The sequence below is a fragment of the Misgurnus anguillicaudatus genome, chromosome 2 (assembly GCF_027580225.2).
Source record: "Misgurnus anguillicaudatus chromosome 2, ASM2758022v2, whole genome shotgun sequence".
NCBI classification, from domain to species: Eukaryota; Metazoa; Chordata; class Actinopteri; order Cypriniformes; family Cobitidae; genus Misgurnus; species Misgurnus anguillicaudatus.
The window spans coordinates 10478824-10550912 of NC_073338.2; the positions used below are offsets into that span (position 1 = coordinate 10478824).

General features: G+C 39.0%; 2 long non-coding RNA genes and 1 other non-coding gene across 3 annotated transcripts; all 3 read left to right on the top strand.

Annotated features, from left to right (window-relative positions):
• Positions 1 to 18563: 18563 nt before the first annotated feature.
• On the top strand, positions 18564 to 40107 carry LOC141367313 (uncharacterized). The gene is made up of 3 exons (XR_012371651.1): positions 18564 to 18650; positions 39037 to 39724; positions 39869 to 40107. It is a non-coding gene; the product is annotated as an uncharacterized lncRNA (long non-coding RNA).
• Positions 27369 to 35316, top strand: LOC129454622 (uncharacterized). Its single transcript, XR_012371650.1, has 25 exons — positions 27369 to 27742; positions 27872 to 27898; positions 28017 to 29115; positions 29201 to 29340; positions 29454 to 29655; positions 29756 to 29872; positions 29993 to 30192; positions 30353 to 30500; positions 30712 to 31407; positions 31506 to 31621; positions 31725 to 31889; positions 32053 to 32097; positions 32213 to 32305; positions 32394 to 32468; positions 32564 to 32652; positions 32812 to 32914; positions 33037 to 33153; positions 33237 to 33340; positions 33417 to 33575; positions 33653 to 33716; positions 33840 to 33968; positions 34244 to 34339; positions 34463 to 34553; positions 34843 to 34946; positions 35107 to 35316. It is a non-coding gene; the product is annotated as an uncharacterized protein (transcript).
• Positions 40108 to 40631: 524 nt separating the features above from the next.
• Positions 40632 to 43196, top strand: LOC141367314 (uncharacterized). Its single transcript, XR_012371652.1, has 3 exons — positions 40632 to 40655; positions 41059 to 41222; positions 41741 to 43196. It is a non-coding gene; the product is annotated as an uncharacterized lncRNA (long non-coding RNA).
• Positions 43197 to 72089: the final 28893 nt, after the last annotated feature.

Genomic DNA, 72089 nt, shown 5'->3' on the forward strand with positions numbered 1-72089 from the left:
GCTATCTGGCTGTTAGAATGTTTAAGTATGAAGGTAGCATGATTTAGCATGATGCTAGCATGATTAGCATGAAGCTAGAATGATGTTAGCATGATTAGCATGATGCTAGCATGATCCTAGCATGATTAGCATGATTAGCATGAAGCAAGCATGGAGCTAGCATGATTAGCATGATGATAGCATGGAGCTAGCATGATTAGCATGAAGCTAGCATGATGCTTGCATGATTAGCATGAAGCTAGCATGATTAACATGAAGCTAGCATGATGCTAGCATGATTAGCATGAAGCTAGCATGATGCTAGCATGATTAGCATGATAAGCATGAAGCTAGCATGATGCTAGCATGATTAGCATGAAGCTAGCATGATGCTAGCATAATTAGCATGAAGCTAGCATAATTAACATGAAGCTAGCATAATGCTAACATGATTAGCATGAAGCTAGCATGATTAGCATGAAGCTAGCATGATTAGCATGAAGCTAGCATGAAGCTACCATGATTAGCATGAAGCTCGCATGATGCTAACATGATTAGCATGAAGCTAGCATGATGCTAGCATGATTAGCATGAAGCTAGCATGATGCTAGCATGATGCTAGCATGATTAGCATGAAGCTAGCATGATTAGCATGAAGCTAGCATGATGTTAACATGATTAGCATGAAGCTAGCATGATGCTAACATGATTAGCATGAAGCTAGCATGATGCTAGCATGATTAGCATGAAGCTAGCATGATTAGCATGAAGCTAGCATGTTTAGCATGAAGCTAGCATGATGGTAGCATGATTAGCATGAAGCTAGCATGATGCTAACATGATTAGCATGATGTTAGCATGAAGCTAGCATGATTAGCATGAAGCTAGCATGATTAGCATGAAGCTAGCATGATGGTAGCATGATTAGCATGAAGCTAGCATGATGCTAACATGATTAGCATGATGTTAGCATGAAGCTAGCATGATTAGCATGAAGCTAGCATGATGCTAACATGATTAGCATGATGTTAGCATGAAGCTAGCATGATTAGCATGAAGCTAGCATGATGCTAGCATGATTAGCATGAAGCTAGCATGAAGCTAGCATGAAGCTAGCATGATTAGCATGAAGCTAGCATGATGTTATCATGATTAACAAGAAGCTAGCATGATGTTAGCATGATTAGCATGAAGCTAGCATGATGCTAACATGATTGGCATGAAGCTAGCATGATGTTAGCATGATTAGCATGAAGCTAGCATGATGATAGCATGATTAGCATGAAGCTAGCATGATGATAGCATGATTAGCATGAAGCTAGCATGATTAGCATGAAGCTAGCATGATGTTAGCATGATTAGCATGAAGCTAGCATGATGTTAACATGATTAACATGAAGTTAGCATGATGTTAACATGATTAGCATGAAGCTAGCATGATGTTAGCATGATTAGCATGAAGCTAGCATGAAACTAACATGATTCTAGCATGATTAGCATGAAGCTAGCATGATTCTAACATGATTAGCATGAAGCTAGCATGATTCTAGCATGATTACCATGATGTTAGCATGATGCTAGCATGACGTTAGCATGAGGCTATCATGATTAGCATGAAATAAGCATGAAGTTAGCATGATTTAGCATGAAGTTAGCAAGATTTATTATGAAATTAGCATAAAGCTAGCATGAAACTAGCATCAAGCTAGTATGACTTAGCATGGAGCTAACATGAAGCTAACATGACCCAAAGACCCAACCCCCATGTCTCTATGATGTTCAGACCAAGAGATATAAGGCTTTGTTTATTATGTTGCTAGGGTGCTCATATTTGGTTGCTAGGGGCGTGGCTTAATGCCTCATTAAGAATCCTATTAAGACTGATTGGATGCCTGAGTAAAATTAGCCCACCGCTATGTCTCTATGACACTCTGGTGCAAAGATATCCATCTGGGCTTTTTATAATGGTAGTCTATGGGAGATGTTGCTAGGGTACCCAAAATTGTTGCTAGGGGCGTGGCTAACTAGCTTTGGGGCAATCCTAAGAGACTGATAGGATGACTGAGTAAAATGAGCCCACCCCCATGTCTCTACGACACTCTAAAGTAAAGATATTCCAACTGGGACGCTTTTATTCCCTTATATGGGCATGTTTCCTGCCCCATTATAAGTCAATGGGAAATTTTGGGGGCCTCTTACACCCCAGGGGTACAGCTTATACCCCATTGTGAGGTATGTTCTTACAGAGTCTGTCAGCCTCCTTAAATGTGGTAAGCCACAAGTTTCTACAAGTTTCTCACTCGCAGCTATGACCCGTCAAAGTTTGTCTCAATGTTAAGTCAATGGAAATTTTGGGGTGTTCGAGCCCCCCGTTTAGGAATTCGGAAGGTCCCATCAGTTAGAAAAGATATAGCACACTAAGTCAGACCAGTCTGAAGGTCTGTGGAAAATTTGGTGCATGTAGCTTGAAAGCCCTAGGACGAGTTAGTGTCAGAAATTTTGGGGGGAGAAAAAGAATAATAATAAGTTTAAAAGCAATAACAATATATTGGCTTTTTCAAAGCCAACATAATAAGTTTAATAGCAATAACAATATATTGGCTTTTTCAAAGCCAACATAATAAGTTTAATAGCAATAACAATATATTGGCTTTTTCAAAGCCAACATAATAACTAGATAGGTACATTTCCTGAAGAAAATGTGAAGTGGTGCTTGCCGTGGCAAAATTCTAAGGGCAATGTATGATTATACTCCAAGTCACGAGTCAAACGGTCCAACCCCCCTGTCTCTACGATGTTCTGATGTGGAGATATAAGGCTTTGTTTATTGAAGGTAGTATGATTACCATGAAGCTAGCATGATGTTAGCATAAATAACGTGAAGGTAGTATGATGTTAACATGATTAGCATGAAGCTAGCATAAAGCGAACATCATTAGCATGAAGCTAACATGATGTTAATATGATTAGCATGAAGTTAGCATGATGTTAGCATGATTATCAGGAAGTTGGCATGATGTTAGCATGATTAACATGAAGTTAGCATGAAGTTAACATGAAGCTAGCATGATGTTAACATGATTAGCATGAAGCTAGCATGAAGCTAACATGATTAGCATGAAGTTAGCATGAAGCTAGCATTAAGCTAACATGATTAGCATGAAGCTAGCATGAAACTAACATGATTAACATGAAGTTAGCATGAAGCTAGCATGAAGTTAGCATGATTAGCATGATGTTAGCATGATTAGCATGATGTTAGCATGATTAACATGAAGTTAGCATGAAGATAGCATGAAGATAGCATGAAGCTAGAATGATTAGCATGAAGCTAGCATGAAGCTAACATGATTAGCACGAAGCTAGCATGATTAGCATGAAGCTAGCATGATGTTAGCATGATGTTAGCATGATTAACATGATGTTAGCATGATTAGCATGAAGCTAGCATGAAGCTAACATGATTAGCATGAGGCTAGCATGATTAGCATCAAGCTAGCATGATGTTAGCATGATTAGCATGAAGCTAACATGATTAGCATGATGTTAGCATGAAGCTAGCATGATTAGCATGAAGCTAGCATGATGTTAGCATGAAGCTAACATGATTAGCATGAAGCTAACATGATGTTAGCATGATTAGCATGATGTTAGCATGATGATAGCATGAAGCTAGCATGATGTTAGCATGAATTTAGCATGATGTTAGCATGATAAGCATGATGTTAGCATGATTAGCATGATGTTAGCATGATTAGCATGAAGTTAGCATGATGTTAGAATGATTAGCATAAAGATAGCATGATGTTAGCATGATTAGCATGAAGCTAACATGATGTTAGCATGATTAGCAAGAAGTTAACATGAAGTTAGCATGAAGCTAGCATGATTTAACGTGAAGTTAGCAAGATTTATTATGAAATTAGCATTAAGCTAGCATGAAACTAGCATGAAGCTAGTATGACTTAGCATTAAGCTAGCATGAAGCTAACATGACCCAAAGACCCAACCCCCATGTCTCTATGATGTTCGGATCCAGAGATATAAGGCTTTGTTTATTATGTTGCTAGGGTGCTCATATTTGGTTGTTAGGGGCGTGGCTTGGGAGTGGCCAACAATGTGGCCAGTTATTACACTCTGAGTCACAAGTAAAATGGTCCAACCCCCGTGTCTCTACGATGTTCTGATGCGGAGATATAAGGCTTTGTTTATTCGGTTGCTAGGGTGCTCATATTTGGTTGCTAGGGGCGTGGCTTGGGAGTGGCCAATGATGTGGCCAGTTATTACACTCCGAGTCACAAGTAAAACAGTCCAACCCCCGTGTCTCTACGATGTTCTGATGTCGAGATATAACTGTTTAAATGTTATGTTGCTAGGGTGCTCAAAAGTGGTTGCTAGGGGCGTGGCTTAATACCTCAATAAGGATCCTGAGAGACTGATTGGATGTCTGGGTAAAATGAGCCCACCCCCAAGGCTCTATGACACTGTGCTGCAAAGATATCCATCCTGGCATTTTATAATGGCAGTCTATGGGAGATGTTGCTAGGGTGCCCAAAATTGTTGCTAGGGGCGTGGCTTAATAGCTCTGGGATGATTCTGAGAGACTGATTGGATGCCCGAGTAAAATGAGCCCACCCACATATCTCTACGACACTGTAAAGCAAAGATATCCCATCTGGAACGGTTTTATTCCCTTATATGGGCGTGTTTCCTGCCCCATTATAAGTCAATGGGGCACTTTTGGGCACCTCTTACACCCCAGGGGTACAACTTACACCCCAATGTCATGTATGTTCTTACATAGCTTACCACCCTCTTCAAATTTAGTAACCCACATGTTTCTACAAAATCCTCACTCGTACCTATGACCCGTCAAAATTTTTGCAATGGTAAGTCTATGGGATTTTGCCCCATTGACTTTTCATTGGGCATTTTTGGGCACCTCTTACACCCCAGGGGTACAACTTACACCCCATTGTGATCCATGTTCTTACAGAGCCTACCACCCTCTTCAAATGTTGTAACCCACATGTTTCTATAAAATCCTCGAGCGGAGCTATGACTCGTCAAAGTTTGGCGCAATGTTAAGTCAATGGGATTTTTCGGGTGGTTTTTCGCCCCCCTTTCAGAAATCCTGCACCCGATCCCTTATAAAAGTCATAGCACACCTCTCCTCAATAATCCGGTCGATTTGATCCCACTATCGTGGGACTAAGTTAAACCGTGCGGGCCGAGTTACGCGCCGAAAAAGTGTCCAGAAAAAGAAGAATAATTATAAATAACTAGATATTAAAGTTTGAAGACAAACTTTATGTTGGCTTGAAAAAGCGTAGCCTGAACGTTTAAAACGGTTTGACAGAAGTTTAGTTTAGTAGGCTATCTGGCTGTTGGTATGTTTAGGTATGAATGTAGCATGATTTAGCATGATTTATCATAATTCCAACATGATAAACATGAAGCTAGGATGATTAGCATGATGCTAGCATGATTAACATGAAGCTAGCATGATGCTGGCATGATTAGCATGAAGTTAGCATGATTAGCATGAAGCTATCATGATTACCATGAAGCTAGCATGATTAGCATGAAGCTAGCATGATGCTAGCATGATTAGCATGAAGCTAGCATGATGCTAGCATGATTAACATGAAGCTAACATGATGTTAGCATGATTAGCATGAAGCTAACATGATGTTAGCATGATTAGCATGAAGCTAGCATGATGCTAGCATGATTAGCATGAAGCTAGCATGATGCTAGCATGATTAGAATGAAGCTAGCATGATGTTAGCATGATGCTAGCATGATTAGCATGATGCTAACATGATGTTAGCATGATTAGCATGAAGCTAACATGATGTTAGCATGATTAGCATGAAGCTAGCATGATAAGCATGAAGCTAGCATGATGCTAGCATGATTAACATGAAGCTAACATGATGTTAGCATGATTAGCATGAAGTTAACATGATGCTAACATGATTAGCATGAAGCTAGCATGATGCTAGCATGATTAGCATGAAGCTAGCATGATGCTAGCATGATTAGCATGAAGCTAGCATGATGTTAGCATGATGCTAGCATGATTAGCATGATGCTAACATGATGCTAGCATGATTAGCATGAAGCTAACATGATGCTAGCATGATTAGCATGATGCTAGCATGATTAGCATGAAGCTAACATGATGCTAGCATGATTATCATGAAGGTAGCATGATTAGCATGAAGCTAACATGATGCTAGCATGATTAGCATGAAGCTAGCATGATGCTAACATGATAAGCATGAAGCTAGCATGAAGTTAGCATGATGATAGCATGATTAGCATGAAGCTAGCATGAAGCTAGCATGATTAGCATGAAGCTAACATGAAGCTAGCATGATGGTAGCATGATTAGCATGAAGCTAGCATGTTGCTAGCATGATTAGCATGATGCTAACATGATTAGCATAAAGCTAGCATGATTAGCATAAAGCTAGCATGTTGCTAGCATGATTAGCATGAAGCTAGCATGATGTTAGCATGATTAGCATGAAGCTAGCATGAAACTAGCATGATTCTAGCATGATTAGCATGAAGCTAGCATGATTCTAGCATGATTAGCATGAAGCTAGCTTTATTCTAGCATGATTAGCATGAAGCTAACATGATGTTAGCATGATTAGCATGAAGGTAGCATGAGGCTAGCATGATTAGCATGAAGTAAGCATGAGGTTAGCATGATTAGCATGAAGCTAGCATGATTTAACGTGAAGCTAGCATGATTATCATGATGTTAACATGATTAGCATGACGCTAGCACTATTTAGCGTGCAGCTAACAAGATTTAACATGAAGTTAGCATGATTTAGCATGAAGTTAGCAAGATTTATTATGAAATTAGCATAAAGCTAGCATGAAACTAGCATGAAGCTAGTATGACTTAGCATGGAGCTAGCATGAAGCTAGCATGACCCAAAGACCCAACCCCCATGTCTCTATGATGTTCAGACCAAGAGATATAAGGCTTTGTTTATTATGTTGCTAGGGTGCTCAAATTTGGTTGCTAGGGGCGTGGCTTAATGCCTCAATAAGAATCCTATTAAGACTGATTGGATGCCTGAGTAAAATGAGCCCACCCCTATGTCTCTATGACACTCTGGTGTAAAGATATCCATCTGGGCTTTTTATAATGGTAGTCTATGGGAGATGTTGCTAGGGTACCCAAAATTGTTGCTAGGGGCGTGGCTTAATAGCTCTGGGGCGATCCTAAGAGACTAATTGGATGACTGAGTAAAATGAACCCACCCCCATGTCTCTACGACACTCTAAAGTAAAGATATTCCATCTGGGACGCGTTTATTCCCTTATATGGGCATGCTTCCTGCCCCATTATAAGTCAATGGGAAATTTTGGGGGCCTCTTACACCCCAGGGGTACAGCTTACACCCCATTGTGAGGTATGTTCTTACAGAGCCTGTCAGCCACCTTAAATGTGGTAAGCCACAAGTTTCTACAAGTTTCTCACTCACAGCTATGACCCGTCAAAGTTTGTCTCAATGTTAAGTCAATGGAAATTTTGGGGTGTTCGAGACCCCCGTTTAGGAATTCGGAAGGTCCCATCAGTTAGAAAAGATATAGCACACTAAGTCAGACCAGTCTGAAGGTCTGTGGAAAATTTGGTGCATGTAGCTTGAAAGCCCTAGGACGAGTTAGTTGCCGAAATTTTGGGGGGAGAAAAAGAATAATAATAATAACTAGATAGGTACATTTCCTGAAGAAAATGTGAGTGGTGCTTGCCGTGGCAAAATTCTGTGGACCATATATGATTATACTCCAAGCCAAAAATAAAAAGATCCAACTCCCGTGTCTCTACGATGTTCTGATGCGGAGATACAAGGCTTTGTTTACTCTGTTGCTAGGGTACTGTATTTGGTTGCTAGGGAAAAAATTGGCATCCCATAATGATTACACTCCGAGTCACGAGTCAAACGGTCCAACCCCCGTGTCTCTACGATGTTCTGATGCTGAGATATAAGGCTTTGTTTACTCTGTTGCTAGGGTACTGTATTTGGTTACTAGGGAAAAAATTGGCATCCCATAATGATTACACTCCGAGTCACGAGTCAAACGGTCCAACCCCCGTGTCTGTATGATGTTCTGATGCGGAGATATAAGGCTTTGTTTACTCTGTTGCTAGGGTACTGTATTTGGTTGCTAGGGAAAAAATTGGCATCCCATAGTAATTACACTCTGAGTCACGAGTCAAACGGTCCAACCCCCTTGTCTCTACGATGTTCTGATGCGGAGATATAAGGCTTTGTTTACTCTGTTGCTAGGGTACTGTATTTGGTTGCTAGGGAAAAAATTGGCATCCCATAATGATTACACTCCGAGTCACGAGTCAAACGGTCCAACCCCCGTGTCTCTAAGATGTTCTGATGCGGAGATATAAGGCTTTGTTTACTCTGTTGCTAGGGTACTGTATTTGGTTGCTAGGGAAAAAATTGGCATCCCATAATGATTACACTCTTGAGTCACGAGTCAAACGGTCCAACCCCCGTGTCTCTACGATGTTCTGATGCGGAGATATAAGGCTTTGTTTACTCTGTTGCTAGGGTACTGTATTTGGTTGCTAGGGAAAAAAATGGCATCCCATAATGATTACACTCGGAGTCACAAGTCAAACGGTCCAACCCCCGTGTCTCTACGATGTTCGGATGCCGAGATATAACTGTTTGAATTTTATGTTGCTAGGGTGCTCAAAAGTGGTTGCTAGGGGCGTGGCTTATACCTATGTAAGTATCCTGAGAGACTGATTGGATGCCTGAGTAAAATGAGCCCACCCCCATGTCTCTATGACACTGTGGTGCAAAGATATCCATCTGGGCATTTTATAATGGTAGTCTATGGGAGATGTTGCTAGGGTGCCCAAAATTGTTGCTAGGGGCGTGGCTTAATAGATCTGAGATGATCCTGAGAGACTGATTGGATGCCCGAGTAAAATGAGCCCACCCACTTATCTCTACAACACTGTAAAGCAAAGATATCCCATAAGGAACATTTTTATTCCCTTATATGGGCGTGTTTCCTGCCCCATTATAAGTCAATGGGAAATTTCGGGTGCCTCTTACACCCCAGGGGTACAACTTACACCCCAATGTGATGTATGTTCTTACAGAGCCTACCACCCTCTTCAAATGTTGTAACCCACATGTTTCTACCAAATCCTCGAGCGGAGCTATGACACGTCAAAGATCGGTGCAATGTTAAGTCAATGGGATTTTTCGGGTGGTTTTTCGCCCCCCTTTTGGAAATCCTGCACCCGATCGCTTATAAAAGATATAGCACACCATTCCTCATTAAACCGGTCGAGTTGAGCCCTCTTTCATGGGTCTACATCAAACGGTGCGAGACGAGTTACGCGCCGAAATTTTGTCCAGATATAAGAATAATAATAAGTATGCAAGATAATAATAGTGATGCCTTGCATAAATGCAAGCACCACTAATAAGTTTAATAGCAATAACAATATATTGGCTTTTTCAAAGCCAACATAACTAGATAGAAAAGTTTGTTGACAAACTTTATGTTGGCTTGCCAAAGCGTAGCCTATACGTTTAAAAAGGTTTGACAGATGTATAGTTTAGTAGGCTATCTGGCTGTTAGTATGTTTAAGTATGAAGCTAGCCTGATTTAGCATGAAGCTAGCATGATTAGCCTGAAGCTAGCATGAAGCTAACATGGTTAACATGAAGCTAGCATCAAGTTAGCATGATTAGCATGAAGATAGCGTGATGCTAACATGAAATAGCATGAAGCTAACATGATGCTAACATGAATAAGCATGAAGCTAACATGATGCTAACATGAATAAGCATGAAGCTAACATGATGCTAACATGAATTAGCATGAAGCTAACATGATGCTAACATGAATTAGCATGAAGCTAGCATGATGCTAACATGAATGAACATGAAGCTAGCATGATGCTAACATGAATTAGCATGAAGCTAGCATGATGCTAACATGAATTAGCATGAAGCTAGCATGATGCTAACATGAATTAGCATGAAGCTAGCATGATGCTAATATGAATTAGCATGAAGCTAGCATGATGCTAACATGAATTAGCATGAAGCTAGCATGATGCTAACATGAATTAGCATGAAGCTAGCATGATGCTAACAGGAATTAGCATGAAGCTAGCATGATGCTAATATGAATTAGCATGAAGCTAGCATGATGCTAACATGAATTAGCATGAAGCTAGCATGATGCTAACATGAATTAGCATGAAGTTAGCATGAAGCTAGCATGATGCTAACATGAATTAGCATGAAGCTAGCATGATGCTAACATGAATTAGCATCATGCTAACATGAATTAGCATGAAGCTAGCATGATGCTAATATGAATTAGCATGAAGCTAGCATGATGCTAATATGAATTAGCATGAAGCTAACATGATGCTAACATGAATTAGCATGAAGCTAGCATGATGTTAATATGAATTAGCATGAAGGTAGCATGATGCTAACATGAATTAGCATGAAGCTAGCATGATGGTAACATGAATTAACATGAAGCTAACGTGATGCTAACATGAAGCTAACATGATGTTAACATGAATTAGCATGAAGCTAGCATGATGCTAACATGAATTAGCATGATGCTAACGTGAATTAGCATGAAGCTAGCATGATGCTAACATGAATTAGCATGAAGTTAGCATGTTGCTAACATTAATTAGCATGAAGCTAACATGATGCTAACATGAATTAGCATTAAGCTAGCATGATGCTAACATAAATTAGCATGAAGCTAGCATGATGCTAACATGAATTAGCATGAAGTTAGCATGATGCTAACATGAATTTGCATGAAGCTAACATGATGCTAACATGAATAAGCATGAAGTTAGCAAGATTTATTATGAAATTAGCATGAAGCTAGCATGAAACTAGCATGAAGCTAGTATGACTTAGCATGAAACTAGCATAAGGCTAACATGACCAAAAGACCCAACCCCCATGTCTCTATGATGTTCGGATCCAGAGATATAAGGCTTTGTTTATTATGTTGCTAGGGTGCTCATATTTGGTTGCTAGGGGCGTGGCTTAATACCTCAATAAGAATCCTTAGAGACTGATTGGATGCCTGAGTAAAATGAGCCCACCCCCATGTCTCTGTGACACTGTGCTGCAAAGATATCCATCTGGGCATTTTATAATGGCAGTCTATGGGAGATGTTGCTAGGGTACCCAAAAATGGTTGCTAGGGGCGTGGCTTAACAGCTATGAGACGATCCAGAGAGACTGATTGGATGCCTGAGTAAAATGAGCCCACCCCCATGTCTCTACGACACTCTAAAGTGAAGATATTCCATCTGGGACGCTTTTATTCCCTTATATGGGCACGTTCCTTGCCCCATTATAAGTCAATGGGGAAATTTGGGTGCCTCTTACACCCCAGGGGTGAGACTTACACCCCAATGTGATGTATGTTCTTACAGAGCCTGCCAGCCTCTTCAAATGTGGTAACCCACAAGTTTCTACAAATTTCTCGCTTGCAGCTATGACCCGTCAAAGTTTGTCGCAATGTTAAGTCAATGGAAAATTTGGGGTGTTTGAGCGCCCCGTTTAGGAATTCGGTAGGTCCCATCAGTTAGAAAAGATATAGCATAAATCTACGTACCAGTCTTAAAAGTTTTGTAAAGTTTTGTGGGTGTAGCTTGAAAGCTCTAGGAGGAGTTACTGTTAGAAAAAGTGTGGACCAGAAGAATAATAATAACTAGATAGGTACATTTCCTGAAGAAAATGTGAAGTGGTGCTTGCCGTGGCAAATTTCGGGCGACAGTATATGATTATACTCCAAATCACAAGTAAAAAGATCCAACTCCCGTGTCTCTACGATGTTCTGATGCGGAGATATATGGCTTTGTTTATCCGGTTGCTAGGGTACTGTATTTGGTTGCTAGGGGGAAAATGGCATCCACTAGTGATTACCCTCCGAGTCACGAGTCAAATGGTCCAACCCCCGTGTCTTTACGATGTTCTGATGCGGAGATATAAGGCTTTGTTTACTCTGTTGCTAGGGTACTGTATTTGGTTGCTAGGGAAAAAATGGCATCCATTAGTGATTACCCTCCGAGTCACGAGTCAAACGGTCCAACCCCCGTGCCTCTACGATGTTCTGATGCGGAGATATAAGGCTTTGTTTACTCTGTTGCTAGGGTACTGTATTTGGTTGCTAGGGAAAAAATTGGCATCCACTAGTGATTACCCTCCGAGTCACGAGTCAAACGGTCCAACCCCCGTGTCTCTACGATGTTCTGATGCGGAGATATAAGGCTTTGTTTACTCTGTTGCTAGGGTACTGTATTTGGTTGCTCGGGAAAAAATGCCATCCACTAGGGATTACCCTCCAAGTCACGAGTCAAACGGTCCAACCCCCGTGTCTCTACGATGTTCTGATGCGGAGATATAAGGCTTTGTTTACTCTGTTGCTAGGGTACTGTATTTGGTTGCTAGGGAAAAAATATCCAACCACAATAGATTACCCACCGAGTCACGAGTCAAAAGGTCCAACCCCTGTGACTCTACTAAGTTCTGATTATTATATATAAGGCTTTGTTTACTATGTTGATAGGGTACTGTATTTGGTTGCTAGGGAAAAAATTGGCATCCACAAGTGATTACCCTCCGAGTCACGAGTCAAATGGTCCAACCCCCGTGTCTCTACGATGTTCTGATGCGGAGATATAAGGCTTTGTTTACTCTGTTGCTAGGGTACTGTATTTGGTTGCTAGGGGAAAAATGGCATCCACAAATGATTAACCTCCAAGTCACGAGTCAAACGGTCCAACCCCCGTGTCTCTACGATGTTCTGCTGCGGAGATATAAGGCTTTGTTTATTCGGTTGCTAGGGTTCTCAAATTTGGTTGCTAGGGGCGTGGCTTGGGAGTGGCCATTGATGTGCCCAATTGTTACACCCCTAGTCACAAGTAAAACGGTCCAACCCCCGTGTCTCTACGATGTTCTGATGCCGAGATATAACTGTTTGAATTTTATGTTGCTAGGGTGCTCAAAAGTGGTTGCTAGGGGCGTGGCTTAGTAAGTATTCAAGGATTCTGAGAGAGTGATTGGATGCCTGAGTAAAATGAGCCCACCCCCATGTCTCTATGACACTGTGGTGCAAAGATATCCATCTGGGCATTTTATAATGGCAGTCTATGGTATAGGTTGCTAGGGTACCCAAAATGGTTGCTAGGGTAACCTTACACCCCATTGTGGGGGACGTCCTGACAGAGTCTAGCACCCTCTTTAATTTTAACAACCCACATGTTTCTACGAAATCCTCGCTCGTACCTATGACCCGTCAAAGTATTTGCAATGTTAAGTCTATGGGATTTTCGCCCCATTGACTTTTCATTGGGGCACTTTTGGGCGCCTCTTACACCCCAGGGGTACAACTTACACCCCATTGTGATATATGTTCTTACAGAGTCTACCACCCTCTCCAAATGTTGTAACCTACATGTTTCTACAAAATCCTCGAGCGGAGCTATGACTCGTCAAAGTTGGGCTCAATGTTAAGTCAATGGGATTTTTCGGGTGGTTTTTCGCCCCCTTTTCGAAAATCCTGCACCCGATCGCTTATAAAAGTCATAGCAGTCGTGTCCTTAATAAGCCCGTCGATTTGAGCCCTCTTTTATGGGTCTACGACAAACCGTGCGGGACGAGTTAGGTGCCGAAAAAACGTGCAGATGTAAGAATAAAATATAATAATAATAATAATAATATCCCTGAGGAATAGTAATAGTGATGCCTTGCATAAATGCAAGCACCACTAATAAGCTTAGATCGAAGAACAGTATGTTGGCTTTGTCAAGCCAACATAATAAGTATGAGCAATAATAATAGTGATGCTTTGCATAAATGCAAGCACCACTAATTATAAACTAGATAGGTACATTTCCTGAAGAAAATGTGAGTGGTGCTTGCCGTGGCAAAATTCTGGGGAACATATATGATTATACTCCAAGCCAAAAGTAAAACGATCCAACTCCTGTGTCTCTACGATGTTCTGATGCGGAGATATAAGGCTTTGTTTACTCTGTTGCTAGGGTACTGTATTTGGTTGCTAGGGGAAAAAATGGCATCCACTAGTGATTACCCTCCGAGTCACGAGTCAAACGGTCCAACCCTGTGTCTCTACGATGTTCTGATGCAGAGATATAAGGCTTTGTTTACTCTGTTGCTAGGGTACTGTATTTGGTTGCTAGGGAAAAAATTGGCATTCACTAGTGATTACCCTCCGAGTCACGAGTCAAACGGTCCAAACCCCGTGTCTCTATGATGTTCTGATGCAGAGATATTAGGCTTTGTTTACTCTGTTGCTAGGGTACAGTATTTGGTTGCTAGGGAAAAAATTGGCATCCACTAGTGATTACCCTCCGAGTCACGAGTCAAACGGTCCAAACCCCGTGTCTCTACGATGTTCTGATGCAGAGATATAAGGCTTTGTTTACTCTGTTGCTAGGGTACTGTATGTGGTTGCTAGGGAAAAAATTGGCATCCACTAGTGATTACCCTCCGAGTCATGAGTCAAACGGTCCAAACCCTGTGTCTCTACGATGTTCTGATGCGGAGATATAAGGCTTTGTTTACTCTGTTGCTAGGGTACTGTATTTGGTTGCTAGGGGCGTGGCTTGGGAGTGACCAATGATGTGGCCACTGATTACACTCCGAGTCACATGTAAAACGGTCCAACACCTGTGTCTCTACGATGTTCTGATGCGGAGATATAAGGCTGTGTTTTATTGGTGATATAACATGTTTGTATGTTTTATGCTGCGTTTTTTTTTTTTTTTTTTTTTTTTTTTTTTTTTTTTTTTTTTTTCTCTTTTCCCCATTTTTCCTTTATGTACTTTACTGTACTCTTTGAAGAAAACCTGATTGTATAACCACCTGGGCACTTTGTTTGGCTCAGGTATGGCAATTGTATCTGATCCCTGTCAATGTCAAAAGCTTGCAATAAAAAAAAAAAAAAAAAAAAAAAAAAAAAAAAAAAAGGCTGTGTTTATTATGTTGCTAGGGTGCTCATTTTGGTTGCTAGGGGCGTGGCTTGGGAGTGGCCAATGATGTGGCCACTGATTACACTCTGAGTCACAAGTAAAACGGTCCAACCCCCTTGTCTCTACGATGTTCTGATGCGGAGATATAAGGCTGTGTTTATTATGTTGCTAGGGTGCTCATTTTGGTTGCTAGGGGCGTGGCTTGGGAGTGGCCAATGATGTGGCCACTGATTACACTCTGAGTCACAAGTAAAACGGTCCAACCCCCGTGTCTCTACGATGTTCTGATGCCGAGATATAACTGTTTGAATTTTATGTTGCTAGGGTGCTTAAAAGTGGTTGCTAGGGGCGTGGCTTAATTGCTCTGATACTATCCTGATAGACTGATTGGATGTCTGAATAAAATGAGCCCACCCCCTTGTCTCTACGACATTGTAAAGCGAAGTTATCCCATCTGGAACTTTTTTATGTCCTTATATGGGCATGTTTCCTGCCCCATTATAAGTCAATGGGGTACTTTTGGGTGCCTCTTACACCCCAGGGGTACAGCTTACACCCCAATGTGATGTATGTTCTTACAGAGTCTACCACCCTCTTCAAATGTTATAACCCACATGTTTCTACAAAATCCTCGAGCGGAGCTATGACCCGTCAAAGTTAGGCCCAATGTTAAGTCAATGGGATTTTTCGGGTGGTTTTTCGCCCCCCTTTCAAAAATCCTGCACCCGATTGCTTATAAAAGTCATAGCACCGCTCTCCTCAATAATCCGGTCGATTTGAGCCCTCTTTCATGGGACTACGGCAAACCGTGCGGGACGAGTTACGCGCCGAAAAAAGTGTCCAGAATAAGAATAATAAGAATAAGTATGAGCAATAGTAATAGTGATGCCTTGCATAAATGCAAGCACCACTAATAATAAGTATGACGAATAGTAATAGTGATGCCTTGCATAAATGCAAGCACCACTAATAAGTTTAATAGCAATAACAATATATTGGCTTTTTCAAAGCCAACATAATAAGTATGAGCAATAATAATAGTGATGCCTTGCATAAATGCAAGCACCACTAATAAGTATGAGCAATAATAATAGTGATGCCTTGCATAAATGCAAGCACCACTAATAATATCCCTGAGGAATAGTAATAGTGATGCCTTGCATAAATGCAAGCACCACTAATAATAAGTTTAAGTGCAACAACAGTATGTTGGCTTTCTCAAGCCAACATAATAAGTTTAAAAGCAATAACAGTATGTTGGCTTTTTCAAAGCCAACATAATAATAATATCCCTGAGGAATAGTAATAGTGATGCCTTGCATAAATGCAAGCACCACTAATAATAAGTATGCAAGATAATAATAGTGATGCCTTGCATAAATGCAAGCACCACTAATAATAATAAGTATGAGCAATAGTAATAGTGATGCCTTGCATAAATGCAAGCACCACTAATAATAAGCTTAGATCGAAGAACAGTATGTTGGCTTTGTCAAGCCAACATAATAAGTATGCAAGATAATAATAGTGATGCCTTGCATAAATGCAAGCACCACTAATAAAGATATAATAATAAGTATGAGCAATAGTTATAGTGATGCCTTGCATAAATGCAAGCACCACTAACTAGATAGGTACATTTCCTGAAGAAAATGTGAAGTGGTGCTTGCCGTGGCAAATTTCGGGGGACAGTATATGTCTATACTCCATACCACAAGTAAAACAATCCAACCCCCGTGTCTCTACGATGTTCGGATGCGGAGATATAAGGCTTTGTTTACTCTGTTGCTAGGGTACTGTATTTGGTTGCTAGGGAAAAAAAATGGCATCCACTAGTGATTACATGCCGAGTCACGAGTCAAACGGTCCAACCCCTGTGTCTCTACGATGTTCTGATGCAGAAATATAAGGTTTTGTTTACTCTGTTGCTAGGGAACTGTATTTGGTTGCTAGGGAGAAAATTGGCATCCACTAGTGATTACACTCTAAGTCATGAGTCAAACGGTCCAACCCCCGTGTCTCTATGATGTTCTGATGCGGAGATATAAGGCTTTGTTTACTCTGTTGCTAGGGTACCGTATTTGGTTGCTAGGGAAAAAAAATGGCATCCACTAGTGATTACATGCCGAGTCACAAGTAAAATGGTCCAACCCCTGTGTCCCTACGATGTTCTGATGCTGAGATATAAGGCTTTGTTTACTCTGTTGCTAGGGTACTGTATTTGGTTGCTAGGGAGAAAATTGGCATCCACTAGTGATTACACTCTGAGTCACGAGTCAAACGGTTTTTCAAAGCCAACATAATTAACACACTAACAAACTGATGAACTTTCTGACATTTCTTATTTTCACTCATGCTCAGCTGTGCAAATTAAAATTAATAATTGGCAGGTAAACATTACAAATATCACAATGAAATGTAAACAATAATGCATTTTTATTTAAAATGTTTTATACTGATCAGATCCTATCTGTGACATTATTTGCTCTTTGTATAAAAGTGACTATCAACCAAAAGTAGTAATTTTAAGAGTTTAAATGTATATAAAATGTATTTTAAGCATTAAATTATTTTGCCCACATAGGTCCCATATGGGTCCCATATTATCATCCAACATGGGTATACCTATATGGGACCCACATAGCCAACCCACATGGGACCCATATTACCCATGTTAAGCCCATGGCCACATGCAACCCATGCTGCCCAGATGGGACCCACGTGGGGCCCACATATCAATGTTGGCTGGGAAGTGATTTTACATACTTTAAAATCACTAACAAAAATTACAATGTCTGTAGTATCTCCCACTTGCAGTTTTGATATTTTATGAAAGATATGAATAAGTGGGCCAGGTAAAATATGTTATTAAGGATTTAATATTTACTTCATAAACACTGCATGCCATCTGTTACTATATAGCAGCACTATTTACAGTATTAATGTAAAGTGAATTTATTTCATACTGAACCATCAATTATCAATGATAAACAATGCAATTTTCCAGTTATTTTATTGAAGATTTGTTTGTCAAATATGACAAGTAAAACACATGACACTAAGTGTACATTCAAAATGACAAACAGTGTAGAAGTTTCAAATACAATGAGCTGAATAAACTCTGACGCGGCGTGTTTGTCTACGCATACAGCCACATTGTGCAGTAGTAAAACGATCAGAAATTGATTATTTTACACACATTTCAAGTGGCAAAGTCTTATTAACATTTTGGTGACCTGAATAAATACGTAAAATAAAAATAGTCACGATTATTCTAGCAGCCTATGTGCACAAAAAGCTGTTACTGTACCCAGTTAACATGACAGACTCCGACAATATTCAGATAAATTAAATTAAAGTTTACACAAGAACACAGACAATATTTTATTAACAAAGTAAATATTGTAAATGTAAGTATCACGCTAAAGCGTGTAATAGACACGCTGGTCCACTAGAGGATGCGTGTCAATGTCACGCTTTGCCTCCTCTAGGCGTGAAAATGACACGCATTTGTGAGGATGATAACCAATAGGGGGCGATAATTTCTTATTCCCAACAACTTCAACAAGAGAAGCGACGCAGTGATATTGCGTTCTCTCGAGCTCCATGGGTAAGGCTTTCTTGGAAATTTGGTGATTAATGTTACTAAAATTGAGTAAATCCTAGTGATGGGCAGAGCGAGGCTTCGTGAAACACTGAAACAGTTGAATCAATTGTGTCGAGGCTTCGAAACATGGTTCGAAACCGCCTCCACAGTGACATCTAGTGGTCAATCGCACGTATTACCATAGAGCAGCCTTGACAAGGTTTTAGACGAGCGCTGACAAATTGTATCCCACCTGTTGATTGATTAACACAAGTGAATAGGTGGGAGAGTGGATAGTGTCATCGATTCTCATGCAAAAAAAACCTTGGATCGAACCTCGGAAAATGCGTTACTATTACCGTTGTCACAATTAAGTTACATATTTTTTGTTGTTGTTTTAACATCTGTTTGACAACTACATGAGCTTTTAGGCTCATTATTGTCAATAACTGTAAGATGGTCTATTTAATAAATAAATAAATACCACATAAACAATAAGAAATTAATAAAATATATCAAGCCACCATGTCACATATAAATATCTGCTGTGTGTGGAAGGAATTAGCCTACTTCTTTTTTTACAGATAATTTCTCCAGCCTTAAAAAAACTCCTCTCACAAAAACCCACAAGGTCAATATGCGTTTATTTCACTTTTATACACATGTGCGATTGTGTTGTCTGTTCCCGACCGTGCCAATCAAAGGCTGATTCGGCAGACCACACCTGATGAAACACTTAGTGAAACACTTCGAGGCTTTATTTGGTCATAGTCACGTGACATGGGTGTTTTGAATCACGCTTCGGATCAGTGTTTCGACACATCTGCGCTTCGGGATCTCGCAAAGCTTCGGAACGACTGTTTCGCGTCAGCCATCCCTAGTAAATCCTGTGTTTATGTTAAGTCTTTGTTGCAACGTTAGCAATATAATATCACCGCTAAGGCAACAGACAAGTCGCACGCGTTTGCAGTAGGGGTTCAATCTTCAGCTGGCTGGCAGGGGCAGCCACTGGCGGGTCACGTGACCCGACACTCAGCCACTGGCGGCCGACACTCAGCCACTGGCGGGACACGTGACCCGACACTCAGCCACTGGCGGGTCACGTGACAGCCAGTGGCAGCGATTCCTTAAAAGGGATAGTTTCATGTGTTTGGAAGTGATATGCATTGTCTTTCTTTCATTCAGCATGTTTAATGTCTATGCGTGTTAGTTATTTAAATATGAACTTTGATTAAAAGCTATTTTTCATGCATTCACAACCGGTAGGGCGATCAGTAAGTTACAGCCAGCAGCAGAGTGACACAGCTCCTAATGGAGCGCCTTTCTTTTCTGTTCAAAACCGGATTTATTTGCTGTTTAATGAATCTGTTTTATGTTTCAGTCAAATGGTTATTAATGCTTTAAAGAATGGTTTTACTCTGCTTATGGATGTCTTTCAATAAACAATTATCATTTTGTAAACATTTATCCCGTTTAAGTTTCTTGAATTGAATTGATATGTAGGCTACTGGATGCATTCACAACCAGCTGTTTTGCGCGAATTTTGATGCGCACCCTCCTGCTATCAACAAAAGGATTTATACATTTGTTTTAATCTGCATTTGTGCTTATGGATGTCTTCCAATAAAACAGCATCATTTTGTAAACATTTATCACGTTTAAGGTGTTTAAAATCAAATGATCTGTATTGGATGCATTCACAGCCAGCCAGTGAGAGAAATGATCTGTACTGGATGCTTTCACAGACAGACCGTGTTGCGCAAACTTTTGACTGCTCTTCACGAAGGAATTATATTATTTTTACTCTGATTTTGTGCTTACGGATGTCTTCCAATAATAAATCATCATTTTGTAAACATTTATCGCATTTGAGATGCCTAAAATCAAACGATTTCTACTGGATGCTTTCACAGCCAGCCAGTGAGAGAAATGATCTGTACTGGATGCATTCTCAGACAGACCGTGTTGCGCAAACTTTTGACTGCTCTTCACAAAAGGAATTATATTATTTTTACTCTGATTTTGTGCTACTGCTTACCGATGTCTTCCAATAATAAATCATCATTTTGTAAACATTTATCGCAGTTGAGATGCCTAAAATCAAACGATTTCTACTGGATGCTTTCACAGCCAGCCAGTGAGAGAAATGATCTGTACTGGATGCATTCTCAGACAGACCGTGTTGCGCAAACTTTTGACTGCTCTTCACAAAAGGAATTATATTATTTTTACTCTGATTTTGTGCTTACGGATGTCTTCCAATAATAAATCATCATTTTGTAAACATTTATCGCATTTAAGGTGCCGAAAATCAAACGATTTCTACTGGATGCTTTCACAGCCAGCCAGTGAGAGAAATGATCTGTACTGGATGCATTCTCAGACAGACCGTGTTGCGCAAACTTTTGACTGCCTTCATAAAAGGAATTATATTATTTTTACTCTGATTTTGTGCTTACGGATGTCTTCCAATAATAAATCATCATTTTGTAAACATTTATCGCAGTTGAGATGCCTAAAATCAAACGATTTCTACTGGATGCTTTCACAGCCAGCCAGTGAGAGAAATGATCTGTACTGGATGCATTCTCAAACAGACCGTGTTGCGCAAACTTTTGACTGCCTTCATAAAAGGAATTATATTATTTTTACTCTGATTTTGTGCTTACGGATGTCTTCCAATAATAAATCATCATTTTGTTAACATTTATCGCATTTGAGATGCCTAAAATCAAACGATTTCTACTGGATGCTTTCACAGCCAGCCAGTGAGAGAAATGATCTGTACTGGATGCATTCTCAGACAGACCGTGTTGCGCAAACTTTTGACTGCTCTTCACAAAAGGAATTATATTATTTTTACTCTGATTTTGTGCTACTGCTTACCGATGTCTTCCAATAATAAATCATCATTTTGTAAACATTTATCGCATTTAAGGTGCCTAAAATCAAACGATTTCTACTGGATGCTTTCACAGCCAGCCAGTGAGAGAAATGATCTGTACTGGATGCATTCTCAGACAGACCGTGTTGCGCAAACTTTTGACTGCTCTTCACAAAAGGAATTATATTATTTTTCCTCTGATTTTGTGCTTACCGATGTCTTCCAATAATAAATCATCATTTTGTAAACATTTATCGCATTTCAGGTGCCTAAAATCAAACGATTTCTACTGGATGCTTTCACAGCCAGCCAGTGAGAGAAATGATCTATACTGGATGCATTCTCAGGCAGACTGTGTTGCGCAAACTTTTGACTGCTCTTCACAAAAGGAATTATATTATTTTTACTCTGATTTTGTGCTTACCGATGTCTTCCAATAATAAATCATCATTTTGTAAACATTTATCGCATTTATGGTGCCTTTTTTATTCTTCATTTGTGCTTACAGGAATAAAAGGAATCATATAAATTTTTCACTCTGCATTTGTGCTTATGGATGTCTTAAAATAAGCAATCATCATTTTGTAAACATTTATCACTTTAAAGGCGCTTAATTTCAAATGATCTAAATTCGATGCATTCACAGTCACCTCAGCACTGTTTTGCGCAAACTTTGACGCGCACCCTCCTGCTTTCCACAAAAGAAATAATATATTTTTTACTTTCCATTTGTATTGGTTTCTCTCAATATGATGGATGATTAGGGCCAATCTACAATTTTAGTATCGTTAGGCTGCTGTTTCCTCTTAATTTATCGTTGCATTGTCTCCTCTCTTCATTTTGTGTAAGGAAGGTATTTAATTTGGTATGTTTGAAGATCCGCTTGTTCATGTCACTCCATAATGTAAACAATATGTGAAATGATAAGAATTCGTTTTATGCATTGATAGCATTTTCCGATATTTTTATACCCGTCAAAAGAGTGTCATGTCAGATTATTTCATATGACCTTTTGAGATTGTACATTATATTTTAGCAACATTTTATAGGTTTTCTGATTAATTCTTTTCAAATTTATTTTCTGTAATTTGTTTTTGTGTTTGCTAGACTTAGTTCCCATTTGTTTGCTTGAAAAATAACAGACGGTCTATATTTGATTGGAATTTGTCGGTTTTGTTATATTTTTCCCATAGATCTCAATAAAAATAATTTATTTCATATATATTTTGTATAATACGCTCTAAAATATCTTACTTCTTATATAATTACTTACTGTTGTTGCAACTTTTTGTTGTAGTTAAATTTATTAAGGAATAATTGTAAGTCATTAGAATTATTATAAAAATATGGAATAAACAATTAAAATTCATTCATAAACCTGAAGTATCTATATTCTGTATAAACACTATTATATCTTTCTGTTCTCCATATTAACAATTTTTTATTTACGTTAACTGCCTATCAAATTTGTATTTGCCATGTCTTCTGCATGAAATGCCTATCAAATTAATCTTTGCCAAGTTTTCGGCCTTAACTGCCCATCAAAATAATATTTGACAAGTTTTTGGCGTTAACTGCCCATTAAATAAATCTTTGACAAGTTTTCGGCCTTAAGATTTTTACATAATTAGGGGTCAAGCATCGAAGGTGCTGAGACACCTATTGGAATTGTTAGTATTATTATTATTAGGGGCCAAGCACCGAAGGTGCTGAGGCACCTATTGGAATTGTCAGTATTATTATTCTTCATCTTCTTCTTTCCCAATGGGAGTCTATGGCAGCAGCCCTATGAACTGTAAGTAGGAAAATGATGAAATTTGGCACAGTTGTAGTGGTGGTCTTAAAAAGTCATGTGACCAAAAATGGGTTCTCTAGCTCTAACTCTATAGCGCCACCAGCAGCTCAAAAATTCAATGTTCAAATGGTTATAACTGGTGATCCATTTGATCTATTAAATTCTACTGAGTACACGTGATTGCTCTTATTGTTTTTAATGACGTACAGTAAAACTCCACCCATTACAGTAGCTGCCATTTTGAAATATACAGTATTCCGTTTATTCGCTACTCCTCCTTCAAATTTGATTCAATTGTTGTGAATTTTGGCAAAGATGATCTTTGGAGTGAGCCGCACAGAAATGACTGAACAGAATTTTTTTTGACATGTTTTTTTTAATGTAGGCATGTACAATATACAATGTGTCTTCCCGAGGAAGAAACTATAAGAGCACGTAAACAGAAGATCTTAAAAGATTTGTGACAAATTGGCATCAAATAAACAAAGAAAAGCAAAAGAATAAATAAATAAAAACAGTGCATAAATTATAAGATACATGCATAAACATATTCAATATAATAAATAAGTAGATGAATAAACTACAAATTAAAAAGTTGGGTGCCCAATGCGCCTTGGGTGATTGCTACGTTGTAAGTTGCTTGTTGTGCTTTGGGTGCTCATTGCGCTGAAGGTGCTTGACCCCGCAATTGCTGCTTGCAGCTATATTTAAGTATTGTTTTTACAATAAATAATATTGATTATTTTGTTAAACATCATTTGCGTTACACCACATTTTGTTGCTGACAAAACTAATTTTTTTAACATGTAAAGGTTTTTTTGGATATTTGTTTTTGTTGATTTTCGATTTCTAAGTAAAATAATTTTTAATGATAATGAAAATTATAATTGTGATATAACAAATTGACAGTACTTTGTTTAATATGTATAGTGATACTTTTCTTCTTTAATTTTCTTTATAGTAATGTTAATCCAAATGTCACTAGTAAACCTATATTATTAGGCCAATTTAATAAGTGCAAATAATTATTTATCTTTTTCCTTTAATCCCTGCCTATTGTATTTCAAGCTTATACTACTCTAAGCAACCCCTGAAATTTGTTTTGTGAGCACTTATATTTGCGAAGACTTCTCACTTTTAAGTCGCTTTGGATAAAAGATTACGCTAAATGAAAAATATAACTAAATAGCGTTATAATTAACACTAACTAAACAGGGTTATATTTCTATACATTAGTTTGTAACATTAGTTAATAAAAAATGATTCACACTACACCCCACCCCACTTTGCCTCCACTAAAAGGTGTGGTCTACCTCTTAACGTTATTGGCTGGAAATATGGCGGTTGTTCTTAGCTGAATTTCGCACATTATTTCACAATTAGCAACGAATTCGTAGCGATCAGTTGATCAAACTCTCTACAGAACTTCTTTTACGGAACGTTTCAAGGCTATGCAAGTCTTTGCTGTGCCAGGTAAGTAAGATAGTAATAAGTAATCGTTTATACTATTAATAACGTTTGTTAATTTGTAATATATATATTCAATGTATTTTTATAGGTACTTGAAATACATTCCAGAAATCGCAGTCATGGCAGGCAAGTTAAACCTGTTTATTTTTTATGTTCGTTGCAACTTTTTCCTATTGCCATAAATAATGTTTTATTATGTATGTTAGTGCTTTTTGGCACATTGAAAGATATTTCCATGGTTTTACAGACAAGACATGACACGCAGTGTGATTATCATGCTAAAGATACGCCAAATTCCGATTTTGCGTGATACGGCAGTCCTTCCCATTCACTTATGGCGAATCGTTTCGTGCCGTTTTATTTATTGTTTTCTCATTTGTTTTCTGTTTTTTTTTACCATTGTCGCTTGGGTTTAGGGTTAGAACAACTTTTTGTTATATAAAAATGACATCCTACCCAAACCCCATCTCTAACCCCAACTCCAAGCGACCATGCTTAAATATAAACAAAAACATGGAGAAACCTGTATATTAAATAACCTGCTTAAACAAATCTGAAATCTAACCCTACACCCAAGCGAAAATGGTTTAAAAAACAGAAAACAAATGAGAAAACAATAAATACGGCACGAAACGATTCGCCATATAAGTGAATGTGAAGGACTGGCGTATCATATGCACGCAAAATCGGAATTTGTCATATCTATTGCACAACCCTATATCACGCAAATACGTGACTATTTCACGTATGGACCAACGTGAAAATGTCACGTATTTGCCGGGTTTGAACGTGAGCGTGTCACGTTTTCTGTTTGTGTCACTTTCACGTTTTGGTTACTCAACTTTTTTGTCCTATTTTCAAACCATTAATCACACTGCCTGTCGTTTGTACGCTTTTTGGTGAGAATGGGTAAACCCAGCTAGAAGCAAAAAGTTCTAAGAACGTTCCCTGAAAGTTCCCAAGGTTCCCAAAACATTCTGCCAACGTAAAAACTGTCCAGTTTTCTTTAAGTTCTAAGAACGTTTCTGGGTTGTCTGAAGGTTAGAGGAATGTTACATCTTACCATTTTTAAACGTTATGACAATGTCATGTTTTAATGTTCACACAATGTTTAAAACAACAACTGTTTATTATATTGACTTGTTTAATTGTTAGGTAAATGATAGAGAAACATTGCATTTTATTATTTTATAAAACATTATTTCTGAATGTTTACTAAATATATTGCTGTAGAAAACACAATTCACTCATTAGGTTTAGATGTTGATGTTTTGTTTCATTTTAAGTTACCATTATTGTGATCAGTGTTTGTTTTAGTTGGACTTTTGACCCTTGACTTTTTGCTTTCTATTTTTTCCCTGGTTATGTTAACTTTGTGATAATGCACCACATTTGTTATGAACATGGAAAGTTAATAGTGTAATTCTGTGGTTGTTGGTACATAATGGTAAAGATCATAACCTAATTAAATTACTAATCAAAAGTTTATTTTCTGTCAATAATGCAAATGAGATCCAGCGCTTTCACAGCAGTGTGTCATTAAGGAGTTTTAGAAACTTTGGACAAAAAATATCTGCTGTATAAATGGGATGCACAAACATCAAGAATCCGAGTATGAATCTCAACCATGGTGACAAATACATTTTAAAAAAAATCCTTATTTATCCATGCTGCAGTGCATGTTGGGAATCCTGAATGAGATTTGTAATTTGTTAATACCCAGCATGCACTGCAGCATGAAGTTTTTCATTTAATTGTCACCATGGTTAGAGTCATACTCTGATTCTTGATGTTTGTGCATCCCAATTATACAGCAGATATTTTTTGTCCAAAGTTTCTTAAACTCCTTAATGACAAACTGTTGTGAAAGCGCTGGATCTCATTTACATTTTTGACAGAAAATAAACTTTTGACTAGTAATTTAATTAGGTTATGATCTTTACCACTATGTACCAACAACCACAGAATTACACTATTAACTTTACATGTTCATAACAAATGCGGTGCATTAACACAAAGTTAACATAACCAGGGAAAAAAATAGAAAGCAAAAAGTCAAGGGTCAAAAGTCCAACTAAAACAAACACCAATCACAACAAGTGAGACTCCAAATGAAACAAAACATCAACATCCAAACCTAATAAGTGAATTGTGTTTTCTACAGCAATATATTTAATGAACATTCAGAAATAATGTTTTATAAAATAATAAAATGCAATGTTTCTCTATCATTTACATAACAATTAAACAAGTCAATATAATAAACAGTTGTTGTTTAAAACATTGTGTGAACATTAAAGCATGACATTGTCATAACGTTTAAAAATGGTAAGATGTAACATTCCTCTAACCTTCAGACAACAGAAACGTTCCTAGAACTTAAAGAAAACTGGACAGTTTTACATTGGCAAAATGTTTTTGGAAACCTTGGGAACTTTCTGGGAGCGTTCTTGGAACCTTTTTCTTCTAGCTGGGAAACCAGGCCATAGGGTTTACTATAACAAGCACATAGCTTAACAAGTTATTTACAAGCATGTAACTCAATACAACAATCTTAGTTGTTCAAATGGTCTATATCTTTCCTTGTAGGGAGATCATTTGAGTTTGCTTCTGAGGATGAACTCTATGGTCTTTGTGAAGAGACAGACTGTATTTACTGCAGGATTTCTGTCCCAATGATTCAGCATCATCTGTCACAGCGTCATTTTAAAGGCGCAATATTTTACAAAGAAGCAAATTCAGGTAATTTATTTGATCAATAATTGATCATGCCTCTTTTTCCGTTAATAAACGTCTAACTAACGTCTAACTAATGGCTAACGTGTATTTGTGATTTGCTTATAGTGAAGTTTACTATACCTTGCTACTGCACTGATGGAGCACATGGCAGGAGCCACTGGCATTGTTCTAAGTGTGCAAAAACTATACAGAGAGCTGTGGATTTCAAAACACATTTGAAAAAACATGGTTTGTATTATTTCTTTAATATCATCTAGCAAAATGAACTTAGTTGCAGCCGATTTCATACCTCAAATGCCAAATGTCTGTACTCTGATATCATCTTTATTATGTATTTATCCATCCATTCATTCATAGGTTGTGAAATGGCAGAGAAATCTTCAGGTATGACAACTTTTACCTTAATTTAAAACTTAACATGGCATTACTCTCCAGTTCAGTAGTTTATTATAGCAGAAATGCATTATTAAATTGGTCATAATAGATTATTTTATTGTTTTAGTGGACCCGCAAACCACTAGGGCAATAAAAGATTCTATTTCAGAGGAAAAGCTATCCTTGGAAGAGCAAGCTCAGAAACAACTCCAACACCAGACACCTGTAAAGAGAAACCTCCCTCCGGAAAAGGCACATTTGAAATGCCAGACATGCAGGATTGAGTTTTCCACTACATCAAATTTAAGGAGACATGAGAAGATGCAACACGGCTTGGAGGAACCTATGCTTTGCGTAGATCAAAAAAAATGCTATATATGTGACACCAAAGGAGCAACATGGGCCAAGACTTCCAGTCCACATTATTAAGTCACCTCACCTTGATAGATTATTTTGTGAGTCAGAAACATGTAGGGACATGTCAAGTATAGCCACCCGGAGTGGATATCCTGCAACTGAGTGTCGCCACCTTAAAAGGTCATGTACGGCAGAAGGATACATTCCTCCACCACCACTGAACAGTATCTCTTTGGACAAAATGCTGGACAAAGGATTAATCTCCAAGTCTAGGCTTCAGGAATGTAGGGACCTACATTTGAAGTCCAGTGAAGAGGGAGTTGATTGTGTCTTTCCTGTTTTTTGGGGAGAACATGGCCTGTCACAGAGATACATCTACTTCTCTGTATTCACCAACCTCAAAGACAGTTGGTGTCTGCTTGGGAGAACAATCGTGACATTTGACACAATATCTGGTAAATGGCACTGCCAGTGTAGGGGCACCAAACACAGACAGAGTTGTGTTCACCGATATTTATGCATGTGGTGGATATTTCAGGAACGTCCAGAGTTCCTACAAAAGGATGTTAATGTAACTCCAGAAGAAATAGAAGACCTTAACGAGCAAGAAGAGATGGATGATGAGCCACAACAACCAAATGAGACAGAATCAGGGGTCATTCAAATGACAGAGTACTTTTTGAAGATTAAAAGAATCCCAGAAGATCTACCGCAAGATTTAATAATCACTGAAATGCCTGTACCTGAAAGCTTTGTGCCTGAAGAGACACAGTGCCCGTACTGCCCAGGACCATGTCCCCCCAACCTTGGCGAGGCGCAATTGAAGACAAAGCATGCCACCATTTATGGACTGTTTTCTGTGCACAAAGGTATTTTGTTACACTTAACGTGTTATTTTGTTATAGCAAATATGTATTTTTATTATATATGTAGATGTTCATTTTTTTTCACCAGGTATTCATGTTTACATAAAAAAATGCCCAGTGTGTGGTAACACAGTTAGATTCCAAGAATACAAATCAGGTTTTCACAATTTCAATGACAAAGTATTTGTCACAATCCCATTGTGTTCACTTTTGACCACAGGGTTTTCGGTAAGTAAAAAAAACTTTTGAAAAATGCATTTTATATTAGTAGTTGGATTTAACCTTCACTTGAATATTATATATTGTCTGGTAATCACAATTAAAATATCTCCTTGCAACAGAATCACATTGCTGTTGGACGTTTATTACGCACTTTGGAGGACCACAGCAAAGTGTATATTCCACACAACACACTAAGAAAAGCCTTTTACCACTTCAGTGCATTGAGAAGTTATTCATATAATTTCTTCTGCTATCGTTGTGGACATCATGCTCCTATACTGATTGCAGACACAAACTGGAAAGTGGCTTTTGACTTGCCAGGTAAGAAGTTAGTTTATCTTATCCTGTTAAGGCTGTTATAATCTCAAACTTATCACAAAGACATCCCACTTTCTGATCTTTGTGTATTCTTTATGTCTAGTGCATCTGATGAAACGGCCAGATCTGACCAACAGCACGTCCCAGGACACACAGGTGAATGTTACAGAAAGATGGGAAAACCTCGAAAAGGAGATAATTGCAACAGGATTCTGTGATGGTAAGTTTTTCTAATATATTTCTATAAGATATTCTTTTAAATATTTTAAATAATCAAATACGTATTTATTTATTTATTTATTTGTTCAGTATTACATTATATTGAATTTCTATTTCTTAGATACATGCAGCAATCCCTTTTCTAGCTCTCTGAGTTATTCTGCTTTTACACCATGGATTGGACAATATTCCAGAATGTCAAATGTAATTCCAAAGACTGAGATTTACAAAGGACTCTCCCAAAAGGACAGATTGTGTCCAAAGAGAGCAAATGAGGAAGTTGATGAGGACAAGATACGGCAAATTCTGGACACAAAAGTGGTAATTCAACATGCACATTACATCTTAAAGTGTATTTATGGAGTTTATGTATTGGTTAGTACTAAGAACTTTGGAGACAATGTGGTACTTGTATAAATTAATGATTTAGCCGCGGTTGTATGCATCACTGAATAACATTGAAAAATGCATTTTTAACAAGCCACGAAAAGATGATCTTAGAAAAGCCTGCAATGCACTGGGTGTTTCAGCAAGTGGCTCACAGTCTGACCTCATTAACCGGCTGGAGGAACTTCTTCTGTATAAAGATGTATATCCAAAAATGTTTGTAAAGCTTCATAAAACAGGAGGTAAGATATGCATGTGGTTGTCAACAAGAATGAGCATAAATTATATGACAAAAAACATTCAGAATATTCATTATAATTTTTTGACTTTACAACTGTAATGAAAATGGACTAAAAACACGGACATGACTGATTAGCTTCGATTCCTAACCTCAAATAGTGAATAAATAGCTATAGACTGGGTGAAATGAATTATGTTTTTTTTATTACTCAGGAGGGGTACTGCATCTTGGGTGCACCCATGGCGTTGTGTACTACGAATCACCCTTGTGGTGGCAGGAATCAGCTCGAGACCATGGTGACGCTCTCCTGAGCTTCAAACACCCACCCACTGTGTTCATTTCTGACATAGCTGGTCGTGTTGCCAGACACGTGAATAATCGGACCAATCAAAAGTTTTTCCAGCCACATGACGGCAGGCTCTGTGCTCCAACTACAGAAAATATTTCTGCTGCCTTGGACAAAAAATTAAAAGTGAAGCATGAATGGATTAATACTCTCAAAAGAAGCTCAGTGGGTCCAACTTTACTTCAAGAAGATTCAACTGACAGATTTACCTCTCCCCACCCTGTGACTGGAACAAGTGAACGGTATTCCCTTTATGACAGATTTCATGAAAAAAACCAAAAAAGACCTGAAGAGAGACTGAGGAGCTTGAAACTAATGTCAGATCTAGCCTGTATAGTTAATTCTGCATCAGCTGAACAAATAAACAAAGAGCTGTCAACAAACAAGTACTTTCTGTGTCAAATGAAGGACATCCATTACATGTTTTCCTTGAGGCTTTATTTCCATCTGCATAACCAGAGGATCAACAATGCCTTCCTCCAGGACATTGAAAAAACTTCTCACAAAAAAGTACACATAGGGACACATGGGCACCTCCTTATAGGTGTAAAAAAGGCCAAAGGTACAGTATGCAGTACTTTACATTTAATATATTTAAACAGTATGTTTATAACATGGTGTACATTTTATTTGTTTAATTTAATCCTTTTTTCATCATAGTTCCAGAGTACCAAACAACATCTGCACAGTTACCAGCTGAGTTGCAAGAACGCTCAACTGATAAAGACCTGGAAAGCTTCTCAGTGTCAATGTTTCCTATAAGTGAACAAAACAAGGTATTGCCTGCCTTCATAAAAGTTTCAAAATACAGGTTATTCAAAACTGAACTTAAAATCATTTCTTTATACTCATGTAATCAATGTGTTCTGTTTTTGACAGGAAAAGCTGAAACAGCTGTATATTACCTTCAAAAGAGATAAACAAGTAGTTCAGAGATTTTCACCATATGCCATACTGTTTATGGAAGACTTGAGAAGTGTTTGCCCCTCTTCTCTGTTACATGATGAAGATCCAAGCAAACACATGCCTTGGTATACAGACAATGTAAGTGTGCTATTTATATTTGTATGCTTTGCAATATTTTTGTACAATCTTACATGAATTTGACCACAGTGCCGCATTATATTTTCAGCACCCTGCTTACATTTTTGTGTTGTTTTTTTCTTTTTATAAATTGTGGAATATTAATTTTATATTTATTTCAAAGGCTGTGAACTGTCGTCTTGCTCAACTTGGTGCAGAAAATGAAAACGTAAGTAACCAACAATACAAGGATCTACTCACTTAATATTGTATCATGCAAAATCCATTTAATGTACAATTTTAATGATCATAAAGTTTCATACATATTTCATTTTTATACACAGGTCGTTGCCTTGTACACAGACATGTTCATTTTGTGGCACAGAAAGTGGACAGCAAAAATGGAAATTCCAAGGTCATATCGTCCAAATTTTGAGGTATGCGTGATTTAATTACATAACCAAACGATATGTCAAAATAAAAGTTTATCTTACCACAATTACATATATATACTTTCAATTGTAGAATGCTGAAAAAATCCTGCTCCCAAGAATTGTTGGGGGAGTCTCACCAGAGGAAGGAAACCACTTTATCCTTTGGGTAAGGTCTACACTGATTTCAACCATGAAAATGAGCAGGGCTGTCACATTGTCTTAATATGCTGACTGTAACTTTTTGGTTGAATAACTTTTCAGGTTTTCGATATCCCAGAAAAGACAATCCGTGTTTATGATTCAATGGGGATGTACACATCCATTGAAAATGATGACATGGAGATTCTGAGGTAACTAATATGTCAGCATCATTGTAAAATAAACCTATTAACAATACATTACTTGTAGATTTTTTTCTGCTAACATTACATATACATCCTGTCTAAGATATGAAATATTATGTGTGTATTTATTATGTGTGTATATATTTTTACCTACAATCTTTCTAGAGAGGCCTTTCGAGAACATGGGTCACTAGAAGGCTGGACTGTTTGCTATCCCCAGCAGTGGAAGCAACGTGATGGTTTTAACTGCGGTGTATTTGCTTGCACTGTAAGTTGAATTTTTCATTTCATATATACAATTGAATATAACATTTATTTCGGTAAAATTTGTACTTATTTAAATTAAATTATTCTTTGATAAAAAATACATGTTTTTTGGTCCTTTATAAGGCAGCGGAAATGGAGGCCAAAAACAAAAATATGTCATCAGAATCTATTCAGAGAAGTCAGCTGGCGCACCTGCGTGTTTATCATGCAACAAGCATGTTGAACGATGTGTCCACCAAAGTAAGATAATCAGGGAAAAAATACTTTTTAGTTGAATTTGTCTAAAACAGATTTTGTCAAAGTTTTCATGTACTATTGAACAGGACTTTCCGATTCCAGTTGGTGACCAATGTGACATTGAGACAGACGCCAACACTTGCTTGGCACAGGACATACAAGCCTGCATTTTTCAAAATACAGGAAAAACGTAAGTTAAATGCAATTACATACAAATGTACGTATACCTGTATGATGAGACTTTACAAAAATGTTTATGTTTTTAGAACCCTGCATCCACACATCAAACAAATGAAGTGGGTTCAGTGTGATGTGTGCGACAAATGGTTACACACAGACTGTGCTGGCATAGACCCTGCAGCAGTTTCAGACAACACACCTTTCAGCTGTGGATGTGATCTGAAAATACCACATTCTTTTGATAGGTAAGCAAGTATCATAAACATAAAACAAGCAAAACCATCTTGAACAACAGTTATTTATTCATTTGTCTATTTTACAGCACAGTCAAAGCTTTGGAAGAGGGACTTCTCATTGACACAGTGGTGGAGGATGAAGAAATATTGGTAATTGTTATAAAAAAAGTTATAAAAATGGCACAAGTCAATATTTAACATTAAGACTAGATTTACAATTGTTTATATATAACTAATTACAATATTGTGCTAAAATAACTCTTTTTCTTTTAGAAACTGCATCAGGACCTCACATCGGGTTCTTTAAGATCCCAAAGAATGTTTTTGTTCCAAAATCCATTGTATGCACCAAAACTGAAACGTCATTGCAACCTATGGATCTCTGTTTTTAATGAAAAACAGGTACAAGATTTTTTTGTAAAACTTTTTTTTTTTAATATTGTTTGTAATAGACTTTTACATAGTTTACTGTTACTTTACATGCTACAGGTAGAATGATAATGCGCAAATATGTGTCCATTTTGCTTGATGGTAATAGTGTTGTAGTACATATATAATTATCTTTACATTTACAATAATTTTACTTTATTGAAATTAAATTAATTTAAATAAATTGTGCATCCACAATTCATGTCAAAGACCAATAACTGAAACATCTACAATGTATTTTTTTATAGACAGAAGGAATCATTGACAAGGTGTACAAGGTGTTGGAATTAAATAAAAAAGATTTGTCCAGCCCCTCTTATGCTATGGAAGTCATGACCCCTGAGGTATACTGCATAATATTCAAAATATAGCATGTAAATGATGCTTTACAAAATGTAATTCTATGTTGTGTATCACACACAACATAGAATGCTTGTTATTTATTATGTTTTATTCCTTGTTTACAGATAACCATTCTAATACTGAAAAAGACAGAGGGGTTCCACAGATATCAAGCTGAAAACACCTTTTTGGAACATTCCAGATTTTTAAGATAGTGTGTGTATGTGTGTGTATGTGTGTGTGTGTGTGTGTGTGTGTGTGTGTGTGTGTGTGTGTGTGTGTGTGTGTGTGTGTGTGTGTGTGTGTGTGTGTGTGTGTGTGTGTGTGTGTGTGTGTGTGTGTACACCTGCATGTGTACATATAGGCGATTGTTTGTGAAAACGGTTTAAAAGTCATTGTAATTTAATAACCCTAACCTGATACATTCTTTACTATAACTCCTACTTATAGTTAAACAACATTGTATGTTATGATTTTATTTGATTGTTTTCTTTCTGTTTTACAGGTAACAATTTGAAATGTTTCTTTGGCCAGTCGACAGAACCACAAATCTTTTCAAGGCGAGGCTAAAAACTTTTTGGGAATTAGCGATACATTCACAGAGTGCTTGTAAGTTATTTTAATGAGGACTGTCACATTTACCTAATATAAATTAACCAATTGTGTGTAACCGTGTGACATTTTATCTTTAGGCTAATCAATTTACAATATTTAAAATGGTTTCTATTTTGCTATAATTTGATTGTTAATGTCTGATTATCTTCACTAGATGTCCGATGATCTCAGTTTGATTCTGGATGTGCCAGTGGGGATTGTGATAGCTGAAGATTGGACAACTCTTTAACCCCTCAACTCTCTGATTAGGTTAATTAGAATAGAAATTGAGATTGTGATAGCACTTAGAGATGTGTGTTAGACATTATATATTATATAATGACAATATATCCAACATTAAAGTTTATTTAATTAATAAACACAATATATGGTCAATTCAACTAAATTAAGTTGTCTGTTTTCAGTACTCAACTGAGCAGAGAGAAATAATCTGAGTATTCTCAATTTATTGCAGTTTACAGTGCAGAGGGATTTCATCCATTTAAAGCATTTGTTGAACATTTTAGAAAACGTATATCTTTTAAAAAATGTAAATATTCTGTGTAGTTTTGTAAACATTTACAAAACACAATCAATATTACCTGAGAAAACCAATACTTGAAGTGATATATGATTTTATTCATGCACTATATAATTTTGATTCTATTATGTCATTTAAAATACGATTAGAATTGTTACAGCAGAGTTAAGGATATAATCTCGGTGTACAACGGTGGCTGTCTGAGCTGTCTGTGAATGCATCCAGTACAGATCATTTCTCTCACTGGCTGGCTGTGAATGCATCGAGTAGAAATCGTTTGATTTTAGGCACCTTAAATGTAATAAATGTTTACAAAATGATGATTTATTATTGGAAGACATCCGTAAGCACAAAATCAGAGTAAAAATAATATAATTCCTTTGTGAAGAGCAGTCAAAAGTTTGCGCAACACGGGCTGTCTGAGAATGCATCCAGTACAGATCATTTCTCTCACTGGCTGGCTGTGAAAGCATCCAGTAGAAATCGTTCGATTTTAGGCACCTTAAATGCGATAAATGTTTACAAAATAATGATTTATTATTGGAAGACATCGGTAAGCACAAAATCAGAGTAAAAATAATATAATTCCTTTTATGAAGGCAGTCAAATGTTTGCGCAACACGGTCTGTCTGAGAATGCATCCAGTACAGATCATTTCTCTCACTGGCTGGCTGTGAAAGCATCCAGTAGAAATCGTTTGATTTTAGGCACCTTAAATGCGATAAATGTTTACAAAATGATGATTTATTATTGGAAGACATCGGTAAGCACAAAATCAGAGTAAAAATAATATAATTCCTTTTGTGAAGAGCAGTCAAAAGTTTGCGCAACACGGTCTGTCTGAGAATGCATCCAGTACAGATCATTTCTCTCACTGGCTGGCTGTGAAAGCATCCAGTAGAAATCGTTTGATTTTAGGCACCTTAAATGCGATAAATGTTTACAAAATAATGATTTATTATTGGAAGACATCGGTAAGCACAAAATCAGAGTAAAAATAATATAATTCCTTTTATGAAGGCAGTCAAATGTTTGCGCAACACGGTCTGTCTGAGAATGCATCCAGTACAGATCATTTCTCTCACTGGCTGGCTGTGAAAGCATCCAGTAGAAATCGTTTGATTTTAGGCACCTTAAATGCGATAAATGTTTACAAAATGATGATTTATTATTGGAAGACATCGGTAAGCACAAAATCAGAGTAAAAATAATATAATTCCTTTTGTGAAGAGCAGTCAAAAGTTTGCGCAACACGGTCTGTCTGAGAATGCATCCAGTACAGATCATTTCTCTCACTGGCTGGCTGTGAAAGCATCCAGTAGAAATCGTTTGATTTTAGGCACCTTAAATGCGATAAATGTTTACAAAATGATGATTTATTATTGGAAGACATCGGTAAGCACAAAATCAGAGTAAAAATAATATAATTCCTTTTGTGAAGAGCAGTCAAAAGTTTGCGCAACACGGTCTGTCTGAGAATGCATCCAGTACAGATCATTTCTCTCACTGGCTGGCTGTGAAAGCATCCAGTAGAAATCGTTTGATTTTAGGCATCTCAAATGCGATAAATGTTTACAAAATGATGATTTATTATTGGAAGACATCGGTAAGCACAAAATCAGAGTAAAAATAATATAATTCCTTTTGTGAAGAGCAGTCAAAAGTTTGCGCAACACGGTCTGTCTGAGAATGCATCCAGTACAGATCATTTCTCTCACTGGCTGGCTGTGAAAGCATCCAGTAGAAATCGTTTGATTTTAGGCACCTTAAATGCGATAAATGTTTACAAAATAATGATTTATTATTGGAAGACATCGGTAAGCACAAAATCAGAGTAAAAATAATATAATTCCTTTTATGAAGAGCAGTCAAAAGTTTGCGCAACACGGTCTGTCTGAGAATGCATCCAGTACAGATCATTTCTCTCACTGGCTGGCTGTGAATGCATCCGATACAGATCATTTGATTGTAAGCAACTTAAACGTGATAAAAGTTTACAAAATTATGATGTTTTATTGGAAGACATCCATAAGCACAAATGCAGATAAAAAATATATAAATCCTTTTGTTGATAGCAGGAGGGTGCGCATCAAAGTTCGCGCAAAACAGCTGGTTGTGAATGCATCCAGTAGCCTACATATCAATTCATTTAAAAAAAAACTTAAACGAAATAAATGTTTACAAAATGATAATTGTTTATTGGAAGACATCCATAAGCAGAGTAAAACCATTCTTTAAAGCATTAATAACCATTTGACTGACACATAAAACAGATCCATTAAACAGCAAATAAATCCGGTTTTGAACAGAAAAGAAAGGCGCTCCATTAGGAGCTGTGTCACTCTGCTGCTGGCTGTAACTTACTGATCGCCCTACCGGTTGTGAATGCATGAAAATAGCTTTAAATCAAAGTTCATATTTAAATAACTAACACGCATAGACATTAAACATGCTGAATGAAAGAAAGACAATGCATATCACTTCCAAACACGTTAAACTATCCCTTTTAAGAAATCGCTGCCACTGGCAGGGATGGCAGGTGACGTGACCTGCCGGTGGCGGGTCACGTGATCTGATAGGTCACGTGACCAACCATCCCTGCTGCTGGCAGCTTCCAATCAGCCACTGGCGGGTCACGTGACCCGCCAGTGGCTGCCCCTGCCAGCCAGCTGAAGATTGAACCCCCTCTCCGCGTTTGGTCAGAATCCAATTGGCTCATATTTAGGACATAATTGTTGTTCAGGTGCGGTCATTTAAGAAATCCTAAAATAACATTTAATTTGTGTGTGTGGACTATGGAGTTATCTATAGTGGTTTTTACGTTACTAAGGTCAGAAACATTATTGGATGACTGTTTGATAATCAGCTAATGTATTAATCACAGAAAGCTGCAGTGACTGCATATTATGTTGCTAAACAGTTGTTCTAGCGTTTTTAAACCAATAGTTTTATTAATTTCGCGCGGAATGCAGTTCGTGAAATAAGCTCTAAATGGAAAAATAACCGATTTAAGTAAATAATTGTGTTCATTGTAAATCTGCTCATCTAAACATACAAGGCGGAACCAATCGATCACAGAGAGCGATCGCTGCTGACACCGTCAGCAGCACTTACATTCAGATTACAATAATATTTCACATTATAAGTGTTTTTATATCAAATAAATGCAGCCTTGGTGAGCAGAATAGATTTATTTAATTATTTAATATTATTTATATAATATAATTAGGCTAGTTTGTGCAGTTACATTTATGTCAATTGATCGTTAGAAGGGATTAAAATTGATTGTTATGTTCTGTAATTGTTGTTAATAAATCTGTCAGAAGAAAGTGTGTAAAAGTTTGACTACAGTAACCATATCTAACCAAGCTTCAAGTACCAAGATAATTATTTCATTTATTTCTCTGAATTCAGAATTCAGAACTGTTCATTTATGCAGTTTATGCTTTATTTATAGGTAGCATAACTGTTACCTTTTTTTTTACAGTTCTGCATATATAATATGACAAACCTAGGAGAATTTGCTGTAAGAGAATTAATCATGTTTTTGTTTTCTTTTCTCAGGTCCGGTCAGTACCCACCACCCTTCCCTGTTAACATCACCCACAGTTTATACTTTTTCTTAGATAACCAACGGCTCTTTTAAGAGCCACTTCAATAGACCCTTTTACAGCCCACGTGATCAAATAGCCTGCGTGCGCATTTTGGCAACGGAAGTGATGTTATTTCCCAGTGGTTCTAACGTGTAAGCAACTCAGAAAGTTTATTAAAACGATTTCCCCACATCAAAACGTCTGGTTGTAGCATTTGGTTGCACTAATATAATATACGTATATGTATTTGGCCATCTTCTAACGTCTTCTATCCACTCCACTATAGTACACGGATTTGGTAACTGTGTAGAAGATAAGTCAACTTTTTAAACTAACTTTCTCTGTCTGTGTTGCTTCACTGCTGATTCTTGCCATGCTTCCGTTGCCAAACTGCATGCGCATACGTTGCCACGTCATCATTGTGTACAAACAGTAAAAGGGTCACTCACTCTTTCGCAAGCTTCTCTGTTTTCAAGTAAGTATTGTAATTTTATTCTTTTGTTTTTCTTTCATTTTACTCTCTCTCTCACTGTCCAAAACACTTAGCCTATGCCTCTTTGTCTGACCAATGTAGTATTGTTGAAATGGCTGCTGAGCAAGACAGAGGGAGAGCAGAGTGTGTTATTTTCATAGCAGACATGCTTCTTGCTCAAATCAAGGTGAGTATATTTGTTGAGATTGTGTTCTTGCAGTATTGTGATAATTCTAAAGTGTGCGATTTAGAGTGCAATAATTGTGTGAACTGCTCAAGAGTTGGCTGTATTTCAGTATTACCATACAAGGCACACTTTCTTTTATGCAAGGCAGAGGAACCCAAGGGCAAAGCAACAGCCATTAAAGGGAGTACATTTAATGTCAGATAGGTGGAGAAAATGCTGAAGGAGGTCCACTACTAAAAAGAAGCAGAAGTGAAGAGATACAAAGCTTCAGCTACAGGTATCCATGTTCTACCAGATTATTTGTGATTTGTCAGCCTCATTTTTTCTAAGCTATATTACTGTGCCCATTGTTAATGCTTTCTCACAAATTATTGAACTTCTGTTTTCAGTCTGTCATTTCTGCACTTGTGATCATGCAAACATCCAGTGTAGAGCACTTCACCTGGCCGGCATGTACACCCAACAATGCTCACTCTTTGTGCAGATGGCAACAGAAAAACCTCAGACCTTTACTGCAGATGAGACCTTTCCTTTCTGCCATGCATGCCAAGGCTCATTCAACCAAGTGTCAGGTAATGCATATTCTTTATCGTACCATTTGAAACTGTATTTGTATTACTTAGTAATACACTGTAACTGTTTATGGTTGTAATATAGGTGTCACACATTTGTTAGATAATCTGGCAAAAATCAGGAAGGTGCTGGTACAACTGCAGTTGAGGAGGTCGAAATGGTCAACAGCTACCTGTCTCGTTGTGGCCTCACAACCAAGTATCTAATTGATGCCTATTTATAATATTTTAGGAAACCTGTCTTTATTTTTTCAGAAAGGCTGAGTCTCAGAGACGGGAAGATTTGAGCAGTGAACTGGGGTGTCCTGAGAACATTGTGCATCAGTGGGTTCAAGATGTCAGACAAAAGGCTACTGATGGTAATGTATTTTATGGACATTATTGAAATTGGTTTACAATATTGCAGTGTGATAATCAATTTTGTAACTGAGAATCTTTGCCATGTATAAGTATTTAAGTAAAGGTATATCCTGTTTTAATCGCAATAAACTGCAGGCTAACACCACATGTGATATAAGGAGAATTATTTAAAGGCTCATAAGCAGCATAAGAAGTTGTTCTTATATAGATATAAAGATAAAGGGAGACAATCTTTACTGTGTGAGTGTTTCTTTTTAACCTCTCATAGCCGACTTTCTGAATCAAATATTTTGCACCCTGCACCAGATTATGGGCTGTACATGCACTGCTTTTGTTTTGCTTGCTTTTCAGAATATACCAGTCAAAATTGTGTTTAAGATGTTGTTATTTGTGTGACTTCAGAATCCAGCAACACCCTCACCAAGAAGATTTCAAAAGTGCGCCTTCAAGAAGCAAAGATCATTGTGATGAGGGAGATGAGACACCACTGCACCGCACCTATCTCAGAAGCCTGGCTAGGAACATCAGGAAAATGATATCAGAAATGTCTTCAGGCAAAAACAGTGGTAAGAGGCTAACTTTTATTACCATCTTGCAATGATGCATGCCATTGGTTTCTATAAATAAGGTTTACAAAAGTCTCAAGACACATGTTAGTTTCACATTCTGAAATCAAGTTCCTTTGTCATTTGGTGATAAAAATCACAGATAATCTAGATGATTAGGCGCACTGAATAGCAAATACGACAATAAAACCCCACTCATGTTTAGGTCCTGAAGTGTTACGTTATAGTTTTCTTGTGGTTGGATCTTAATGATCTGTAGTTCTTTACATAGAATAGAAACAAAGAAAATCAAGACACAATGAAAGCATGGCAATTGTTGTATATAGTTTAAAAAGGAGTACATGGAGGTATTTAAATTTATTTCCTAATAGTATAATGTAATTAGTAATACTAATGTGAAATCTTTAGGAATATAATTGGACCTTCATAATGAAAGCAGTATTAACATAATGTACAAAATAAGCCTCAAGTAAAACCTCTAAGTATTTTCATGCATCCCTTCAATTTTTTCCTTTTAGGCAGTTTAAGTGAAGAGTGTCATCGCTGGCTACTGTGTCGTCTTCAGAAAAGGCTTGCAGATGTAGAGAAGAAGTTCCAAGTTTGCTCAAGTTACAGCCAGGCTTTGGGACGGTGTTCTTCGCTCCCGGCCCTGGGGAGCCGGTGTCCTGCAGACTTTGGCTCCAACCTTAATCAAACACATCTGAAAGCTAATCAATGTCTTCATGATCTCTAGAAAATCACAGTTATGCGTGACTTTGGGTGGGGTTGGAGCTGGGCTCTGCGGGACACCGGCTCTCCAGGATGGAGAGTGAAGAACACTGCTTTAGGACCAAATGCTGTTTCTCTGCTGGAGGATGAGCCTGAGGAGATACTGGAGGACCACAAAGAGCTGGATTATGAGAGTTCAGATGACATTTTGGATTTGGAACTCTGAACTGGTGTATGCATTTAGACTGTGTGTCACACTGAACTGCAGGTGTGTTTCATGGAAAACAAAACTATTTGGAAATGTAATGGATGTCTGATACAGTGCTTTTATTTTAGACAACCGTTTCCTGCAGTCTGTAAGCAACATTAGCCTCATAGATTGATGGGAAACTACTGTTAAGTTTTTGTATGATGATCCATATCTCCGTTTACAAGCAGCAGGTTAGCTATTAGGTTTCCCCTCCACCTCCGATGTTTCACAGACTAGTCCTACATTCAACTGTGTTGCTACAACTTGCAAATGCCACAATCCTCTTGCAGTGGTTACTTCACCAAACTGTGCCCATATCATCTTGTCAACATAATGACATGTACTGTAGAAAAATGTGCAAATCTATTTTGCCTGTGTTACATATGTTACTATTATTGTTATATAGTTTTATACTGTATAAAGTTTTTTTCACAGTGATTGTGGATACGTTTGGAGTGAACTAACTGTATGTCATTAGATGAAATACTTTACATAAATGACTGATCAATAGCCTACCCATATTTGATGCATGAGTTAATACTGTTGTTACCTTTTCAATGAAAGGAAATGTTTTACAATGCCATTTTCTTGAGGTAATTATTAAACTGTTTCATATATGTACCTGCAAAATTGTTTACTAAAGCGTTGTTTACTTTTCCCTGTTTTGAAAATGAGATGTAAAACTGCTTTATTTATTTATGCCTTAATAATATATGATAGTTTAATACCGGGTAAATATTAATAAAAACGTGTTAATTAGTTAGTATATACAGTTGTGTTGTATTATTTATGGCATAGTTGTTATAATTAATACAGGTTTTTCATTACACTGCTGCATAACTTTGCTCTAGATAATAGTAGGGTATTAATACTAGACAGTTCAAAGATGATTAACTTTTAAGTTATGTATACTATCAATACATATATTTACATATAGTATGTGTGAATGCTTTTGGTCTTTGATTAAATGCTTGTCAGCACGGGAAAGTGCTTTGTAAATAAAGTTATTTTTATTATTTGCTGTGTTTTCTGTATTAAAACCTAAAAGTTAGACATACTAAACTTAACCCAAAGAAAATGAATACAATAGGATAATTGGAGACCCTAAAATTTCTCTGGAGTGTTGTTTCTATTAGTAAATCAGTGATGGTGAGTGGTGACCAGTCCGACTTGAGGGTGTAGCAAACACCCCGTAGCCCAGCCAAACGGATAAGCAATGGATGGATAGAAATAAATAGCCAGCCCCTAACATTTAGTGCCTAAATTTCAATCTGAAACACAATTATAAATAATGACATTTTAAATGATTTCTTAGCAATATCAGTATCTTTCCCCCCCAATACGTTTACCTTACGCCTATATGTGTCTGTGGTCAGGCTGTTAGCTTAGCAACTAGCATGAACTCGTTTGAATTCTTACAATATGTTTTATTGTTTGGCAATAGCATGTCTGTTAGAAAGTCACTTTATACTATAGTTCTTTTGAAAAGATGTAAACAATACTGGTCCAGAGGCACTTCTTGTTTCAGTTTGTGACTGTTATTTTACACATAGGCTATATCATTATCTTTAAGATGTTTGTTTAACTTTTTGACTCAGTTCTATATGTTCTGTTGGTTGTAATTTATCCCAACATTTATCTAGTGTTAAAAAACTGAAACAGGAAGTGCTTCTGGACCACTGTTTACATCTTTTGAAATGGTCTATTTACAACCCTAGTTTGCAAACCTAAGAACTACATATTTAACAGTCTATATTACACTGCAACAGGGAAATTATTTGTATAGTGTTTTTCATGTCTGGAATATTAAACCCTAATGGAAAAAACAGCAGAGACCAGCATAATTCCCATGCTGGTTTGGTGCTTGTTTAGCTGGTCACCAGCATACCAGCACCAAAACACAACATATAGCATGCTGTTCTTGCTGGTATGACCTGCATGGGATTGGTGGTGGTATGCGATGACCACCAGCACCAACCCAGCATGGGAATTATGCTGGTCATCAGCAAACCAGCACCAAAACAGCATACCAGCATGAGTATGCATTTAGGGTTATGCAGAAGTGAAGAACAGTAGTGTTGTCAGAATTAATAATTATACATGACAGCAAAGTGAAATTTAATTTGTATCACATTTTGTGATGCTATCTAGTGATCACACCAGTACTCCTCATGATGGAAGAGTTCAAGGGCTTTGTAAAACAGTTCGTCTCATCATTGTAGTCCCTTTCCTTTTCTGAATGATGAGACTCGCATATGTGCATTATTTTTATAGTTCAGAGGTCAATATATCAAAGCAAAGCAACTGTATATTTGGTTTAGTCCTATGACAACATTTTTAATTTCACTCTGCCCACTCAGCCCTTGTATCACACATTTCAAAGACATGAAATGGTCCAGTGCATTTGTCAGACATAGTATTCAATTCCTTAATGAATTTTTTTCTTATTTGAATCAAACACTACTGTGGGCCTCATAACAGTGTTATTATAGATGGCCCTCAAAGCAGCAACAGTTGAGGGGGGCTGATCACATCCCAATTAGCTTCAAGTAATGTACTGCAGAACTCCAGGGTCCATCCTCTTAATTTTATGTCTGTCTGTTTGGGCTGTGCACATATGGGTAAGTGGTTATTTTCAGAATCATCATCTAATTTAAAGAGCTATTATATGACACTGATGTTTTAAAACTTTTCTATTGCTCAGAAGTTCACAATGCATTTGGCAACATTTAAATGATGGTGTGATTACTCAACACCTTATGTATTGTTGGTTTATATACTGAGACTATTTCTGGTGCACTTATGTATTGTTGTTCTTGTGTTGCTCTTAATGCTACCTCATTTGTAAGTCGCTTTGGACAAAAGCATCTGCAAAATTATTAAATGTATAAACAATTACTTATTTCCCACCATCAATCTTCAAGTAAAAAAAGCTTTGTATAGAGTTGTCTATCAACATTAAAAATTGAGGTGCTCTAAACCACATCATTTCCATTGCTTGATAGATAAAATGTGTAGGTAAAATATGTGATCAATTAGAATGGATGATTGATTTGTTTTTAACAACACAAGACAGGCAGAACAAAATATCTTGTTTCTAGAAACTAAACAGTTTTCCTATAAATAATACAAGGATCAGCAGCTATGGATGTTTTTTATTTTCTGAGCAAATACATTTTATGTTGTCTTGAATGTTCACCAAGTAGACTTTTTAATAAATAGTGTGTGTGTGAAAATAAAGAAACCAATGAATTCCTCAATGTTTATTGAAAAAAGTAAAGTAAATAGACTCACTGTACTTAACATCATTACATCACAGTAGGATATAACATCGATTAAAACAGTTAAATTGACAATAATTTGGTTGCAAAACAGTTTTAACAGTATTCAGTATTAATATCCAAAAAAAGAGCAAAAAAGCAAGTGAAAGGAGGAGCAATAAAAGGGTCCAGGAAACAATGGTTTGTTTAAAACATAAAAGAAAAACAAGTTACACAGAGAAAATAATAGTGCTTCTTATTGTATCAGGTCCCCAAGAAGATGCCGAAGTCTAACAAGTGTCCCCATCCGCCACCCACTCCAATGGCCACTTCTTTAATCTGTAACACAAAAAGAAAAAATGCAATTACATGTTTGGTTGTGCAAATAAACTGTAGACACATTAAAGGAGAACACCACAGTTTTTCAATATTTACTATGTTCTTACCTCAACTTAGATGAATACATACATATCTTTTTTCAACACGTGCACTTAATCTTTGTACAACGCTTCTTGAATGTGTTAGTGTAACCCACAGTTCAAATAGAAACATAAATAATATTAGTGAAATAAATAATATATATAATAATATATAATATAATTAATAAATAGCAATAAATAGATAAATACGTTATTTAGAAACCACACTATATATTAAAATATTGATTTTGTAAAAGTTTTAATTCTTTTAATGATGTTGAACCATCCCTTTAGTTTAATATCACTCTGCCCCTTTAAGACACTTTCACAGTTATGCACGAGCTGTTTTGTTTTGTTTTTTAACATTAACGGCAGACGCTAACGGAAATCGATAAGATACACACGGAATCCAGACACCTTTAACTAAACTCCAAAATTAGGCTTATTTAACACTTCTAATATTTTGTTCATCAAAAATCAACCCTATAACATCTTAGCGGTGGTTTTGAGGAGTGTTTTGAAGACGGTTTTGGTGAGTTTCACTGTGTTTTATTGTGTATTGAGTTCAATATATTACAGTGTAACAAGTTATCGGTGTACAATCTATGTGTATCAGCTTATGAATGTTTTATGTTAAAAAAGGGAAATGTATGTAATATTAAGATTATTCCCTTATACTTTGACATTGTATATTGATTTATTTGTATTTTGGGAAACGGCAAAGCAAGGTGTTTGATGTTACCATGGTGACAGTCAGTAACGAGAGGAATCGCAATCCTCCGTTATCAGCGTTAAACATGAGAATAAGCAGTTGTTACTGTTGAGATAATTTATTTCATTTATTTATTTGACATTTTCTTTATGGCCTGCTGTGCAGGCCAGGTTTTTTTTCCCTACACGGAAAAGTTTGTGGACAGCTCGACGCCGGATCGGACCTTTGGATAATCAGCGTATTGCGAGACAGCATACGAATGAACAGATATTTCAACTGGATACTAGATGGCGAGCCAACCCAAGGATCTCTAACCTGCAAGAACTGAAACACCGCATTCTGATTGCTTACACGGTTTGACATGAACAAAGTGAACCACTGAGCTATATTCTTTTAATCACATTGGACATTGACCTTTGAAAACATCGAATTGGACGGATCCTCTGAACTGAAATTCTGAAATTGCAACACAATAATTTAGATTTATTGAATAGAGAAATTGGTGAATAGGTGAATGTATGAATGAAAATTGGTTGATGTATTGTATTTTTTTTTTCTTTTATGTTTTCTGTTAAAGTGAGACTCCAAAGTGTAGCAATTGCACAAACAAAAGAAACATTTAAATCCTTACATTTTACCTGCAAAGAAAGAGTTAGACCCTATAAAGTGAAACAATCATAACATACGTACCTAACATAAAATACGTACCTGTTCCCTTAAAGAAGAGTTAACTTAAAAGAAAACTAGAAACAAATAGCTTAAAAATAGTTAAAGCAACTGTTCTAAAAGAGCTGATTAAAATTTAATAGACCGGTCTAAGAACAAAACTAACCAGAATAAACCCATACTTAAACCAGTTAAATCCATTTAAACTTGTTTAAATAAGAAAAGATTAAATATAAAGGATTTAAAATTATTTATTATACATATCGTACTGTAAATATTTATTGATTATTTATTGACATACATCTTTTACTATAAATATTTATTGATTATTTATTGATCTACATTGATTATTTATTGACACATCTTTTACTGTAAATATTTATTGATTATTTATTGATCTACATTTTGTGGGGTAAATATTTATCAATACATTTATTGAATAATTTATATATTTATTTAATTATTCTATTTATCTTACTAACTTACCTATTCCATTCTTATTCCTGCTCAGTAAACTGCTAATTAATTTATATAAGTTTTCATGTCTCATGTGTCTTTTCTAATATAACATACACCACTCAACGAACCTAGAACTGGTCCAGTAGCATAGTTATTACGATTGCAGTGACATAAGTGCTACATAAAATTTGGCGAGCCAGCCAGGAGTGGTATTAATCAAAATAAAATAGAGTTAAAACTAGAGTCTAACCTTTACGAGACATGGAAGCAGTCCAGCATAACAATGTAAAAGTCCCTAATGCTGTTATCGTTAGTGGCATTACCGATACAGAAACAGATGAAGAACTTTTTGACTTTCTTAAGCAATATGGTTCCATCGAAAGAATAATTCCAATAGACTCCACACACACAGCACACTCAGACAAGCAAGTCATTATAGAATATAGATATGGCACAGCTGTACAGGCACTTGCATCTTTATTGCCCTACACACTTGACACTAGTTCCCCAGCTAAATACAGTTACTGCATTAGAACCCTAGCTAGTGTCTACACACCTGTAGTTAGCAAAACAGCTACACAGACCTACCTCTCTGAGCTGAAGGAGATAGCAAAGCAGACTGGCAAGGACCTTGCAACTCTCCTTAAAGAAGAACTCTCCATCATCAGCAATGCTGTTGACCTCGAGAATCCCGAGACTCAAAGTGACAGCATGGAATTGAAATCACCTGAGCAACATCTTCCACAAAGAGCAACACAGGTTGGCCCTCAGAACACATTTCCAGAGCAGCATGTCCAGCCAGGCGGCGACTGGATGCCACCTCCAGCACCAGCCAAAGAGACACCATCTGTTCTGAAACTCTGTGACATGAATCCACCAGAAATTCAGAAAGTAATCGTTGAACACATTGTGCGAAATGAAGACTCTGCTATGCATGTAAACACAGCCCTAAGAATCCGACCCTTTTCTGGGCATCTCCCTAGACCCAACAATGAGGCAGATTATGAGACCTGGCGCTCTAATGTGGGACTTCTTCTCAAAGACACTAGGCAATCAGACCTGCACAAATCACGGAAGCTCCTTGAAAGCCTCTTGTCACCTGCCATTGACATTGTGAAGCACCTGACACCTGAAACACCTCCAAGTGTATATCTGGATATCCTGGACTCTGCATTTAGCACCGTTGAAGATGGCGACGACCTATTTGCAAAGTATCTCAATACAATGCAAGACAGTGGTGAGAAACCCTCAACTTACCTCCAACGGCTGCAGGTGATGTTGAATGCCACCCTCAGGAGGGGGGGTGTCTCTGCAAGTGAGTTTGACAGGCAGCTTCTGAGACAATTTGTCAGAGGTTGTTGGGACAACACCTTGATATCTGAGCTGCAACTGGAGCAGAAAAAGCTAAATCCACCTACCTTTGCAGAACTGCTGCTGTTACTCCGCACAGCAGAAGACAGGCGAGCTTCCAAAGCATCTCGGATGAAGCACCATCTCAGTTCCTCAAAACCCAAGGTGTCATCCCATTACCAAGGCATTTGTGTGCAGTATGATGAAGAATGCAGTACATCGCATTTACCTTCTCCTTCACCAGAGATTCAAGATCTGAAAAGGCAAATAGCAGATTTACAAACCCAGCTCGCACGTGTCACGCAGAAAAGTCAAAGAAAGAACCAAGCTAAGCCAGCTCCCAAACTGAAGGTGCCCACACCTGGTTTTATGGGAGTTCAGACTCCCACACCTCACAGCCAAGATGAAAAGACCAACAGCAGCAGGAGACCAAACCCTTGGTACTGCTTCAGGTGCGGAGAGGATGGACACATCAAGCCACAGTGTGATGGTGAACCAAATCCCTCTCTGGTAGCCTCAAAAGGAAAGCTGTTGAAGGAAAAGCAGCAAGCATGGGATGTTGTAAACAGCACTTCAGAGCCTAAGAATTTTTAGAGCCAGTTCCTGCAGAGGGACAAACAGGGACTGGGAGACAGACAAAGTGTCCCAAACAGAAACGACGTGTTTCCAACATGTTCTCTAACTCTACCACCAAGAGACAGTCAGCAACCCTGCCCAAGGGACTGATTGGAGCACGGTGCACTGCACAAGTGACCATATGTGGCAAAGTATGCAGCTGCCTATTAGACACAGGCTCTCAAGTCACGACAATCCCAAACTCCTTCTATCAAAAAACCCTGTCTCATCTTCCCATCCACTCATTAAGTGACTTGCTTGAGGTGGAGGGAGCAAATGGTCAGGAAGTGCCTTACCTTGGCTACATCGAAGTCACCATCAGCTTCCCTAGGAGCACCTTTGGAGTGGACATTGACGTTCCTACACTAGCGTTAATTGTACCTGATATGCGCTCAACTCTGTCATCAGTACTAGTAGGAACCAATGCTTTAGATGTTCTCTATGAGCAGTATGCAGATGTCACTCCTCAGAACTACCAATCCCTTCCATATGGCTACAGAGCAGTCTTAAAAACTCTAGGAGCCAGACAAAGACATACTTTTGATTCAAGCATGGGGAAAGTGAGACTACACAGCAGAGACGCTGAGACCATTGCTGCCGGTCAGACAAGAGTCTTTGAAGGATCAGTGAGCTGCAGAACAACTAACTGCAGTCAGTGGGTGATAGTAGAGTCACCAACAGCAGTTTCGTTACCAGGTGGCATACTGGTAACTGACGGGCTAGCAAACCTGCCATCTAAGCAGCCCCACTGCTTACCAGTCATTCTGAAGAATGAGTCAGACCATGACATAACTCTACCCCCTAAGGCTGTGATAGCAGAGATCCATGCCATAAAGAGTGCCCAGTCTCTTCAAACTCTTGGTTCCAAACACTCAACAGACTTGACCCCCAAGAAAAAAATTGAATTTAACTTCAGTAACTCTCCAATATGTAACAAGTGGAAAGACAGAATATCCGAAAAATTGAACTCCATGCCTGAGGTGTTCGCGCAGCACGACCTTGACTTTGGCCGTACTGACAAGATCAAACATCACATAAAGCTTAGTGACGAGACACCTTTTAAGCACAGAGCGAGGCCTATACACCCACAGGACATCGAGGCTGTACGAAACCACATCCAGCAACTCCTCCATGCAGAAGTCATCCGCGAATCTGAATCACCCTTCTCCTCGCCGATTGTGGTCGTCAAGAAGAAGAATGGCGATGTCAGACTCTGCGTGGACTATAGAAAACTGAACTTGCAGACAATCAAAGATTCATACGCCTTACCCAATCTGGAGGAGTCCTTTTCAGCATTGACGGGATCAAAGTGGTTCTCAGTGCTCGATCTCAAATCTGGATTTTACCAGATCGAAATGGAGGAACAAGACAAGCAGAAAACTGCCTTTGTCTGTCCACTTGGATTCTATGAATTCAACCGGATGCCTCAGGGGATAACAAATGCCCCAAGCACATTCCAGAGGCTCATGGAACGCTGCATAGGAGGATTGAACATGAAGCAGGCTCTCGTCTTCCTGGATGACTTGATTATCTTCTCCTCAACACTACAAGAGCATGAGGAAAGACTGATGCGGGTGCTCAACCAGTTGAAAGAGTTCGGCCTGAAGTTATCGCCCGAGAAATGCAAATTCTTCCAGACCTCCGTGAAGTACTTAGGACACATTGTGTCTGAGAAGGGAGTTGAAACAGACCCAGAGAAAATAACAGCTTTAAAAACCTGGCCAAGACCAACTAAACTGAAAGAACTGAGAGCATTCTTGGGATTCTGCGGTTACTACCGTAGGTTCGTTAAGGACTATTCAAAGATTGTGAAGCCTCTCAATGCCCTCACTGCTGGATATCCCCCATTGAGAAAAGGCTTTAAGACCACAGTGAATAGTGAGAAGTACTACAATCCAAAAGACCTCTTCGGTGACAGATGGACCACCACTTGCCAAACAGCTTTTGAGACTCTCATTGAGAAGCTAACCACTGCCCCAGTCCTCGGGTTTGCTGACCCCAAGTTGCCCTACATCCTGCATACAGATGCCAGCACTTCAGGTCTTGGTGCAGCACTCTACCAGGAGCAACAAGGACAGAAGAGAGTCATCGCCTATGCAAGCCGTGGTCTGTCAAGATGTGAAAGCAGGTACCCTGCCCACAAGTTGGAATTTCTTGCCCTTAAGTGGGCAATTACAGAAAAATTTCAAGACTACCTCTACGGACGCCCATTTCTTGCTGTCACTGATAGTAACCCATTGACCTACATACTTACCTCTGCCAAGCTTGATGCCACAAGCTACAGGTGGTTAGCTGATCTGTCAACCTTCGATTTCCAGCTGCAGTACAGGGCTGGGAAGCAGAATCAGGATGCAGACGGGCTGTCCAGACGCCCACATGATAGGCTACCTGATGACTCATCGTCCCGGAAAGAGATGGAGAGGATACAGCAGTTCACAAAAAGACACCTGTCAACAGAAATGGATGAAAGCACCATCAAGGCCATCTGTGAGAAGCACATGGTTCATGATGAAGGAACATTGCCTGGAACTACTTTGGTTATGTCGCTTGCCCACCATTCAAGTGCTATTCCAGAGGGCTTTGAAGAGGAATGCCAGCTAGACGGTGTGAACGTCATCCCGATGATAACACCCACTGAGATGCGGGAGAAGCAGAGGGCAGATTCTTGCATCAGTGCAGTACTCAGACAGCTGGAGCTGGGAGAAAAACCTCCACCATCTCTCAGAAAAGAACTCCCTGAGCTCTCCCTCCTCTTCAGAGAGTGGAACAGGCTGGAGATCTTAGATGGCGTCTTGTTCCGTAAACGACAAGAGGGTGCACAGACTCACTATCAGCTTGTGTTACCTGAAGATCTGAGACCCATAGTTCTAAAGAGTCTCCATGATGACATGGGCCACATGGGTGTAGACCGGACGCTTGACCTTGTCCGCAAACGTTTCTATTGGCCAAAAATGTCAGCTGAGGTAGAGGCCAAGATCAAGACCTGTGACCGCTGCACAAGGCGTAAAGTCCCACCAGAGAAAGCTGCACCTCTTGTGAACATCACAGCTACACGACCTCTTGAGCTGGTATGCATGGACTTTCTCACCCTAGAGCCGGACTCCAGTGGCACCAAAGACATTCTGGTCATCACGGACCACTTTACGAAATATGCAGTGGCCATTCCCACCTCAAACCAGAAGGCTCAGACTGTTGCCAAATGCCTTTGGGACCACTTCATTGTCCATTATGGCATCCCAGAAAGACTCCATAGTGATCAAGGTCCAGACTTCGAGTCCCGGACTATCAAGGAGCTGTGTGACCTAGCAGGCATCCGTAAGATACGAACTACTCCATACCATCCAAGAGGTAACCCTGTTGAACGTTTCAACCGGACCCTTTTGAGCATGCTAGGCACCCTAGAGAACCAGAAGAAGAGTCACTGGCGAGAATATGTCAAGCCTTTAGTACATGCCTACAACTGTACTAGAAGTGAAGTCACTGGTTTCACCCCTTATGAACTCATGTTTGGAAGACAACCAAGGTTACCAGTAGACTTAGCATTTGGCTTACCTGTCAACTACAAGCAAGGCTCTCACTCACAGTATGTCCGCAACCTGAAGTCCCGACTGGAAGCAAGCTACAAGGTAGCAACAGAAAATGCAAAAAAGACTGCTTATCGCAATAAGGCAAGATTTGACAAGCATGTTGTTGATTCCACCCTGACTGAAGGCGACAGAGTCCTGGTGAGGAATGTTCGCCTCAGAGGCAAGCAGAAGTTGGCAGACAAGTGGGAATCTGATGTGTATGTTGTCATCAAACAGTCTGGAGACATCCCAGTCTATGTTGTGAGGCCTGAAACCAAAGATGGTCCGATACGAACACTTCATCGAGACCTACTACTGCCTTGTGGGTTTCTTCCTCTTACCCCAGTTGAATCTGAAGAGTCCATCAAGGAGAGACCTAGACGTCCAAGGACTCGTCAGTGCCCAAGGAGTGAACAGTCATATGAATCTGAATGTCAAGACTCTGATTCCGAAGACCATGACATCACCTACTTTTATGGGCATGATGCCACGGTTGTAGATACCATTGGTGTTCACCACACCCCTGCAACCATAGAGTACTTCATGAGAAACACAGAGCCGAGGAAGCCAAGACGTTTCACAGTGTCCACCATTGAGAAAGACCTTCCAGATGTAGCTAAAGCTTTTCCTGAGGCTGCTTCTGTGATTACTGTTCCAAGTCTACCAGATGAAACCTACCTACCTGTAAATCCACAGAATAACTTACCTGAAATGAATCCGGGAGAGAATAACTTACCTGAGATGAATCCGGGAGAGAATAACTTACCTGAGATGAATCCGGGAGAGAATAACTTACCTGAGATGAATCCAGGAGAGAACACCTCGCCTGAGATGATTCTGGGAGAGAATAACTTACCTGAGATGAATCCGGGAGAGAATAACTTACCTGAGATGAATCCGGGAGAGAATAACTTATCTGACATGAACCTGGGAGAGAATAAGTTACCTGATGCACATCTACAGGAAGATGCCACAGAGAATGGAAGCCACCTAAGAAAGTCTAGTAGACACAGACAACCCACAAAGAGACTTACTTACCCCCACTTAGGAAATCCCTTAGTCACAGTAGTGCAGTCATTGTTTCAGAGTTTGAGTGCAGTCATCTCAGACTCTTTAAATGAGCCAAACTCCTGGCAGTCACATAGAGTGATGGCCGTGTAGTTGCTAATAGGATGCACAGGGACGTGCATCAGGAAAGGAGGGGAGGATGTAACCCACAGTTCAAATAGAAACATAAATAATATTAGTGAAATAAATAATATATATAATAATATATAATATAATTAATAAATAGCAATAAATAGATAAATACGTTATTTAGAAACCACACTATATATTAAAATATTGATTTTGTAAAAGTTTTAATTCTTTTAATGATGTTGAACCATCCCTTTAGTTTAATATCACTCTGCCCCTTTAAGACACTTTCACAGTTATGCACGAGCTGTTTTGTTTTGTTTTTTAACATTAACGGCAGACGCTAACGGAAATCGATAAGATACACACGGAATCCAGACACCTTTAACTAAACTCCAAAATTAGGCTTATTTAACACTTCTAATATTTTGTTCATCAAAAATCAACCCTATAACATCTTAGCGGTGGTTTTGAGGAGTGTTTTGAAGACGGTTTTGGTGAGTTTCACTGTGTTTTATTGTGTATTGAGTTCAATATATTACAGTGTAACAAGTTATCGGTGTACAATCTATGTGTATCAGCTTATGAATGTTTTATGTTAAAAAAGGGAAATGTATGTAATATTAAGATTATTCCCTTATACTTTGACATTGTATATTGATTTATTTGTATTTTGGGAAACGGCAAAGCAAGGTGTTTGATGTTACCATGGTGACAGTCAGTAACGAGAGGAATCGCAATCCTCCGTTATCAGCGTTAAACATGAGAATAAGCAGTTGTTACTGTTGAGATAATTTATTTCATTTATTTATTTGACATTTTCTTTATGGCCTGCTGTGCAGGCCAGGTTTTTTTTCCCTACACGGAAAAGTTTGTGGACAGCTCGACGCCGGATCGGACCTTTGGATAATCAGCGTATTGCGAGACAGCATACGAATGAACAGATATTTCAACTGGATACTAGATGGCGAGCCAACCCAAGGATCTCTAACCTGCAAGAACTGAAACACCGCATTCTGATCGCTTACACGGTTTGACATGAACAAAGTGAACCACTGAGCTATATTCTTTTAATCACATTGGACATTGACCTTTGAAAACATCGAATTGGACGGATCCTCTGAACTGAAATTCTGAAATTGCAACACAATAATTTAGATTTATTGAATAGAGAAATTGGTGAATAGGTGAATGTATGAATGAAAATTGGTTGATGTATTGTATTTTTTTTTTCTTTTATGTTTTCTGTTAAAGTGAGACTCCAAAGTGTAGCAATTGCACAAACAAAAGAAACATTTAAATCCTTACATTTTACCTGCAAAGAAAGAGTTAGACCCTATAAAGTGTAACAATCACACTAACATAAGCACACTAAAATACGTACCTGTTCCCTTAAAGAAGAGTTAACTTAAAAGAAAACTAGAAACAAATAGCTGAAAAATAGTTAAAGCAACTGTTCTAAAAGAGCTGATTAAAATTTAATAGACCGGTCTAAGAACAAAACTAACCAGAATAAACCCATACTTAAACCAGTTAAATCCATTTAAACTTGTTTAAATAAGAAAAGATTAAATATAAAGGATTTAAAATTATTTATTATACATATCGTACTGTAAATATTTATTGATTATTTATTGACATACATCTTTTACTATAAATATTTATTGATTATTTATTGATCTACATTGATTATTTATTGACACATCTTTTACTGTAAATATTTATTGATTATTTATTGATCTACATTTTGTGGGGTAAATATTTATCAATACATTTATTGAATAATTTATATATTTATTTAATTATTCTATTTATCTTACTAACTTACCTATTCCATTCTTATTCCTGCTCAGTAAACTGCTAATTAATTTATATAAGTTTTCATGTCTCATGTGTCTTTTCTAATATAACATACACCACTCAACGAACCTAGAACTGGTCCAGTAGCATAGTTATTACGATTGCAGTGACATAAGTGCTACATTAGCATTTAGCCTCGCCCCATTCATTCCTTAGGATCCAAACAGGGTTCAATTTAGGAGCCACCAAACACTTCCATGGTTTCCACACTTTCCATGTTTTGTTTTGTGCCACCATACTTACTCGTGTAACTACTCATGTAAGAGTCTTTAAATATGGAAAACATGGAAGTGTTTGGTGGCTTCTAAATTCATCCCTGTTTGGATCCTAAGGAATGAATGGCGCTAGGCTAAATGCTAAAGCATTCAAGAAGCACTGTACAAAGATTAAGTGCACGCATTGAAAAAAGTTATGTATTCATTTGTCTAAGTTACATAGTAAATATTGAAAATGAGTAGACTATTCCTTTAAGACACACATTAAAACTTCAGCTGTTTTCCTAAAGCTGTGTTTTGGTGGGGTTTTATTAAATCACAGTAGGATATGCAAGTCAACAATGCAAAAGAAAGCCTTCATTGTTCTTTTACATCAATTTTGTGTTAAAGCATTACTTGACTTATTGCATTTTGTTCTGGTAACTCCAAAGAGAGGAATGTGAAGTTCACATTTAACTTTAAGACAACATATGTGATAAATGAATCACAATGTTAACATTGTTTATGTCTCAATTTGGTGTTTTTAACAATTAAAGACAAGCCATGTGCAAATTCATTATTCAACAACTTTGTCTTTAATTATATGGAGAAAATATTCCGCAGTCTAATTCCCCGTAGTTTAAAATCACCTGCGTTTCCAACGTCACAAACATAATATAACCAATCACATCAACACAGTTGAACGCGTGCATCAGTAGTATGTATGCATGTATGTATGTGTGTATGTATGTATGTATGTATGTGTATATATAGTCTAAGCTCAGCAGTTATGCGTCTAGACAGTGGTCACCAATCCTGGTCCTTCAGGTGTGTTTGATTAGGGTTGGAGCTAAAATCTGCAGAGACACCGTTCCTTCAGGACCAGGATTGGTGACCAATGGTCTTAGACCATATACATGTAAGTAGATGCTACATACAGATGTTTTAGCTGTGCAACTGAGTAGATTAGCATATTCATAGATCTGCGCATACAATGTGACAAGCAAAACTTTTTTTATATTATTATATTATATTATTATTTTTTATTATGATGTTCAAAATGCATTTTAACTGATACAATTCTTGACTAGAATGAGACTTTAAAGAAAAGCACATGAGCAAGGTAACAGGGAAATCTATATAAATACGTAGAGACAAGGAAAGCTCATTTTGCAATGATGCCAAAATCTTACATTTTGTCTCGACCTTATCTTCTACAAGGAGTTTAATGGGTTGACAAATCCTCAGAACTATGACTTCATGCAGGCCATTTAGTTTGGGCATACTACCTTAATTTCATTATTTGCCTAAATTGTTTTGCATGTTAATTGTGGACAGTAGGTGTTAGTGGCAATTAGATATACTGACAACAGATTAAAATTAACAGTGAACATGCCACTTCTCATTGGCATGACTGAGACGTTGTACATACCAAAGTTTGCACGGCTCCCACTCCACCTGCTTCCATTTCTGGCCCTAAAAAACAGTGGGACTTTTTTAGTTTCAAATATTTACTGTGTTTACCAATAAGTTTAAGACCATTACATCAATAACAAAACAAAAAAAAACTATATCATCCCTTTTCAACTGGAACATTATATAACCCGTGTATTGTTTGAGTTGTATTACATTTAACCTTAATAACTCTGGATTTGGCAACCCTCTTCACAGGGTAAAAATTCCTGTCACATTGTGTGGGCATTCAGAATTTCTGAATAATACATTTTAGAAAATGGAATGGGAGTAATAGTCTGAATTTTTTTTTTATATACACTCCTTAAATCAAATCCGTACTTTCCCATAGAGTGCAAGAACCACCATGTTCAACAGTTTCCACACTGCAGATAAGTACTGTTCATTAATTCACAACAGACTGTAATACACTACATACTAGTGCTGCACAATTAATCGCATGTGATTGTAATGCGCATCTCGTCAGTAAATCTCGTCCTTGTTTAGTAGTAAATGGCCATCAGCTGCTTTCAGATGGAGCGCATTTACACAGAGTCGTAGTTTACTGACAAGAGGGGAAATATTGCATTAATAATCGCACGCGATTCATCCTACTACATAAATATCCCCTCCTGAATTTAAAGGCCATTGCTGATTCATCTAGTTAGATTGTAATCTTTTTCCCCATCAACCAATTCAAATTTAGCTTAAAAGTCATTTAACTGTCCGTTGTCAACACACCTTTCCTTTGATCTGGCCGCACTGTAGTCAGAGCTGGAAAGCCTTCTTTCACACCATCTGTTAACAACAGAGAAACATTTAAAATGTAGAAATTATTATGAAAATTAGTCCAGTTTATAATAAAAACTTCTTTTCATAAAGGCTGCACACGGTGAGCACTGGACGCAAAAGGTCTTGTACAGTCAGTAAGAAATAACGCCATCACAGTAAAGTAATCACAACAAAAAATAGCCTATTATTCCACAGCTTTATAATCTCAAATAGACAGTTTATACTTGCATGGACACTTGCACGTGACTGGGCAACTGCCCAATGAAACATGATCATTAGCAGTTCCAAGTGGGCTCTAAATCTAACGCAACTAAGCCACACAGTCAACAGAAAGTATGCAGTTTTTCTTTATGATATTATGCAATGAAATATTGTGATAAAGGTACAGAGTCAATATATATATCGCACCCCTAATTGGAGCCCACCAAAACGATGTCTTAGATATAGGCAAACATAGGCATGATTTAAGTTATGACAACAGCATTTCATGGAATTTGCCAAACACACACAAAACTGTTATTTGATTGATGGTACCTCTCGTCAAAATTCATGAAATGCTGTTTTCATTACTTAAAGTGGTGGCCAAAATGATTAGAACACCTGACAGATTATTAAACCCACGTGGGCTATGAGATAACATTACCGATAAAGTTCTGAGGAAATATATTGACACTATGCCAGAGAGATGTGCTGCTGTAATTGCTGCAAAAGGTGAACATACCAAATAATAAAGTTAAAAGTGGATAAAAACAGTACGACTCACCTCATCTGATATTTGTTGTGCTCAAAGCAACCATTGTTATGAAAAGTAATCATGTTTTGGAAACAAAAAAAATCAATATTTCAGATCTGTCAGGTGTTCGAATAATTTTGACCACCACTGTATATAAATATCAATTTCTGCAACTCCTATTCCAAATGCTTTGAATGCAGGGATCCCAGGACTCTTAATTTGATTACAGTTTCACATTACACAAAGTAAGAGTATGTTTTTTTATAAAGCTTAGAATTTATTTTCAATGCACTTCATAAAGCTCCTTTTTTGCTTACCTTTTCCAAGAGAAACTGGGGAGGCTCTTGGGGGTCCATCTGGGTAATGGGTTTCTTTTCCCAGATTGTTGCAGTGGGGTTGCATGGTGTCCTGAGGGTCCTAAAAGGGATACTGGCTGTCAAATTGGGGACTTTGGTGGTCCAATAAGGGCTGCTGGTGGTCCAGTTGGAGCTGCTCTGGTATGAGGCAGGGCCACTGGTACCTGGAGATCAGGTTGGTCCATTTGGATTCAACTCGGGCTGATGAGGTTTTATTGACTTGTTCTGCAACACCTTGTGAGGTCCCGCCTACATTTTCGAAATACAGAATTATTTAGAAAACACTGATCAACCGTTTTAACAATTTTATAGACCAAACACCTAAACAATTATTTTAAGAGAAAAACGACAATTAAAATAATCATAATAAATTGCAGCCACAGTAGTAACAAGAGATGTAGACCTTACAAATGTAAAAAGTGCTTATTGTTCTACCAAACAGTAATAATTTAAAATAGAAATGTGATGGATGTTTGATAGTCTGGATGTTGACCAATTGTGCCACTTGTTCTACTGGTATACTGAAATTGTATAACTACAATATTCATATTTACTATTTACAGTGTCTACCAATTCAATGTGATAGTTAATGTTATAAACAAATGATAAAATATATGCAATTGTAAAGTTACTCTGATAGGACCAGTGTTATCACCTTTAGGTGTGGTTTCCTGGTCAGAGTTGATACTAGTCCCAAAGTAAAATGCATGTTTGAGCATTTTAATTAGAAAAACACCTTGTACTGACATATCTTAACATACATCAGTGCCCATGTTTAGTCTCTAGATGCAGACACTGGTTGCTTGATTAGTAGTAAATCACCATCACCTGCTTTCAGATGGAGCAACATTTACCACACAAAGCGAAGTACACTGACAAGCTACGCAATATTGCATTTATCATCGTTGACAAATTGCCTGTGACAATGAACTGGATATTGCCTAGCTTTTCAGAGAAACACAGCTTTGTGTAGTAAATGCTGCTCCATCTGAAAACAGGTGATGGTGATTTACTACTAATCAAAGAACTGACTTCACTGATGAGATGTGCAGGACAATTTCATGCAATTTATCCTGCAGCCCTATTTGCAAGCATTTGTAGAATAAAATGTCAACCCTTTAATCCACATTAGAGTTCAAGCTTAGTTCAAGCTTAGTTTAATATCGTCTGTCGTCCTGTGTCTGGACTGGATCATCTGGTGTGTGCATTTAATTTTATTTTAGATTAAACTGACAACCAAGCAGATGGAGTTATTAATGTTATTTTATTGATACTTAAACATGATCAGCTACATAAAGCTAGCTAGCTTTTAACCAAACTCCCAACACTTGAGAGCAGTTGTAGCTGCCCACTCTTCAGTGTGTGTGTGTGTTTACTACTCACTAAGATGGGTTAAAAGAATAGTTCACACTGTCATCATTTACTCACTCATTATTTTAAACCTATATGAGTATCTTTAGTCCTTTGAATGCTAAAGATGATAATTTGATGAGCAAGGATGGCAAGGATGCAGTTGACAGTACTCAGTGACTTTCATAGTATTTGTTTTAAATACTATGGAAGTCAATGAGCAACATCATCATACATTATCAAAATATCTTTTGTATTCAATAGACAAAGGGAATTCATGCTGGTTTAGAACAATGTCAGAATGAGAAAATAATGACAATGTTAATTATTTGGGTGAACTATCCCTTTAAATTGCATGGGTCACTTTCGAGCATGCATTCAACACGTGGTGTGTGTGTGACACATTTGTCAAAAGTCAGTTGTAAACTAAAAGCATCAATCACAAGCTGAGTACTACATTAGTTGAGAGAAGGCGCCACATTTTTACCTGTAATTTTTAATACATAAAAAAATAATCTTACCTTGAATAGGTTCTTTAATCTTTCCAAGCATGTAATGGATGTCTCAGTCAAGTGACAACGGGGTGTCAGAACCTCAGACCCCCAAGCATTTGGTTTTCTTCCAGGCCTTGAAAAATACAAAACATAACAAACACGCAAAATAACATATATATGTTGTATGTATGTATGTATATAAAACAATAATCGCAATTTCATACCAGCATATCTTCATCATGCACCCAGCTCTCCCGCTTCTGATCAAATTTCTTCAGTTCTTTTTTACCCGAAGCTTATGTGGCTGCTCTACCTTGCATGTGTTGCAGGTTTTGCAAGCTACATTTAGTTGTGTATGGCAGACCACACACTTTCTAGTTGTTGACCCCTGGCCTGGCATTTCTAATAAAGATAAGAGTAAACGGGAGAGAGTGAAAGAGACTTTGAGAAGTACAAAGCAGGGCAAGATTAAAAAAATTAAAAAGCAATACTTACTTGAGGAGAGTGAGTGAGTGAGTTGATTATTGAAGTGGCTCTTAAAAGAGCTGTTGGTTTTCTAAGAAAAAGTATAAACTGTGGGTGAACAGGGAAGGGTGGTGGATACTGACCGGACCTGAGAAAAGAAAACAAAACGTAGGTTACGCATGTAACCATGGATCTGTGAGACCGAGGGATGACCGTCACTACGGTCTAAAAAGGAATGATCACCTTCGTTCTGCCTATCACCGAGACCATATGTCAACAAAGTCATGTCCATGACCTCCGGAAGCAGAACGACCCGCGTCTATAAATAGCAGAGAATGCTCCCGGTTCAGTCTCCTACTTTGAGCGCCTCAGAATGGTCCGAGCGACAAGGATAGTGGATGGTCATCCCTCGGTCTCACAGATCCATAGTTACATGCGTAACCTACGATCTGTTTCGACCTCACTCTGACCGTCACTACGGTCTAAAAAGGGATGACACATACCAACAGAGTCGCGAGGAACCCAGGATCAATTAGAACCTCGCTCAGTCACAGACATGAGGGCAGCGTCGCCGACCGGAGCTGGTCGAGTCACATCCACCCGGTAAAATCTTGTAAAAGTGCATGGCGTAGACCACGAAGCCGCTGCACAGATGTCGCTTGCTGCCACACCCTTGAGGGCAGCCCAAGATGTAGCCATACCCCTAGTAGAATGAGCCCTTGTACCTGTTGGAACTGGTATCCCCTGAGCCTTATAGGCATGGGAAATAACCTCCACCAGCCAATGAGATAGCCTCTGTTTGGAAAGCGGCAGTCCCTGCCTTGCCGCCCCATAACAGACAAACAGTTGAGAGTGCGTTCTTCTTAAAGCCTGTGTACGGATCAGATAGGCTTTCAAGGCCCTGACTGGACACAATGTGCTAAGCTTGTCATGCTCTGCCTGTGAGGCAGCGGAAGGCTGGAATTGGGCCAGCTCCAACACCTTGTTCATGGACTGCTGATCAAGCACTTTTGGCAGGAAAGCTGGATTCGGCCAGAGTGACACGCCAGTGCCCCCTGCCTGCCACCTCAAACAGTCATCACTAACGGAGAGAGCACACAGCTCCCCGACTCGTTTGGTTGAACAGAGAGCCAAGAGAAATGCTGTCTTAAGAGACAAAGACCGTAGATCTGCGTCTGCAATAGGCTCATAAGGACCTTCAGTGAGAGATGTCAGAACTGTAGGCAGGTCCCAGCTTGGTGCCCGCAAAGTGCGACCTGGACGTAACCGGCGGGCTCCCCTTAAGAACCGGCTAATCAGAGGGTGCCTACCCAGGGATGTGTTATCTGCTCCCTGGTGAAAAGCTGAAATGGCCGAAGCATAGACCTTAATCGTACTGGCTGCTTTGCCCAGATCAAAATGGGACTGCAAGAAGCATAATACTTGTGGCACGGGACAAACCGTTGGCTCGATGCCCAAGCCAAAACACCACTCTGAAAAGATCCTCCATCTGAGTGCGTAGCCAGCTCTGGTAGATGGGGCCCTGGCATTATTAAGTGTCTCCTGTACAGCCTTATCTAGCTGTCCATCGATGGGCTCTGCAGGGGCCAAACCCATAGACGCAGGGCTCCCGGGTTCGGATGCCAAATCCGCCCGTCTGCTTGCGTCAGGAGATCTGCTCTGCACGGCAACTGCCATGGCTGACCCTGCAGCATCCGGAGGAGTTCTGGGAACCATGGCCTCGCCGGCCACCGTGGCGCGACCAACAGGACTGAGTGTTGGCCCTCTCTGATCCGTCGGAGAACCTGAGCTATGAGAGGGAGTGGAGGAAAAGCGTATAACAAGCCTGTTGGCCAGTCTTGCGACAGAGCATCCAGGCCCGAACTGCCCTCCTGCCCCATGAGGGAGTACCATTCTGGGCAGTGTGTTGTCTCCGCTGAAGCAAAGAGATCCATCTGGGCCGCACCGTAACGCATCCAGATCTGAACAACTACGTCGGTGTTCAACCTCCACTCTCCCGGGAGTGGCCCTGTCCTGGAGAGAATGTCGGCCGCTCTGTTCTCCACACCTGGGATGTGCACTGCCCTCAGTGAGGAAAATCGAGGCCATGCCCATATCAGCAACTCCTCTGCCACCTGGAGGCATCGCTGGGACCTCGTGCCTCCCTGGTGATTGATATGATACACTGCCGAAGTGCTGTCTGTCCTCACCAGAACATGTTGGCCTTGCAACTCTGGCAGGAATTTCTGAAGAGCAAGATGAATGGCCTTCAACTCGAGGACATTTATGTGCTCCTTCATCCACAGCGGCTGCCATGTGCCCCTCACTGCCCTTCCTTCCCAGACAGCCCCCCAGCCTGTCAGGGACGCGTCCGTGGAGATGACCTGCCTCCTGTGGGGAAGGCCCCCCAGTGGGACACCTTGTAAAATGAACTCCCGGTTGCTCCAAGGGCGTAGGGCTTTGATGAAGGTTTGAGATATACGCAGTTTCCTCTGCCTGTCGTCTCTGGGGTGAAGATGGAAAGCATTGAACCAGCACTGCAGGGGGCGTGCCCTCAGCAGGCCCAGAGGAATCACTGCTGCTGCTGCAGCCACCAAGCCCAGTAGCTTTTCAACTCTGTGAGCTGTGACAAGGCTGCCCAAGTGGAACTGCTTCGTCATGTTGATCAAGCTGTCTGCTCTTTGTGAAGTGAGAGATGCAGTCATGCTTACCGAGTCCAGAAAGATGCCGGGGAACTCTGCCTGTTGGCGGGGTTGCAGGTTGCTCTTTCTGTGGTTGACCGTGAAGCCTAGCATTTGAATGTGGGCCAGAACTGTGCTCGTGTCTCGTACTACCTGCTCCTGAGAGGGGGCGCACATGAGCCAATCGTCCAGGTAGGGCAAGATCTTCAACCCTCGAGCCTGGAGGGGGGACAGCGCAGCTGACACCACGCGAGTAAAGACCCTTGGGGCCAGAAAAAGACCAAAGGGAAGGACCTGAAACTGGAATACCCTGCCTTGAAAGGCAAAGCGCAGGAAGGGCCGGTGTTCTGGACAGATTGGGACGTGGAAGTAGGCGTCTTTCAGATCCAGGGACGTGAACCACTCCCCCTGCTGGATAGACTGCATCACCACCCTTGTGTGGACCATTTTGAAGGGTAGCACCTTGAGATATCGGTTCAAGGGCCTGAGGTCGAGAACAGGCCGATGACCGCCGTCTTTTTTTGGAACAATAAAGTATTTGGAGTAAAACCCAGTGAGCTGTGCGCTGGGCGGTACTTCTGAGATGGCCCCTTTCAGAAGTAACTCCTGGACCTCTTTGACGAGGACGGACATTAAAACAGGGTCTTTTACGGACGTTATCTTGATCCCTGAAAACGTTGGGGGTCGCCGCCGAAATTGTAATCGGTAGCCGCGAGCCACCGTAGCCACGACCCAAGGGTCTGGCACAATGCCTTCCCAGGAGGTCCGTGACAGCTGGGAAGGACAATCGACGGGCGACCCGGAACTCCTATGCAGGACCGCCACCGCGGCCTGCACCCCTGCCTGTGCCCCGCTGTGGTCCTCGTCGTCCCTTAATTCTGGAATTTGAGGCTGTACGTCGGTCAGGTGCACGAAATCGCCAGTCCCGTGCCTCTGGGTTGTCACCTGCTGATGGAGGCCGGGTAGGCTGCCGCAGCCTATACCTACTGACAGGTGGGCGGCTGGCAGTTGAAGCAGACCTAGAGCAAACCCTCTGGACAGCTTCCCTAGATGCTGCAGTCCGTTCAATCCGATCAAGCACCTCCTGGAATCCAGGGTGAAAGACGTGTCCTGGTACCACAGGGAGGTTGAGTAGCTCCTGTCTGATGGCATCTGGCAGGGAGGTTTGTGCCAGCCAAACTTGTCTGCGACACAGCACTGCAGAGGCCATAGCATCCCCCACGTCACGTGTCAGCTGGGAGTGGGAAGACAGAGCCGCGTCGACCAGGGCCCTGGAATCATGATCGTCTGGGCCCAGTGTCTTCCGTAGAGCCGCCAGGGTGATGGCTAGAGCGTTACCCATACGGGCCGCTCGAGCTGATGCGTTGAAGGAATTAGTGACCAGACGGTCCGTCTTGGCACACTCCTTGCGAGGGCACCGTGGATCGGAGGATACACGGGAAAACCCCAGAGACGTCAATGCAGCCATAGGCGACTCAACTGGTGGCATGTTCCCCAGTCCAGTTTCTACCGGATAACTAGCATTTGCCAGCTGGCGACAACCTGCATTAAACTGGGGCCGTTTCGAATTTGTACCCCATGATGACCTCAGCATTGCAGTATAGTCATCTGCTACAGGTATAGAAGGCCGTGGTTCAGGTCGGGAGATGCCCTCCCAAACACCTCCAGCGGGAGCCGGGGCAGATGTAGGCCCCTGAAGGCCCAAAACCTTGGCAGCGCTCAGCACCCGTGACATCAGGGAACTGACAGGGGCCTCTCCTGGCTCCGTGGAGCCGTCGGCTGGCTCAGCAGAGCTGGAACGTAGCTCCCCTTCGAGGTCGTCGCCACCTGTGGTGTCGTCCACCACTGTGTGTGAAGCGCATAGGGATAACACATCTACATTGTCTTGATGTTCCTCCTCGCCGAAGCTCTCGGGCCTGGCTGAGAGGGGATCCTCATGTAATAAGTCCTGTTGGTTACCTTCTAACTTGTCCAACCTCCGTGACAGAGCCTGGAGAGCCGCAAGGATCTCGAGTGACCCCGTGTTGCTGCTTTCTGCCACCGCAGCTGAGGCAGGGGGCTTAACAGATTTGGGTGGCTCAACCTGGGTAACTCCATGGGGGAAATCCCGCTGTCGATCACGCGAACGTGAACGCTTGCGCTTGTGTTTATGCCCATGCCTACTGGAGAAGGACGGCTGGTCAGGGGAGCGCCGCTTCCCGCTCCCTTCCTCACGCACATGGCCGCGCACCTGGCTGGCCCGGCGCCGTCGCTCGTCCCTGGAGAGATCACAGGCTGCACTACAGGGATTGTCCACGTCTTCCAGCACGTGGGCAGCTCCAAGGCATGTGGGGCACTCCCTGTGCCCATCCCTAGAACTCATGGAGGCGTTGCAGATCCTGCAGTAGTGGGAAGCCATTGCAGCAACACAGAATCCCAATATAATGCCTGGAGTCCTCCTCCAGCAATCCGCCAAGGTAATACGGTGGGCCGCACCAGCGCACGAATGCACTTAGCGGTCGCACACTAGCCCCACCAGCTGCAAACAGGGGTATAGGGTGTGTCAGAGGGGAGTATTGCAGGAAAAAGTGTGATTGTAGCCGCCACTCAAGGCGAAAAAAAAGCACCTAAGAGCAGAAAAGCACAACACACAGTATTATGATGGCCCGCACCGGCGCACGAATGCACTTAGCAGGCACACACTAACCCCTTACCAGCTGTGAACAGGGGTATAGGGTGTGGGGAAATACTGCCACAGCCCGCACCAGCACGTAAACGCACCTAACAGACTGAAATAGTGAACAGAAAACACAATAATAACAGGGCTGTTTATAATGTACTGGAAAAAACAGCCCCCAACCAAATAATTCAACAAAAAATAGCACTAGCAGCAGACACAATACACAAGCTGAAAACAGCAGTAAATACAAACACAGGTAAAATGGCGGCCCACACCAGCGCGCGAACGCACTTAGTGGGCTCGCACAAAGCCCACGGCTGCGAACAGCAGTAGAGGCACACGGATAAACAACTTAAATTACCCGGAAATCTAGTGCATATAAGTTTAAATGAAAGGTATATACCTAAAAATAATAAGTCAATACACAAACCACAACAATTCTCGGGGGCACAAGGCACCCGCACCGTTTAGGTAGCGAATTAGTGGAATGCAACAAGAAAACAGTCAGGAATTTCTTACCTGAATATGTATTCTCTTACTCACGGTCTCGTATGAGGCGATCAAGGTGAGAGACTGAACCGGGAGCATTCTCTGCTATTTATAGACGCGGGTCGTTCTGCTTCCGGAGGTCATGGACATGACTTTGTTGACATATGGTCTCGGTGATAGGCAGAACGAAGGTGATCATTCCTTTTTAGACCGTAGTGACGGTCAGAGTGAGGTCGAAACAGATACATGATTAATTCTCTTACAGCAAAGTCTCCTAGGTTTGTCATATTATATATGCAGAACTGTAAAAAAAAAAGGTAACAGTTATGCTACCTATAAATAAAGCATAAACTGCATAAATGAACAGTTGATCTGATGAGAAATAAATGAAATAATTATCTTGGTACATGAAGCTTGGTTAGATATGGTTACTGTAGTCAAACTTTTACACACTTTCTTCTGAAAGATTTATTAAAAACAATTACAGAACATAACACAATCAATTTTAATCCCTTCTAACGATCAATTGACATAATGTAACTGCACAAACTAGCCTTATTATATAAATAATATTAAATAATTAAATAAATCTATTCTGCTCACCAAGGCTGCATTTATTTGATATAAAAACACTTATAATGTGAAATATTATTGTAATCTGAATGTAATAATGTGAAATATTATTGTAATCTGAATGTAAGTGCTGCTGACGGTGTCAGCAGCGATCGCTCTCTGTGATCGATTGGTTCCGCCTTGTATGTTTAGATGAGCAGATTTACAATGAACACAATTATTTACTTAAATCGGTTATTTTTTCATTTAGAGCTTATTTCACGAACTGCATTCCGCGCGAAATTAATAAAACTACTGGTTTAAAAACGCTAGAACAACTGTTTAGCAACATAATATAATGCAGTCACTGCAGCTTTCTGTGATTAATACATTAGCTGATTATCAAACAGTCATCCAATAATGTTTCTGACCTTAGTAACGTAAAAACCACTATAGATAACTCCATAGTCCACACACACAAATTAAATGTTATGCTGCACCAACTTTAGGATTTCTTAAATGACCGCACCTGAACAAACAATTATGTCCTAAATATGAGCCAATTGGATTCTGACCAAACGCGTGCACTGACTTGTCTGTTGCCTTTGCGGTGATATTATATTGCTGACGTTGCAACAAAGACTTAACATAAACACAGGATTTACTCAATTTTAGTAACATGAATCACCAAATTTCCAAGAAAGCCTTACCCATGGAGCTCCAGAGAACGCAATCACTGCGTCGCTTGTTGAAGTTGTTGGCAATAAGAAATTATCGCCCCATATTATGGAAAGAAATCAGACTCAATATTTGTGAATTCAGTTGGCATATTTCGTATCATTATTTCACAATTTGTGCACGCAAAAAAGAGGATGCGCATTTGTGGATCAGGCGACGCGCGTGCATTAATCCTGTTCTGTTCATACGAGTTTTGAGACTTAAGTTGCGTGGTTTGCATTGAAAGATCCACGAGCACAGATGTGCTATGAAAAGAGTCAACACAAGGTGTCAGTCTAACGGAGTTTCACACATGGCGGTGAATTCTGTTTTCTGTGTTTCCCTTTAGTCTGGTGTTTTTATAGCATTACGTTTATTATCTATATATATTAAATGTTTTAATGGCTTGGCTACTGAGATGTGTTTGTGTGCATGTATGTAATGTATCTTTATTGTCCATTAATGGTAAGTCAATTATTTTTACAATTTAAAACATTTTAAAAAGTAATACTTTCATGTATTAAACTATACCATTTATTAAAATATTTCATAATTTACCTATTTTCTATTATTTCTTTTTACCTTATATATATAGCCTACGAGTTTGTTCTACAATTATTTTGTTACATGCATACAAATCAACATGCCCCAGCCTGTTTACACACAAACAACACCTCACATCATGGGTTTGTGCTATATTTATGTATTTATTAAGAATGTCCACATAATAATTACCAAAACAATTCCACCAAAACAGGCTACAAAAATACCACAACAGAAAACTGGGGAAAGTGTGAAGTATTTGATGAACTGTATTATAGAATACATTAAATTATTGGGGTTTTTTTTTTAGTATAAACCATTCAAATCTTTAGTCTTTATAAATATATAAAAACATACCGTGATAAAAACGCTACACTAAAGGAAAGGGAACAGACTTTGACAGAACACCTGAAATCAGTTGCTTTGGACCTACTAATTAACGCAATCCTGTATTACCGCACTGACAAGCCAACCGCATGAATGCAACCACGGCGCTTTTTACATTGAATTAATGAAACTAGCTGACCTTCTTGTTTTTCACATCATACATGTATAATGAAGGCCAAATAAATTGGTAAGAGGTAATTTCGTTAAATCACAGGCTACAGCCAGGGCTGGATTGTTTATATCGTTTTATGTCACCATGCGCTCGGTTGATTTTACCGATGGATCTACGCAGCCCTGGTAAAGTTAACACCTTGCACTCAGAACCGCGCCGGTTAAACATTACAGCGATGAGAGATAAAGAGAGCCGGACAACTTTTAGCCTACATTAACACTAAAAACATTATAGACGAGAATAAAGGTCTACATCAGTGCCCAAGGAAAACTAGATAAAAGATGAGAAACGTGTAAAGGATACAAGCATGTAAACTGCTGCCCTGCCACTCATCTCATTAAAGTATGCTATCTAGATATAACTTATTGTAGCCTATATGTAGCCTATCTTATGCCTAGTTAAGGGGGTTGTATGAATCTTTGATTCATAACTTCCTATTCTGAAAGTTTCATTAATTGTGCATAATGATGACATGTGCAGCAACTGCATAGTTAAGTCTATTTAGTATTTTTCAGTAATGCAGTTATTTTGGGAAAATGTCAGTATCACGCTAAAGCGTGTAATAGACACGCTGGTCCACTAGAGGATGCGTGTCAATGTCACGCTTTGCCTCCTCCAGGCGTGAAAATGACACGCATTTATGAGGATGATAACCAATAGGGGGCGATAATTTCTTATTGCCAACAACTTCAACAAGAGAAGCGACGCAGTGATATGCGGTCTCTGGAGCTCCATGGGTAAGGCTTTCTTGGAAATTTGGTGATTAATGTTACTAAAATTGAGTAAATCCTGTGTTTATGTTAAGTCTTTGTTGCAACGTTAGCAATATAATATCACCGCTAAGGCAACAGACAAGTCAGTGCACGCGTTTGGTCAGAATCCAATAGGCTCATATTTAGGACATAATTGTTTGTTCAGGTGCGGTCATTTAAGAAATCCTAAAGTTGGTGCAGCATAACATTTAATTTGCGTGTGTGGACTATGGAGTTATCTATAGTGGTTTTTACGTTACTAAGGTCAGAAACATTATTGGATGACTGTTTGATAATCAGCTAATGTATTAATCACAGAAAGCTGCAGTGGCTGCATTATATTATGTTGCTCAGAGCCATAGAAGGATAGAGTTACGTCAAGTCCGTTCACTCCAATGAAACGGTTTTTTTACAGCAATGGCGGACCACGGAGTCTCTCCAAAGTTCCCGGAAGTCACAGTCAGCTCCATAGAGTTGCATTAGAAAGATTGAATGTGTTGAACTTAATACAAGTTTTAAGACTTAATACGCTTGACAAATAAGATTGTATGTTAGCAATACATGTGAATCGAATGACTTTATGCATCAGTGTGTTTGTAGTGCATTATTTCTCATTTAATTAGTACATTTAGGGGGTGTTAGTAGAAAACGGGTCAGGCTAGGACAAGCTGTGGATAACTTTAGCAACACACAACAAACCACTAACAGCCTTGTATTGGTAAATTTCGTTTTCTTCATGCAGATTCATCCATTATTGTAAATATTGTGTAATTAGAGAGGCTAAATAAAGTGATGGTGGTATAAAGTGCATATTTATGCATCAACGTATGGGTGGAATGTTTTTAACACTGTGGTTTTGCTGGTTAATAAATAAAATAAAATAAATGTATTTATTAATAACTTGTCAATGTATACCTACATATTTAATAAATGAGTAATCATTTAAAGTGAATTTTATTTTATGTCCCATCATATGTTTAACAACAAAAATAAAACTACACTAAGCCAGAAATATTATAATTTATAATAAATTAAAATAAATTAATATTAAAGTCTTTTTTAATGTTGTGCTTTGTATATTTATAAATTAAACCACTA